General features: G+C 43.7%; 2 protein-coding genes and 1 pseudogene across 2 annotated transcripts; 1 reads left to right on the plus strand and 2 right to left on the minus strand.

Moving 5' to 3' along the window:
• Positions 1 to 940: 940 nt before the first annotated feature.
• On the minus strand, positions 941 to 24,860 carry LOC136489372 (disease resistance protein Pik-1-like; annotated as a pseudogene).
• Positions 24,861 to 37,663: 12,803 nt separating this feature from the next.
• On the minus strand, positions 37,664 to 45,735 carry LOC136487028 (disease resistance protein Pik-2-like). The gene is made up of 2 exons (XM_066484153.1): positions 44,659 to 45,735; positions 37,664 to 39,893 (listed from the first exon to the last, which is right to left on the minus strand). Exons 1-2 carry the CDS (start codon positions 45,549 to 45,551, stop codon positions 37,664 to 37,666), a joined length of 3,123 nt encoding a protein of 1,040 aa, XP_066340250.1. The 5' UTR covers positions 45,552 to 45,735.
• Positions 45,736 to 61,895: 16,160 nt separating this feature from the next.
• LOC136487027 (disease resistance protein Pik-1-like) lies at positions 61,896 to 66,062 on the plus strand. Its single transcript, XM_066484152.1, has 3 exons — positions 61,896 to 62,079; positions 62,186 to 63,159; positions 63,269 to 66,062. Exons 2-3 carry the CDS (start codon positions 62,195 to 62,197, stop codon positions 65,439 to 65,441), a joined length of 3,138 nt encoding a protein of 1,045 aa, XP_066340249.1. The 5' UTR covers positions 61,896 to 62,079; positions 62,186 to 62,194; the 3' UTR covers positions 65,442 to 66,062.
• Positions 66,063 to 72,089: the final 6,027 nt, after the last annotated feature.

Raw genomic sequence — 72,089 nt, forward strand, 5'->3', positions numbered from 1 at the left:
AGGGTTTTCACTGGAGACTTCGTTGGTGAGTGTAGAGACGGAGGAGTCGGCGCTGGTGATCACGGGCATCAAGGGAAACAGACCAGGACGGACCATCGTCCCCGCCTGCAACGACTCCTCATTTGGCTGGGACCCGGGGTCAGCATCCTGTTGCTGAGGCCTCAGCCTGACTGTACCTGTTATAGATAGTTAGAATGTCAGATTTGGCCTCTCTTTGCTAGCAGCTTATAATGCTCTAATGCAGCAAGACAACATCAACTAGTAATCTAGTATGGTACGGTAATAGTACTGGCAGAGCAGCAGAGGTTAACACATCCTTCGGTAAGTCTCGCCCAAACAGAAACTGCATACTGTGGTAGTTCAAGAAACTGACAAAATAACACCAAGTTTTGCATTATTACACAATGTCAGAGTCTTACATGTAAATCCATTTGAGACTGAATCAAGAACACACATAAACAACACTCCAGATGGCCAGTCTCATGTGGAATTGTCAACTTCCGCAGGAATTGGAAAGAGCTCCTGATTTCCAGTTTCCACACAGGCCTCATCCATGTAAGTTACTCAACATGGAAACAACAGTGCAAATGCCAGAGTACACGGATGAACCAACACAGTACATGACAGTCTTAGAAGTACGCGGCAACAACATGATCTGACATTATGACCTGAGATACAGATACACATACTGTGGTCAACAGCATTACACAGGACGCGAAGAGCAATGTACCATCTTGATCCTGTTGTGGTATGGAATGCCAGGCTGCATCACTTGTTGTCATCCTTTCCCTTTGGCAATCGAGGAGCCTCCCATAGATGAGACGGATATTCATTCCTCGTGTGGCAAAAGTATATGAATACTGTCAAGTACATGGTGGTGACTGCTGGTGCAATTTGAAGCGACAGAGTAGCGATTACCTTGTGTTTGCATCAACTTTAAGCTTCAGTAGTGATCTCACTTTGAACCGCTGCCAATGTAGTCTCCTCGTCAACTGGTTGCGCTTGAGCATCATCTCTGGCTCCAGCATCGGTGCTGCTCAGAGTAACAGTTGCAACATTTTCTATCACTTCATGGACTGCTTGAACATCATAGTCTTCTTGTATGCCGTTGATAAAGAGGTTGATCTGATTGAGGTGCTCTGCAACTGCTTCTCTCACCGCCTTCACGATCTCCTTGATCGACGTAGGGGTCTCTTACCGCCTTCACCGCTGTAACTCTTGTTCTCTCATCTCCCTTTGGCAATTGAGTTGCCTCCAGAGATGAGACGACTGATCATTCCTGGTGCAACGAGTGTATATGGAAACCCTCAGAGTGTATATGGAAACTGTCAAGAAAATGGTGTTGACCACAAGCAGAATTTCAAGCAATATAGTAGTAGTGATTACCCTGTCTTTTAGAGCTAAGCGTCACCTAATTGGATCAACTTTCAGCTTCAGTAATCTCACATTCAATTGCTGTTGTAGCCTCCTCACCAACTGCTTGAGCATCATTTTCAGCTCCAGCGTTGGTTCTGCTTGAAGTCCCAATTTTAATTTCTGTCACTTCATCATCAGCTTCTTGGACATCATCTTGTTCAATGCCATTGATGAAAAGGTCGATCGGGTTGCGATGTCTGGCAACTTGTTTGGTCACTGCGTCCACTGTCATCTTGATGCTGGGGCTGTTGATATATTGTGCGTTGTAGCACAGGGAAACCTCCGTAAGCCTGCCGAGGTTGCTGATACCAGAAGGAACACAGATCTGGCTCGCTGGAGTCGAACAGAACTTCAATTGGAGGTATGTCAGCTTCCACATAGCTCCTGTGCTGAAAGTGAGCCATGGCATTGGGCAGTAGATGGAAAATCTCTGAAGCTCACAGAATCCTTCATTTCCAATCACTATGGATTGTTCAGGGATGAAGTCGAAGCCTAGTATTAGGCACTGCAAAAAGGGCAAGTCTCCGAGTATTTTCAGATCATCCGTCGCTGTTTGCTTGTTACAGATGGTGATTTGCAGGAAAGCTAGACGCCGGAGCCTTTTGAGCCATGGTGGAACACTTGCGAATCTTCCCGCTGTCACCTTGAACTTCTCAAGCCTCCTAGGTGCACCAGACTCTTCAAGGGAGCCCAGGAACTCCATGGAGCAGCCTAGTCCACAGTGAATGGTTAGTGACTCGAGGTTTTCCCAATTTTCGATGGATGACAGTAATGCATTACAGTAGTCTCTGTCAGTGGACTGTTGAAAGGACCATGTAAATGCAAGCACCTTCAACCTTTGTAGATCACGCAGAGCCCTGATGAAGCTTGGAGGTTGTTCGGTAAAATCAACAGTAGTGGCTAGTGTTTGTAGCTTGTAGAGATGCCGCACATCGTTTGGGAGCTTTGGCAGCTGGCTTATCCATGTGCCCCTTAGGTCTAGGTGCCGCAAAAATTTTAGCTCGAACACTTGAAGCGGGAGCTTGGTTATCTGCGTGCAACTTATATCCAATGTATCCAGACTCCGTAGCTCCTTGATCTCGTTTGGGAGCTTGCTGACTCGAGTATTCCTGACGCTCAAATATGTCAAAAAGATCATTTTGCTTCTGCACACCTGCAGTAGGTCCTCATCCTTGAGATTCTCCCAGCCTTCAAGATCCAAAACTACCAAATTGACAAACTTGTCCAGAGGGATTCTGCTGACTGTACCAGACACAGATAGTGAACGAGTCTGGGACAAATCAATTGTTTCAAGCAGCAACGAGAGCTGGGGATCTGGATGGTGGAGGACTAAGCTCCGTGGCACCCTACATCTGGTTTCGTCGCCACGGCCTGTTGCTGTTGATGCTGCTGCCACCAAGTTGAGCGTGGTGGTGGTGAACACGAAACCCATCTCTGCAGATTTGGAGGCAAGGAATTGGTGCATAAAATGATTGATGACTTGCCACTGGCTCGTTTCGGCTTCATGCACATTATTGTGTTTGCAATTTGCTGCTACACAGGTCATGACACTCATATCCACTAGCTGCGAGAAGGACGTCTCTGCTTCTGATGATGAGACAAGGCCTTCACTTATCCATTTCCGGATGAGACGATCCTTTTAAAACTTGTACCCATAAGGAAACATGCTCATGTACAGTAATAGTAACCTCAACTCATTGTTAGCAAAGTCATTATTAAAAGCGGATGATAGTGACTGTTCCAACCGTTCAGGTAGCTTGGGCACTTGTCCCTCGCAATAAGTTGCAAAACTTTCATGGTCCTCGTCCTCATCGATGACTCCTTGCTGCTGCTGCTGCTGCAATTGTTCCTTGATCAGCCAGTCTGCTATAGCAGTTATGAACAACGGTATACCATCACATCTGCTCAAGATTTCATCACAAAATAGCCTCTTATTGTCTGGAAGGCAACCATCTACAGAACCAACAACTTTTGCTAGAAGCAGCTTCATCTTGTGCACAAGGCCATCATAAGAATCGGAGCAACATGCCCATGCTATACTTGTACTGCGTGTTGTAATCAATATTATTATTAGGAAATGCGCCCTTGATTTTTTCCCAGTCTGATGCTTCGCGTATACCATCGATAATGACCTGGCCGACAGCGTTTTGAGAAAGAGATTAGCAAATATAATTTTAGATTAAAGATATAATCATCATGCCATAGCTAATCAACTTGATTGTTATTGGTACCGCTTATCTCTCAAGCATTCTGAAACGAGGCGGACTAGGACCTCCATTGTCTTGGCCTGTGACGACGGGTCAGATGACAATGCTGTTGCTGTTGCTGCTGCTGGTTCTGAAACTTGCGAGAGGATATCTTGAAGAAGAAGAAGAATATATGTTTCTTTCAGTCTCCCGTGGCACTTGAGCCATAACGTTGCACTGGAAATAGTCGTAGCATCCTCCACTGGTTTCATGCATGAGTCGGTTGCGGAGCTCCATGGCAAGAGCTGTCTTGCCTATACCCACGGATCCAACGATAGACATGACTCTCAGGCTCCCCTGATGTGACTGCTGTGCGAGCCACCTGAGGATCTTCTTTGCCGGGCGATCGATTACTATAGGATGGCTTTGTTGTCCCAGGCAGTAACGGCCTTTAGTCCTGGTTACCGCGCCGGGACAACGATCCCGAGACTAAAGGTGAAACCTTCAGTCCCGGGTCATCGAGCCGGGACTAAAGATAGACCTTTAGTCCTGGTTGGTGTTACCAACCGGGACTAAAGGCCCTCCAGCCGAGTAAACGTGGCCGCACCCTTTAGTCCCCCAACCGGGACTAAAGGTTCCTTTTCTTTTTCTTTTTTTTTGTTTAATTTGTTTTCAGTTCAGTTACACATATTTGTTTAATATATAATATGTTTTTATGTACGTATTCTACGATGCTAATATAAATACACGCACGCATATAATTACATCTAATTCTCATCTCGAGCATTATTATATTCGAATAAAGTATGAAACTATATATATTATAGATATATATGTTTATATACAACACTTTCATAATCTTGTTCTCGAAAATAACGATATCAATAAACATTTAATTTACATCATTTATTCCTTAGGATCAAAGTAGAACTCGCCGTTGGGATTTAACACTTTTTCTAGAAGAAATCCTGCTATTGACTCTTGAACTGCTTTCAGATGGTCTTTTTGCATGACCATTTGTTTCAACCATTCAGTCTTGTATTTGAAATAAAAGAAAAAGTATTAATATATATATATATATATATATTCATTTAAAAATAAATAAAAAATTGATATATACGTACTCTGAGGACATCTTCAGGAGTTCTTCTTATGTGTGCAGTGATAAATTCACAAACGTAGTATCCACACAAGTTATTACCTAGTTGCTGCCGCAAACACCACTGTATGAGAAGAAGATTATTCTCATCATCTCACACGTAAATTGAAGTACGATATAGTAATTAAACACGTGGGGAAGTATATATAGTACAACTTACTGGTATTTCAACTACATTAAGTGGTGCCTTGCAATCCTTGCGATGTTGCCAAATAAACTCTTTCCAAACCCTGTGCGACCAATAATGTACGATCGTTAATAAATTATGGCAAAGTCTATTCAATAATAGTTGTGCGCGAGAGATCGAAATTACCCCTGGATAATGTCTATCATATCTTGGTATAGTGCCCGCTCTTTTCTCAATGAGTCCAAGATTACTAACCGACTTGAGTTTAACTCAATGACAATGAGTATCCAGTGAAACCTGCATTGGTTTATACACACACATACATGCATATAAGTTGTATTGATATTACATAAAATGTGTAGACTACATTATTATTAACACTTACTCAAAGTTGTACGGGAAAAGTATTGTTGTCTTGTCGTGCTGCTTCACGAAGAACCTCATGATATTCTTCTATGCTTCAGATACCCACTGCTCCTTGACAATAATATCGGTTTTGAATATGATATAAGGATCAATGAAGCCAACACTGGTGTCTTGTATTCTTTGGAGCTCTGACATCTGGAATCTGTATATAAATATAAGTTACATGTGAGGATAATTATATATACATACGCATGGAAGTGAGTTTATTAAATAAAAGTAAGAATCACTTACAAACAAAAGCAGCTAATGATTGATTTGTCCAGAGCGTCCATGTGGTATAGTTGATGCAATTCTTCGAAACTAATATGTAAGATGTCATCGCCACAGAAGTAATGATGGTCTCTAAATCTGACAAAGATCCACTCCTCACCCCTGCCACACGACTGCATGTACCACTTGTTGAGCAAGTACATTTGAGTACCTAATTCATTCAGAGCCGCAGGGTTGTACAGACTTTTGCTAAATTTATAAGTCTTCCAGGTATCAATTTCCAGGTTCTGGATTGGAGCTTTGCCCGTCAATTGATCCAAGGTTAAACCAGTTAGTTCAAAAAAAGCATTAAGGTCTTGAACCGACACTTCTCCAGAGTTGTTTGGTCGATAGACTTCTATGTTGGAACCATATTCATTAGCAACAACAAGATTTTGCATTGGTTGCTTCTGTTGTCCGAGCTGTGGGACATCCTTCCCTGATGCTCTTTTCCTTTTCTTATCTGCATCATGTGACTTCACGAGGGAGCGATCATAGTCTGATAGTGGCGGAGGCTTACGAACTTCAAACATTTTTTTCTTGTGAGCTTCGACCTTCTGCCTCAGCAGATCTCGTGGTATGTAAAAGTACGGCTTCTCCTTAAGCTTCGCTTGTCTCTGCTTTTGGATATCTATAAAAAAATCTTTTTTTTGTCTTCTTCAGCTGCTATTTGTTCATCAGTCTTTTCAGAAAGTATTTCTTGAGAAATAACTCTTTTTTTCGGGGTCTTCTTTACCGCCAGGACCTTAGACGTCTCTGTAGTGCGTTGCTGTGGAGGGGGTGGGGGCGGTGTTGGAGACTGGCGTGGAGACGATGAGGTCGGTGTTGGAGACCGGCGTGGAGGCGTTGGAGATCGTTGTGGAGGCGGTGGGGCCAGTGTAGGAGTTGGAGATCGTTGTGGAGGCGATGGGGCCGGTGTAGGAGTTGGAGATCGCTGTGGGGATGAAGTCGTCTCGCCCCCCGCGACGCTGTGATGAGATGGGGAATAAATGATTGGACTAGGCTAGGGGAAGACCCTGCTACAAAAAACAAGTTGTGAGTCAATTATTTTTGAAGCCAATATAAAATTAATGGAAAATAATATTTCATTCACTTTCATTCATACCTAGGGTGAGGTAGGGGAAGCGGTGGCGCCCCAGGAATGATGATGAAGCATTTGCGCCATTGAATAAATGTCTTCTTTGCTTCTCCTAGTGTCTTCTCCCCATCACCGCCTTCAATGTCAAGAGGAACATTGCTGTAACCTTTGAGCACTCTATCGACCGAGATGCTAGCATATCCAGGTTGAATAACTGACCCATGGATTCTTGGTGTCTTCGTTCGGTCTATTGGAGATACAACCCCGACAGCCACCATGATTGATGCATTATTACCATCTGGAATGTGCAGCTCACATGTTGTTAGAGGCTTGGTAATGTCATCAACAGGGAAGCGCAACCCAGCGTCATCTTGAATAACTGGCAGCTCCGTGGAAGCACAACTGCTTTTCATCTGACCAACGGGGCTAATGGTGACTCCCGGCGTTGATTGCGATTGCATTTGACTCATTGCTAGCTGCACTTGCCTCTTGATCTCCTCCTGCATTCTTGCCTCAAGAGATTTTTCTCGTTCACGTGATTCAAGCAATGCTTGTCGTGACTCATTAACAAATTTCTCCAATACACGGATTCGGTCTGCCTCCTCATCCTTCTTTCTCTGGTGGCTTCTGTAGGTATCCTTGTCTGCTAGGAATGCTTGTAGCCACGGAACCGCTCCATAGCCTCTTGTTTGACCACTGTGTTCGGGATTCTCTAGGGCATATGTCAATTCATCCTTCTCTCTATTGGGCTTGAAAACATCACTATCAGCTTCTTCCCTAGCACGAGCTAGTCTCTGTGTTGCTCTCTCAATTTTTTGGCCGAAAATTAGCTTGCTAGTGTCTGGGTCTAGGCTTCCCCCATGAGCGTAGAACCAATTCTTCGTGCGTTGAGGCCAGTTCTTCTCTATTGTTTCAGGTATGATTCCCTTGGCAGTAATATCTGCTTCTAGGATCTGCCACTTGGGAATAGAACTCCTATAACCACCTGATCCCATGCGATGATGGTATTGCTTCTGTCGGGCATTCTGTTGATTCCTCATCACACGTTCCTCACTCTCTTGAGATGTCTTGTATTGTACGAAGTCATCCCAATGGGACTCCAACTTGACAAACGCCTTAGCACTGAAATCCGGCGTATCATTCTTCAAGATAAACTTTTTATACAATGTCTTCTTCCAACTCTGGAACAATGTTGCCATCTTCTTCATTGTCCAATCCCTCACTAGCTCCTTCAAAGCATCATCTGCTTGTAATGTGAAATGCTGAGTGATATCTCTCCAAGCTAGGTTCTTGTCACGATCAGATACAAAACTAACATTAGGAGCGGATATCTTCTGCTTCCATTCACGAGCACTAACTGGGATCCTATCCCTTACAATGAACCCACATTGATTGACATATGTCTGAGCATGTGGTCCCAATGGTTTGCCGGTGTCGTGTCAAATTCTGATATTATGAAACGGCCCTCTAATGGCTTTTTTGGCCCTCGGACTTTCCTACTCTTGCCGATGGTTGATGTAGATCCAGAGACCGGCTACACGAGTAGAAACACAACGATTAACAACAAATATACGTACGCATGCATCTATAAGAGATGATAGATAATCGAATATACCTCGCTAGTATTTTCTTGCGCGACAATTTGTTGATCTTCAACCATCGGGATATTCAGGATATCCTCATAATCAGCAAAGTACTGACTCATGTCATCTACATCCGCATTGGTGCCGACGTTGATAATATCCGCCATTATGTCATCATTCAAGTTATCATCCGGAGCAGCCATTTGTATCTTCAAGATAACACATAGATAGAATTACTATGGCACATAACATAAGTACATGTGATAACACATATAGAATTACTAAATCTAATTAAATATAATAACACATAATATTTCATAAGGATAAACAATAATAAGGTATAAGCTTTGGAATCGAATAAAAAACACTTTCGATCCAAAAACATAGAAATAAGTACATGTATATATACACATAAAATGATACAATTTTTTTTCTCTCTCTCAACACATAGAAATAAGTGCATATGTATATATCTCTAGATATGCATGTGATAACACATAGAATGTCTCTCTAAATATAATTTTCTCTCTCTCTCAACACATGAGCTTTAGTCCCGGTTGGTGTTACCAGCCGGGACTAAAGGTATTTTTGGGCAGGCATTCCGCCCACCCTTTAGTCCCGGTTCCTGGCCTGGGCCGGGACTGAAGGCCTGGAAATTTTGGCAGCCCGCCAGAGTAATTGGAAAGGCCTGTGATTTTGATTTTGTTCTCCTTGTTTAATACTAGGTTAATCAATTAATTCTATAGCAACTTCAATACTTTGTAATATTTATTTTAAAAATACTATTGATTAACTAATTATTTATTGTAAATAGGAAAATTTTGTAACCTAAACTTTTTAATTTCTTTTATAAATATAGAATATAAATGTTACTAATACTAAGTATTTTGTTAATGCAAAAATATATTTGTAACTTAAAATTAATAAAACTAATATTATTCAATAGGAAATTTATTATCACATTATTGTAACGTCAATGTTTCAATTTTTTCTCGGTTTTTGACAAAAATGACAGGAAATTTTTGTTGAACCTATAAAAATAAAGAAAATATAGTATTTTTGTTCTACAACTTTTTCAAATAAAAAAATGGCCTATATAAGGATTGTAGATCTTGATGAGCTGAACAAACTTGGTATTCAAAACTTTTCAATTTGAGACAATCTAGGGTTCCGAAAACTAGTTTGTAGACGTCAAAATTTAAAAATCATAAATTTGAACCATCTAAACTTTCTCAAATGGAAAGTTGACCAAAACAACAATTGTATATCTTGATGAGCTGAACAAACTTGGTATTCAAAACTTTTCAATTTGAGACGATCTAGGGTTCCGAAAACTAGTTTGTAGGCATCGAAATTTAAAAATCACAAATTTGAACCGTCCAAACTATCTCAAATGGAAAGTTGACCAAAACAACAATTGTATATCTTGATGAGTTTAACAAACTTGGTATTCAAAACTTTTCAATTTGAAGTCATTTAGAGTTCATAATACTAGAGTCAAATAGTTGTTTTTTCATTTGACCAAATTTGACTTGGTCAAACTTGCTCAAATGAGATACTAAATGACCTCAGATGAAAAACCTCTGAATACCAAGTTTGATCATCTCAGCAAGATCTACAATTGTTACATAGCTCATTTTCCCATTTGAGAAAGTTTTATCAAACACTAGTCACAAATTCTTAAATCTCATATAGACTTTCTAAAACTATGTCACACACTTGTGAAATTTGAACTATATTTTGTTCAAAATTTCTCAAATGAAAAAATGGCCTATATAAGGATTGTAGATCTTGATGAGCTGAACAAACTTGGTATTCAAAACTTTTCAATTTGAGACAATCTAGGGTTCCGAAAACTAGTTTGTAGGCGTCGAAATTTAAAAATCACAAATTTGAACCATCTAAACTTTCTCAAATGGAAAGTTGACCAAAACAACAATTGTATATCGTGATGAGCTGAACAAACTTGGTATTCAAAATGTTTCAATTTGAGACAATCTAGGGTTCCGAAAACTAGTTTGTAGGCGTTGAAATTTAAAAATCACAAATTTGAACCGTCCAAACTATCTCAAATAGAAAGTTGACCAAAACAACAATTGTATATCTTGATGAGTTTAACAAACTTGGTATTCAAAACTTTTCAATTTGAAGTCATTTAGAGTTCATTATACTAGAGTCAAAGTGTTGTTTTTTCATTTGACCAAATTTGACTTGGTCAAACTTGCTCAAATGAGATACTAAATGACCTCAGATGAAAAAACTCTGAATACCAAGTTTGATCATCTTAGCAAGATCTACAAATGTTACATAGCTCATTTTCCCATTTGAGAAAGTTTTATCAAACACTAGTCACAAATTCTTGAATCTCATATAGACTTTCTAAAACTATGTCACACACTTGTGAAATTTGAACTACATTTTGTTCAAACTTTCTCAAATGAAAAAATGGCCTATATAAGGATTGTATATCTTGATGAGCTGAACAAACTTGGTATTCAAAACTTTTCAATTTGAGACAATCTAGGGTTCCGAAAACTAGTTTGTAGGCGTTAAAATTTAAAAATCACAAATTTGAACCATCTAAACTTTCTCAAATGGAAAGTTGACCAAAACAACAATTGTATATCTTAATGATCTGAACAAACTTGGTATTCAAAACTTTTCAATTTGAGACAATCTAGGGTTCCGAAAACTAGTTTGTAGGCGTCAAAATTTAAAAATCACAAATTTGAACCATCTAAACTATCTCAAATAGAAAGTTGACCAAAACAACAATTGTAGATCTTGATGAGTTTAACAAACTTGGTATTTAAAACTTTTCAATTTGAAGTCATTTAGAGTTCATAATACTATAGTCAAAGTGTTGTTTTTTCATTTGACTTGGTCAAACTTGCTCAAATGAGACACTAAATGACCTCAGATGAAAAAACTCTGAATACCAAGTTTGATCATCTCAGCAAGATCTACAATTGTTACATAGCTCATTTTCCCATTTGAGAAAGTTTTATCAAACACTAGTCACAAATTCTTGAATCTCATATAGACTTTCTAAAACTATGTCACACACTTGTGAAATTTGAAACATATATTAAACATATTACAATGTGAAGTCATAACATATTACATAATATCCGTCTCTAAAACATAATATATTAAACATGCATCGTTGTATCATGCGGGCACAATAGTGAATTTCTTCTTGACGTATGACCCTTGGTTATGATCTTATCGTAACCATGGAGTGTCTTCATTATTTAACATGATGCTTGGATCTTTCTTCACTATGAAGGGTGGAATTCGGACATTTCTTTTATAATCTTCTGACATGTCTGACTTGTCTTCAATTCCCACTATATTTATTTTCTCAGAAAGAACTATGTGGCGCTTTGGCTCATTGATCATTGAGTTGATGTCTTCGTTTTTTCCTCTCTTTGATTTTGTAGACATGTCTTTCACATAAAACACCTGACTCACATCGGCAGCAAGGACGAATGGTTCATCTTTGTACCCAATATTTTTGAGGTCCACTGTTGTCATTCCATACTCTTTGTCGACTGTTACCCCTCCTCCGGTCAGCTTCATCCATTGGCACCGGAACAAAGGGACTTTAAAATTAGGTGCGTAGTCTAGTTCCCATATCTCTTCTATGCGGCCATAATATGTTTGTATATTCCCATTTGGATCTGTGCCATCTATGCGAACACCACTATTTTGATTGGTGCTCCTTTTATCTTGGGCAACTGTGTAAAATATATTTCCATTTATCTCGTACCCTTGGTACGTGAGGATATGCCACGATGGTTACCTAGCCAACAAATACAATTGCTCATCAATATTGTCATCGCCTTGACATTCTTTTCGCAACCAACCACTGAAACTTTCCATGTGCTGATGCCTAATCCAAGCTTCAGTCTTCCTTAGAAACTTGGATCGTAAGAACTCCTTATGTATCTCGATGTACGGATGCACCAATGACGAGTTCTGAAGAACTGTGTAGTGTGCTTTATTAAAATAATCGTCTTCCATGCCAATATATGTTTTCTTCCCTAAAGTTCCTTTACCACTGAGTCTCCCCTCGTGTCGCGATTCAGGAACGCCAATCGGGGCAAGGTCAGGAATAAAGTCAACACAGAACTCAATGACCTCCTCTGTTCCATAGCCCTGGGCGATGCTTCCTTCAGGCTTAGAACAGACTTTCACATATTTCTTCAAGACTCCCATAAACCTCTCGAAGGGGAACATGTTATGTAAGAACACATGTCCAAGAATACTAATCTCCTTCACCAAATAAACTAGGAGGTGACATGATATTAAAGAAGGATGGAGGGAACATCAACTCAAAGCTGACAAGACATTGAACCACATCATTCTATAGAGTAGCTAGTTCCACTGGATTGATTGCCCTCTGAGAAATTGCATTGAGGAATGTACATAGCTTCACGGTGGCTAGACGTACATGTGGAGGTAGAATTCCTCTTAAAGCAACTGGAAGCAATTGCGTCATAAGCACATGGCAGTCGTGGGACTTTAAGTTTAGGAATTTCTTCTCTGGCACATTTATTATACCCTTTATATTGGAGGAGAATCCCGATGGGACCTTGATGCTGCTTAGACATTCGAACATGCTATCCCTCTCTTCTTTGCTAAGCGTATAGCTAGCAGGACTTAAGTAATGACGTCCATCATCTGTCTTCTCTGGATGAAGGTTGTCTCGTTCTTTCATGCCCTGCAAGTCCTGGAGTGCTTCAAGTGAATCCTTTGGCTTCCCGTACACACCCATGAATCCTAACAGGTTCACACAAAGATTCTTTGTTAGGTGCATCACGTCGATTGCGTTGCGGACCTCTAGGACTTGCCAATAGGGTAGCTCCCAAAAGATGGACTTCTTCTTCCACATGTGTGCGTGTCTATTAGCATCTTTGGGAACAGATTTGCTGCCTTGTCCCTTTCCAAATACTACTTTCACATCCTTGACCATTGCGAGTACATCTTCCCCGGTTCGGTTATGAGGCTTCTTCCGGTGGTCTGGCTTACCTTTAAAATGCTTCCCTTTCTTTCTTACTTGGTGATTCATAGGAAGGAATCGACGATGGCCAAGGTACACGACATTTCGACATCTTTTCAAATATATACTGTCAAGGTCATCAAAACAATATGTGTATGCATTATATCCTTTGTTTGTCTGACCTGAAAGATTACTTAAAGCAGGCCAATCATTGATTGTTACGAACAACATTGCTCGTAGGTCAAAGTGTTCTTGTTTGTACTCATTCCAAATACGTACACCTGGTTTGTTCCATAAAACTAGAAGTTCTTCAACTAATGGCTTCAGATAGACATCAATGTCGTTGCTAGGTTGCCTCGGACCTTGGATGAGGATCGGCATCATAATGAACTTTCGCTTCATGCATAACCATGGAGGAAGGTTGTAGATACATAGAGTAACTGACCAAGTGCTATGACTAGTGCCCTGCTCCCTAAAAGGATTCATACCATCTGTACTTAAGGCGAACCTTAAGTTTCTAGCCTCATTTGCAAACTCTGAAAATTCCCTGTCTATCGCTCTCCACTGGGACCCATCAGCTGGGTGTCTCAGCATATTGTCTACCTTACGGTCTTCTTTATGCCACCGCAACAACTTTGCATGGTCTTTATTTCTAAACAAACGTTTTAAGCGTGGTATTATAGGAGCATACCACATAAACTTGGTAGGGATTTTCTTTCTAGGACGTTGTTCACCCTCGACGTCACCAGGATCATCGCGCCTGATCTTATACCACGATGCTTTACATACCGGGCATTCATCCAAATTCTCGTATTCATTGCCATGATAGAGGATGCAGTCATTAGGACATGCATGTATCTTCTGGATTTTTAATCCCAAAGGGCAGACAACCTTTTTTGCTTCGTACGTAGTGGTGGGAAATTCATTTGGCTTCGGAAGCATCTTCTTTATGATTTAATTCTTTAGAATCTCGGTTGCATAACTCTTTTGCGGTAGAGATAGGAACACACCTAACAAAACCTTAGTTGTACATCTAGATAGTTTGTTTTAATGTATAGGTTTTGACTAGGTGAAAATTAGAGACCATAGTTTTAGAAATACATTTTAAGTTTCTTAATTCAAACCCCTCTTAGTCATCATGGTCCCTTCGGATGATAAGAATTTTGTAGTTGATTATTAATATATAAGCATTAATAATTTAATTCTAAGCATTCTAATTATTTTTAAGAAAATACATGACCACTCATAGCTACATTACAAAGGAAAATCGACTTAGTAGGTAATGGAGTGCAGACTAAAGTATGATATTGTGCTAACTAAGAATGAAATCTATTATGTTGAAACTAGATTCTTTAATAAATCAAAAGATAGGATCAATAATAAATGGTTCATCAAGCATTAGGGTTTCAACTTTTTACAAATTGCAGCAGGTAAGATCAAAACATCAAATCAAAATCTGAATTCTAAAGCCCTAACACATGGAGAGCAGCAAGAATTAACATGGCCCCAGCTAAGGTTTTAAATAAACATATATCAAACGCACACACAAAGACACGATGCAAAGAGGGAAATTATCAATGTGATAGAAAACACATAAAGTAGTATTCTCTGCACTGATAAATAAGAGACATTTTTAGGTTGTTAAGACAACAGTTATGTACTTCGGTTGTATTACTTCTATGTATTGAGTTTCGAAAATTTAAAATAATATGATTCCAACTGTCACAAAATTGGTTTCATAAAAGTTTACATCTGCTAGATTTTATAATGATTTTGTAGCAAAATATAGTAGTTAAAATTGTATTAGATAGACACTAGATAGTGTCAATGTATCCAAAACTTCACCTATTTTTAACTGGAGGGTGTAACAGATAACCAAAGTTAATAGTCTAAAAAAAATTACCAAAGTTAATCACAACCAAATAAAAAACAGAGTATCCTTATGTGGACTGCGTTATAGAAAAATAAAATAATATGTAAGAGGGAGAATGCACACAAAGGTGAGCAATTTTATTAGTTATGGGCCCCAATTTCTCCATGACTTTCTAATGCTTCTCCGTACGAGCAAATTGCAATTACTCATAGAACTCTAAAGGTGCAATTCATTCTAAGCTGGGTGAAAATTAGTCATAGAATCTATATTTATATTTATATCTTTTATAAAACTAATCCCCACTATAAGTTCTATCTTAACATGCAAATCATCCACATCATTTTTCACTAATTATCCACATCATCTCCCACTAAAGCAGTGTTTGGTTCGCACTACAGTACACAAAACGGAAATAGTATTAGTTCAAATCGAATGGCTTGTGGTAACATCTGTAGCTTTAAGTCCATTACATTTGCGTTACCAACGCTTCTACCAAGCAGCACGTAATAGTCATGTCATCCAACTAACTTCCAACCTCTTAATGCAACTAATTTTGATAAAATAGATGTAATAATATGTAGATGATTTAACTCATATATACAACAGTTTGGACCATACGGTGGCTGTCCACATGAAAGAATTTGAATTACCTACCTAAGATATTACTACAAAAGATAATAATCTAGGGTAACCCTAAATTTGCATATAAATGAGCCACTTAAATCACTATGCAAGATAACATTATTTTATATTTACATCTAAACTACCCACTTCTGCTATTATTACTCAAGTTTGCATCTAATAAATCACTCAGCTCATTCCCTTCATTATTAAAAATAAACTAAAAGATTTTTCTAAATACCAACATATTACTACAAAATATTAAATAACCATAAATATTACTGAATACTAATAGCACTATTAATTAATATATAAATTTTGGTGGTCTAGTTTTTTGATATATTTGCCGTGCTGGGGTGCTATTGCGCTCCACAGTCTTAGCTACTCGCCCGTCGATGCAGCTACTGGAGGTTCATAAGCTTTTGTGGTTGCTCCATGGAAGCAAATGGATGCAATGCTAAGCTGCTAGCTAGATTTCCTTTTCTTCTAATAATATAGTGCTTTATCTTTCTAATAATCACTAGTACAGAGACAGCCTTTATTCCCGGTGGGAAACCCCCTCTAGTCTCGGTTCCCCATCCGGGAGCAAGCATCCGGGACTAAAGGGGTCCTTTAGTCCTGGGTTAGGAACCGGGACTAAAGGGGACCTTTAGTCCTGGTGGGTAACACCAACCGGGACTAAAGGTGCCTCCTGACATGCCACGAGGTCGGCAGGTTATTTTTTTTCTTTTTTTTTCTTTTCATTTTTTGTTTTCTTTTCAAAATAGGTTTTCGAAGTCGTATTGTACGCTGCTAATAATATATTTATATGCGCGTATAGTATGTTTCGGTTCAAGCACAATGAACGTATTAAATGACACAATTCAAGCATAGAACTATATATATATATATATATATATATATATATATATATATATATATATATATATATATATATATATATATATATATATATATATATATATATATATATATGCATGCATGCATCATATATATATATTTACATGCATGCATGCATATGTGTATTTTATATTATATTATTTCATATGCATATATTACAAAAGATTGCATTACAGTTGTTGTGATATAACAAGTTTCCTCTCATCCTCTAGCTTGGCTTCCATGGCAGTGTTGGGTCGAAGTAGAACTCGCCCTTGGAATCGATGACCTGGTCATTAAAAAATCTGGCTATAGACTCTTGAATTGCTTTGATTTGGTCTTGCCGTATGATCTTTTCCTCCAGCCATCGAGCCTACAGGTTTGAATTAAAGGAAAATAAATTAATATATGTACATATATATATAAAGACATAGTAACACAATCAATAATAATAATTAAATGAATATATAGTGTATTTTTAACGTACTTTGAGTCTCTCTGTAGAAGTTTTTGGGAGACCTCCTTGATAAACTTGCAAACATAGTAACCACAGTAGTTGTTCCCCTGTTCCTGCCTCAGACACCACTTTACGAGAAAAAGATTTGTCATCCAATCTGGTGATCCGGTGAAAGCTATATGTTTAATTAATAAAGATGATGCGATTTAGGGAACTTACTTTCAAAGGGATTACATTTAGTGGCGCTTTGCATTTTCCCATGTGTTGCTTCTTAATAAAGGTTTTCCAAACACTGCCCAATAAAAAATTTGCCACGTCATCAGATATAGTTAATCATCATGTTTGTGTGTATATATAGTTGCTAGAGATACCAAAATTACCTCTGGATAATATCTATCATATCTTGGTAGTCTTGTTGTGGTTTTCTCATCGAGTCATAGATTATCAAGTGACTTTTCACCAGATTGATGTCCATCAATATCCAGTGATTGCTGCATGTGTTTATAGGATATAGCGCATAACACTCATTAATTAACTAGAATCAACATATGAGCCATTAAGAATGATCGACATTATTAACACTCACTTGAAGTTGTAGGGAAAGAGTATATCCTTCTTGTGGCGTTGGTTCACTAAGAAGTTTATGAGGTTACTCTCTGACTCAGACTTCCAATTAGGGTTTGGAGTAACTGAGTCTTTGAATACTATATGGGGATCAACAAAACCAATTTCATTGCAGCCTTCCTTTCTGCGCTCTGTCATTGTAAATCTGCATATATATAGTACTTGTTAGGATAATTTATATGCATATACACACATATAATGAGTTTAATAATAGATCGAAAGAATTATTACTTACAGGCAATAGCAGCTAATGATAACTTTGTCCAGAGAGGTCAGGTGGCATAGTTGATGAAATTATGCAAAGTCAACATACATAACATCATCGCCACGGAACCAATGTTCATCTCTAATTCTGACACCAACGCAGAAGTCTCCACCGGTAGACGCCTAAATGTACCACTTGTTTAGCAGGTACATTTGCGTCCCCAGATCACCTAAGGCTTGAGGGTTGTATAGACTCTGGCCTAGTACAAATTTTTTCTTCCAAATATCAACCTCCGCTGCACTCTCAATGTTTCCATCACCAAACATCTGGTAAAGGTCGAGACCAGTCTCTTCAATAAATTCACCAAGGTGATCCAAATCGACATCCGGAGGTATGTTTGCCTGATGCATTAATCCTAAATTCGAACTATATTCATTACTAACAACTAGCGGGGGGACTAATTGTATATCTTGATGAGTTTAACAAAATTGGTATTCAAAACTTTTCAATTTGAAGTTATTTAGAGTTCATAATACTAGAGTCAAAGTGTTGTTTTTTCATTTGACCAAATTTGACTTGGTCAAACTTGCTCAAATGAGATACTAAATGACCTCAGATGAAAAAACTCTGAATACCAAGTTTGATCATCTTAGCAAGATCTACAATTGTTACATAGCTCATTTTCCCATTTGAGAAAGTTTTATCAAACACTAGTCACAAATTCTTGAATCTCATATAGACTTTCTAAAACTATGTCACACACTTATGAAATTTGAACTACATTTTGTTCAAACTTTCTCAAATGAAAAAATGGCCTATATAAGGATTGTATATCTTGATGATCTGAACAAACTTGGTATTCAAAACTTTTCAATTTGAGACAATCTAGGGTTCCGAAAACTAGTTTGTAGGCGTTAAAATTTAAAAATCACAAATTTGAACCGTCTAAACTTTCTCAAATGGAAAGTTGACCAAAACAACAATTGTATATCTTAATGATCTGAACAAACTTGGTATTCAAAACTTTTCAATTTGACACAATCTAGGGTTCCGAAAACTAGTTTGTAGGCGTCGAAATTTAAAAATCACAAATTTGAACCATCTAAACTATCTCAAATAGAAAGTTGACCAAAACAACAATTGTAGATCTTGATGAGTTTAACAAACTTGGTATTTAAAACTTTTCAATTTGAAGTCATTTAGAGTTCATAATACTATAGTCAAAGTGTTGTTTTTTCATTTGACTTGGTCAAACTTGCTCAAATGAGACACTAAATGACCTCAGATGAAAAAACTCTGAATACCAAGTTTGATCATCTCAGCAAGATCTACAATTGTTACATAGCTCATTTTCCCATTTGAGAAAGTTTTATCAAACACTAGTCACAAATTCTTGAATCTCATATAGACTTTCTAAAACTATGTCACACACTTGTGAAATTTGAAACATATATTAAACATATTACAATGTGAAGTCATAACATATTACATAATATCCGTCTCTAAAACATAATATATTAAACATGCATCGTTGTATCATGCGAGCACAATAGTGAATTTCTTCTTGACGTATGACCCTTGGTTATGATCTTATCGTAACCATGGAGTGTCTTCATTATTTAACATGATGCTTGGATCTTTCTTCACTATGAAGGGTGGAATTCGGACATTTCTTTTATAATCTTCTGACATGTCTGACTTGTCTTCAATTCCCACTATATTTATTTTCCTAGAAAGAACTATGTGGCGCTTTGGCTCATTGATCATTGAGTTGATGTCTTCGTTTTTTCCTCTCTTTGATTTTGTAGACATGTCTTTCACATAGAACACCTGACTCACATCGGCAGCAAGGACGAATGGTTCATCTTTGTACCCAATATTTTTGAGGTCCACTGTTGTCATTCCATACTCTTTGTCGACTGTTACCCCTCCTTCGGTCAGCTTCATCCATTGGCACCGGAACAAAGGGACTTTAAAATTAGGTGCGTAGTCTAGTTCCCATATCTCTTCTATGCGGCCATAATATGTTTGTATATTCCCATTTGGATCTGTGCCATCTATGCGAACACCACTATTTTGATTGGTGCTCCTTTTATCTTGGGCAACTGTGTAAAATATATTTCCATTTATCTCGTACCCTTGGTACGAGAGGATATGCCACGATGGTTACCTAGCCAACAAATACAGTTGCTCATCAATATTGTCATCGCCTTGACATTCTTTTCGCAACCAACCACTAAAACTTTCCATGTGCTGATGCCTAATCCAAGCTTCAGTCTTCCTTAGAAACTTGGATCGTAAGAACTTCTTATGTATCTCGATGTACGGATGCACCAATGACGAGTTTTGAAGAACTGTGTAGTGTGCTTTATTGAAATAATCGTCTTCCATGCCAATATATGTTTTCTTCCCTAAAGTTCCTTTACCACTGAGTCTCCCCTCGTGTCGCGATTCAGGAACGCCAATCGGGGCAAGGTCAGGAATAAAGTCAACACAGAACTCAATGACCTCCTCTGTTCCATAGCCCTGGGCGATGCTTCCTTCAGGCTTAGAACGGACTTTCACATATTTCTTCAAGACTCCCATAAACCTCTCGAAGGGGAACATGTTATGTAAGAACACAGGTCCAAGAATACTAATCTCCTTCACCAAATGAACTAGAAGGTGTCATGATATTAAAGAAGGATGGATGGAACATCAACTCAAAGCTGACAAGACTTTGAACCACATCATTCTATAGAGTAGCTAGTTCCACTGGATTGATTGCCCTCTGAGAAATTGCATTGAGGAATGTACATAGCTTCACGGTGGCTAGACGTACATGTGGAGGTAGAATTCCTCTTAAAGCAACTGGAAGCAATTGCGTCATAAGCACATGGCAGTCGTGGGACTTTAAGTTTAGGAATTTCTTCTTTGGCACATTTATTATACCCTTTATATTGGAGGAGAATCCCGATGGGACCTTGATGCTGCTTAGACATTCGAACATGCTGTCCCTCTCTTCTTTGCTAAGCGTATAGCTAGCAGGACTTAAGTAATGACGTCCATCATCTGTCTTCTCTGGATGAAGGTTGTCTCGTTCTTTCATGCCCTACAAGTCCTGGAGTGCTTCAAGTGAATCCTTTGGCTTCCCGTACACACCCATGAATCCTAACAGGTTCACACAATGATTCTTTGTCAGGTGCATCACGTCGATTGCGTTGCGGACCTCTAGGACTTGCCAATAGGGTAGCTCCCAAAAGATGGACTTCTTCTTCCACATGTGTGCGTGTCTATTAGCATCTTTGGGAACAGATTCGCTGCCTTGTCCCTTTCCAAATACTACTTTCACATCCTTGACCATTGCGAGTACATCTTCCCCGGTTCGGTTATGAGGCTTCTTCCGGTGGTCTGGCTTACCTTTAAAATGCTTCCCTTTCTTTCTTACTTGGTGATTCATAGGAAGGAATCGACGATGGCCAAGGTACACGACATTTCGACATCTTTTCAAATATATACTGTCAAGGTCATCAAAACAATGTGTGCATGCATTATATCCTTTGTTTGTCTGACCTGAAAGATTACTTAAAGCAGGCCAATCATTGATTGTTACGAACAACATTGCTCGTAGGTCAAAGTGTTCTTGTTTGTACTCATTCCAAACACGTACACCTGGTTTGTTCCATAAAACTAGAAGTTCTTCAACTAATGGCTTCAGATAGACATCAATGTCGTTGCTAGGTTGCCTCGGACCTTGGATGAGGATCGGCACCATAATGAACTTTCGCTTCATGCATAACCATGGAGGAAGGTTGTAGATACATAGAGTAACTGACCAAGTGCTATGACTAGTGCCCTGCTCCCTAAAAGGATTCATACCATCTGTACTTAAGGCAAACCTTAAGTTTCTAGCCTCATTTGCAAACTCTAAAAATTCCCTGTCTATCGCTCTCCACTGGGACCCATCAGCTGGGTGTCTCAGCATATTGTCTACCTTACGGTCTTCTTTATGCCACCGCAACAACTTTGCATGGTCTTTATTTCTGAACAAACGTTTTAAGCGTGGTATTATAGGAGCATACCACATAACCTTGGTAGGGATTTTCTTTCTAGGACGTTGTTCACCCTCGACGTCACCAGGATCATCGCGCCTGATCTTATACCGCGATGCTTTACATACCGGGCATTCATCCAAATTCTCGTATTCATTGCCATGATAGAGGATGCAGTCATTAGGACATACATGTATCTTCTGGATTTTTAATCCCAAAGGGCAGACAACCTTTTTTGCTTCGTACGTAGTGGTGGGAAATTCATTTGGCTTCGGAAGCATCTTCTTTATGAGGTTCAATAAATTCCCAAATGCCTTGTCGGATACACCATTCTTTGCCTTCTACTGTAGCAATTCCAGTGTTGTACCCAGCTTTTTTTGTCCCTCTTCGGCCGTCGGGTATAGCAACTTCCTATGATCCTCAAGCATGCGCTCGAACTTAACTTTCTCTTTTTCACTTTCGCATTCTTGTTGTGCATCACGAATGACATCGCCAAGAGCATCACCGAGATCATATTCTGCTGCTACCTCTTCTTCATCTCCTCCTATTGTAGTATCATCAAAGGCACCATACTGAGCAATAATGTCATCAATGTCTAAATCTTCTCCTTCACCTTCTTCCATCATGACCCCGCTTTCTCCATGCTTAGTCCAACATATATAGTTTGACATGAAACCTGACTTAAGCAAATGTGAATGAAGACTCATTGAGCTTGAATATTCCTTTAAATTCTTACATAGGGCACATGGACAGCACATGAAACCATCCCGCTTATTTGCCTCGGCCACACCTAAGAAATAGTGCACGCCCTCAATAAAGTCTTGGGAGCGGCGATCGGCATTGTACATCCAGTGGCGTGACATAATATGCATTACACGACAAATTATAAAAACCTTGAACATAATTAAGTATTTTATTACACAACATAGATGACACACACACGGTTGATTAATTAACTAAGCCTGGCTACAACGTAAGCAATCCCAACTATCACTAAACAAACTAAAACTACAATGCACTTCAGTAACATAATTATTTCGTGACCGTACGCAACTAAAACAGACAAATCATTCGTCTGTTGAATATCAATAAGCTTCTCCTGCTGGCTCACTGCCTCATCATCAGCAGCCGCTACCTCAAGCGTACCTGAATTCTACACGTATGTAGCATAATCTTCCTCCCAGTACCAACCATCGCATCCATTGCCCTTCCACTGAAATTAGCCAAAAAATATTTAGTCAAAAATATTCAAGAAAAACATGTCAATTAGCCATAATAATTAAATGTGTAAGAAACTCACATCGCGATCCGGGCACTTGTAGAAAACACGACCCTTGTTGGATCCCTGTCTCTTTACTCGGTACTCCATCACAATCTTCTGCTTACACTTGCCGCAGATAATGAGAGGGAGTTCTGGCCTCAGTCGTTTCGCAACCGAACGAGAGGCCGAGGATCCGGTACCAGTTGTCATCTACTTTCTATACTTATTTTTGCAAACTAGTGTAAATTTCACATTTTCTAAAATAATATATTTAAACAAAACTAAAATTATTTATTTATCTAACTAAATCATGAAATATGTACTATGTATAATAGTAAAATACCAAACTATCAAGTGATTTTACTATTGTAAATCATCATGTGATTTTGAGCTAAAAATGACATAGAAATCATAATCAAATCCACCATATCAAGTTACTTTCTATACTTATTTTTGCAAACTATTGTAAATTTCTCATTTCTAAAGTAATATATTAAAAAAATAAAAATATTTATTTATCTAACTAAACCATGAAATGTACTACATATACTAGCAATACTAAACTATCAAGTGATTTTGATGAACTAATTTAACTTTTGTTTATCCAAACATATATGCAAATCATCATGTGATTTTGAGCTAAAAATGACATAAAATCATAATAAAGTCCAACATATAAAGTTACACATGCATCTACATCGCAAAATGAGATAAGCTACTGATAAAACATAAGAGGATTAAGTTTGTTACCTCTAAAATCGAAGAGCAACACCAATGGAGGGGGAGAGAGCAAGAAAGCAAGCTGAAGAACAGAGGTAGTGAGTTTAAATGGAATGGCTCGGGCTCGGGGAGGAAGAAATGAGCTGGCCTATAGGCCGGGATAATTAGTCCCGGTTAGGGGGCCATGCAAACCGGGACTAAAGATTAATCTTTATTCCCGGAGCATCACCCAAACCGGGACTAAAAGCTTTAGTCCCGGCTAGTATTACCAATCGGACAGGAACCTTTAGTCCCGGGGACAAAAAAAAATGCCGAGGCTAATGCTAAATTGGGACATCGTTCTAAAGTCTGTTCTCTAGTAGTGGATGCCGACAAGAGGGGGGGGCACCTGCCTTGGCCTCGGCCTCGGCCAGTTGGTGTGAGAGCCCAAGGTCGGAGCTAGTGAGAAGAAGATGCCTATACCTGGAAGCCCCCATATAGTAAAGCCATGCCGTATAAGAAGGAAGCAGATATGAGTATGACTTCCTACGGTGGAAGCACTGTGAAGCTCTTCGCAGCAGTGTGTGGCGTGAGGGACCAACTTCATCACTCACGCGGTCGACCAAACGGTAAACATCCAACCAGCCATTTCTTTGTCTCACCGTCCAAGTGCTGCGGGCTCAATGTCGCCAAGAACGCCACAACGATGCTCAGCTCCATCTCCATGAAGGCCAAGCAGCGCTGTCCAGTGTCACCAGTGACGATGCCATGAGGGCCAGCAGGCCCCAGCAGTTGAGGGCTCCTCGCACAAAGCGGCTGCAGCTTTCTTAATACCTCCTCGATCTTGGCCGCCGCAGCCTCCTCCTCCACGGTACCTTGATGCGCCGTGACATCTCTCTCCTGCTGCTGCTTCAGATCGTGAGTGGCAGGCACTATCTCTACCTCCTTGCCCTGCTCCCCCTTGGAGGTTTCAGACGCCATGCATGCACCCTGCGAGCTGAGCAATAGCAATTAAATGAATTACGTATTAATTAAGGATCCAATATCACTATTTCAGGCGGCAGAATGTCGATCAAAGGGGTTTAATATAATTAATTTCCCACTTACTTGATCCGTGATGGCCGATCGACTGACGACTCCTGTGCCTGGCCCGGCCTGCTAGTGCTATTCCGCCTTGCGTTCAGCAATACTGTAATTGATTTTGGTGTGTGTTCACGAACACAACGCGATGACATGCAGCAGAACCATATGCTACTACCTCCTATAGCTACAAGCATTGTTGCTTTGCTTCAAGAGTACGTGCTCCGTTTGATTTGGCTCCAAAACTTGCGTGCCCTTACCGGCGGATACCCTTTAATTTTTCCCAGAGTCACATGCTAAAGTGCAAACGGCGAGTAAGCAATCTGGTCAAAACTGCGTCAAAAGCAAGCAAAGAATATGCATGCCACAGTCTGGCGATGCAGCTCCTTTCTCGCCTCCCCATTCATCCACGAGGGGCTTTATTCCACAGCCATACCAAAGCACATCACCAAAGTACGTGTTGCGAGGAAATTAAGTACATCCACAACAAGCGACTTTATTCAACTGCCATGAATCATGTATGTGAAAGTACATACTTCATCAAACAGTTGCGAGGAAATTAAAGAAACATCCGCAAGCAACGGACTATTTATTCCATTCCCACATCTGCTTGCAATGCATTCTCTCTTATATGGAACTTTATCTTTGCCAACAAGCCACGCCATTCAATCTCTGTCTATTCTTTTAATATAATATTAATAATCTGTATCCGCATGTGATGTGATCCAACCTTCAGCAAATTATTGACCGTTAGTCGAGGAGGTCAGGTCATACCAAGCTATAGTTGGCCACAAAGGCCCACGACCAGTCAGCATGAGTTTTAGCGTGGCCAGGCAAGCAAGCCTAGGGTTGGGCGAAAAGCTCGCAGTTCGGTAGCTCACTCAACTCGGCTCATTAGTGGCTCGGATTGGCTCATTTATATTTTTCAACAAGCTGAGCCAATATTTTAGCTCGTGTAGTTAATGAGCTAGCTCGTGAGCCTGTTGGAGCTGGCTCGTGAGCCTAACGAGCCAAAGCTATTGGCCTTAAACTTATATTAGTTTATGTATTATATTATGTCTTACACTTTGCATTGATTGATGGTTGGACTTAGACCCTGTGAACTGGGATTATTATAACACTATCAGAATGGGACCCGACGAGGATGAGTCCCGTTCGAATTGAGATGCGTCATCAGCATTGTGATCAAGCAACCTAACGCGGAGAGCCTGGGCGCTGGCTTCTATGGGATACGATAGCCATTCTGTTATATTTTTCTTGTAACAACTAGAAAACATATCTGTAAACCGATCGCCATTTATGTAAACCTATCCCCCGGTGTATATAAGGTGGGTAGGGAGCTCCCGATTGGTACTCTCTACAATTCTCAGCAACCCTTTATAACTTGAGCATAAAAGAATAAGAGATCTAATCCAAACTGGACGTTGGAAAACATGTATCTGAACCAATATAAATTTGGGTCTCAACTGGTAGGCATGACTTGGCTTGAGCCCTTGCTCCCATCGGCCATATATACGCCCCCTAACCCACCCGGCTCCCTCACTCAGTCCCCTTCCTCTCCCCCTCCGCACCTAACCGTAGCATATATCACTTGAAAGGATCTAGATGGCTAGAGAAGGAGTGGGGCAGGGGGTTGAATAGCCTATAAAAATTCTCCTACAAATCACAACATGTACCATTGCTAGGGGCGGTTTCCATAAATGAATGGCCCCTAGAAATAGAACCTTGAAATAGAATTTCTAGGGATGGAGGTCTTTATCGAACGTCTCTATAAAAGAACCAGATTATCAGGAACGGTTGTGTTAAGAGAACCGCGTCGGAAATATATTTACAGGACGATCCTCCTAGACCGGTCCTAAGAATAACCCCCTCCAAGTACCCTTCTTCCTCCTTGCGCCTGTAGTTGGTCATGTGCGACTGTAGCTGTTCATGCCATTGTTGAGCTCACTTGGAAGCGAAAAATTGCAAAAAAAAAAAAAAAAATAGAGGCGAGATTTTGCCTTTTGAACCTTTAAAGAAGTTGGGTTTGAGAGGTGAATTTGTGCCATCCCTAAAATCTTTTCAAATTTTACCTATACATTTCTTTCACTAATTTTTGTTATGTAGATCTAGATATAGAGAGACATGATGTTTGCTATCTTTTTATTTTTGCTAGCAATTTAGATTGATTTTTTTTGTCCAACTTACTTGCCTCACGTCAACTCTAGTTAATTTGTATATTTACTTTGTCATTTTTGGTTCACAACTTTTTTTAATACCGTTTTTTAAGCTCTAGGCCTAGGCCTTTGGTCTAGAATAATATTTATACCAAAAAATTTGTCAATTCCTTCACTAGTTATATGCGAATAATATCATGATGCAAATATATCTTTTCTCTTCACCACATATGGATAGGTCATGGATGTACATGAAATGAAGACATGAAGCCTCTTACATAAAAGATGTGAATGGTTTTAATTATTGAAGCCGAAAGACATGCTTTGATTAAGTAGACAAAGGATATATATTGTCATTTTTGGTTCACACATACTATGAGAGCATGGTACGTTCTCACCATGCTCTATGCATGCCACTACATCGCCGCTGAGAATTTCATCACTATGGCTGGTTGCCACTGGCATACAATAAAATCAAATGATGAGAATTTCATCCTATAAGGTGCATCGACTCTGTGTCGTAAAGAGTGATCCTCAATAGAAAGAAACAGTAGAGAGGATGAAGCTGTCACATATCCATCCTCTGATGGCACTGTGGAGTTTTCAAACTCTTCATTCTACTCTTTCTAAGTTTCAGATATTGCAGGTGCTAGATCTTGAAAGTTGCAAGGATTTATCCTTCAAGAATCAATGTGTCAAGAAAATATGTGACATGCATCAGCTGAAGTACCTAAGCCTATGAAGGGCAGACATCGAGAAGGTCCCAAAGGAGATAGGTAGGCTGGAATACCTTCAGGTGCTTGACATGAGGGATACAAACATCTTGACGTTGCCTCCATTATTGAGAAGCTTGGCTCATCTACTTGTTGGCCGCAAGAGCAAGCGGGTTGGGTTGATATTAATTGAACGTATGACAAAGTTGACGGCTCTACAAACAATATGTGGGGTTGAAATATGTAGATGCTCTCCTAATGCATCAAGGCGCAGGGGAAAGCAGGGTTTAAGAAACTTAAAAAGAAAGTAGCATAGCACAAAAGTAGGGTTTACAAAACATAAAAAAGAGCATTACAACAATAAAGAGGCACTGGCAAAACATTTTTACACAGGTGGGCGGGGAAACTGCCTCTACCAAAACGGCATTATAAATTAGGATTTCCACAGGGGGTTGAATGCCCACCTCCTAGCACAACAAGCCTTCCGTAGAGCCGCAGAGGCCCGCTGAGCTTGTCGTTGATGCCCTCCTAGCCCGTGTGTGGAGGTCACTGCAGAGATCACCATTGGACTCTACCACACCGCGCCATAGCCACTGAGCTTGCTCCTACCTCTACCACTGATCTACATGCCACTGAGCCCACTCCTGCCTCTACCACCAGATCTGATTGCCGCTAAGTGTGCTCCTGTTGGCACCGCTAGATCTGCTTACACCAATAAATCCACTTCACCATGACAAGAATGAGGAGAGAGTGAGGAAGATGGAGATGAGAGGAAGAGAGGGAGGGGGAGATGATGTTGTACCTCATCAAACTTGCGTGCAAGGATAGTTCTTCCACCATCCACCTTGTCGTCTCCCCTACCACGTCGTTGCTTGATAGCAGTGGCTAGTGGGAGCATGTGCTGCCTTCCCTCCTTGTCGTTAGCTTGAGATCCGCTAAGGCAGCGATGTCTAGGTGCTACACTGTCATCCCCGCCTCATTGTCCCCCGCCTTGCCGCCGATAGAAGGCATTGGGAGCATGCATCATCCACCTTTCTCGATGGAGTTGGCCATCCCCGACATGAGCTCAAGATCCAGCAAGGGCTAAAGTGCCCAAGTGTGTCCAGGAGATGACATGGGAGGAGATTGAGGGATGGGGTTCACGGTGTGGGAGGCATTGGCTAGCTCACAACATGGGAAGTGGGAGACACTACTACAGAATAGCACTTCACTGCCGGAATTAGGAGAACCGGCAGTGTTGACCCTTCATTGCCATTTCTTGGCTCTAAAAACCAGAAATTGATTTGGGATGTGACCAAACCGGCAGTGATGACAACTATCACTGTCGGTTTGTGTCTCTAACCGGCAATGGCTTGACGACCACATATCACTACCGGTTCAAGCCAAGAGCCGACAGTTATTGGGCTCTATCACTGTCGGTTCTAGCTAAAAACCGACGGTGATAAGCCTACAGCACAAAAGGCTGCTGTCATCCTCTCCTTCCTCCTCTCTTCCATCCCAAGAACAGAGACACGCGTTTGGGCCCTTTCCTCCATTGTTGCGGCTGCTCTTCACCATGAAGCTAGCGCTTGGATTTTGAAGAATTGCTTGATCTTTTTGCTTTAAGGTTAGTAACAAACATCCACTTCTTTGATTTTGTTGCTTAATTAGCTTTGTTTTGATGGTTACATTGCTTGATTCTCATTCTAGTTCTTTCTCCATTCTAGAGAGCACTTTTTCAATTGGACATTTGTGCAAGGCTCAAATTGTGGTGAATCCATCATCCAAAAGGTTGGTGTCTATGAACACATTTAAATTCCTAGCTAATTATTCCATGGTGGTCAAGATCATCATTGTTAGTATGTGATGCTATAACTAGTTCTTAGAAGTAGAGTAGATTCTTTTACAATTTGTTGAGAAAATTAATCTATGTGTCACATAACAACGCATCATGTCTCCAATTTTAGACTTTTCTTTTAAAATTAGTGTCTCCATTTTTATGTAGCATGGAGTAGAATAATTGTTCTTCATTATTGTGCAATAATTTTTTTATGGGGCTATGCTTTTCAATTTATATGGGCATTGTTTGGAGCTACATTGTTGTTCATGATCATGTCTCCAATTTTAGTCTTTTTTAAAATAAGTGTCTCTATTTTTATGTGGCATGGAGTAGAATAGTTGTTCTTTATTATTATGCAAAAATTGTTTTTTACTATGATTTTCAATTTACAGGGCCGAGGCTACCAATTTCAATTTTCCAATAATTAGTGTACAATAATGTTTTTTAAAAATGGTACTTTCGAGGTACAATTGTTGTTTACGAAGCTCGATTTCTTATTAATCCTTTGTAATTACTGTCTCAATATTTTTTTGTGCAGAGATGGATCGAGAGTGGATGCATTTGTCCCGAACGGACAAGCGATACATGCATGGCATCAGGCAGTTTATCACCGATGCCAAAGCCCATGCTGGGAATGGGAACCCTGTCTTCTGTCCATGCAAAGATTGCAAGAATCAAAGGAACTTTCGTTAAATTGAGTCTATACGATCACACTTGATTACCAGGGGTTCATGCCAAACTATACGATATGGACTATGCATGGCGAGGTTGGTGTGAATGTTCCTCAGGAAAACGATGATGATGTGGACATGCCTGACGTAGCCATCCACGATGCTGACGAGGAACCCGGTGTCAACACGGAACCTATGGCCACAATTAATAATGTGTTTAGGAACACGCTAGTTGACGACACCGAGAATAACGATGGCATTTCTCAGCTGCTACGTAATGTAGAGACTGGATGTCTTAGTGAAAGACAGCTAAGAAAGCTAGAGAAAATGAGACAAGATGGCAAAACACCATTGTATAAGAATTGTTCAATGAGCAAACTGAAAGCCGACATCATGCTGTTAGAGTTCAAATCGACAAACGGATTGAGCGATAAAGGCTTCGATCAGTTGTTAGGTATAATAAGGAAAATGCTCCCAGAAAAAAACGAGTTGCCAAAAAAGACATACTTGGCCAAGCAAATGATCTGCCCCATCGGCCTCGAGGTTGAAAAAATCCACGCTATTCCAATGATTGCATATTGTACTGTAGAGTAAAATATAAAGACTTGGACAAGTGTCCCAAGTGTTAAGCTCCACGGTATAAGGAAGGGCCGTCAGATGAGGGTACCAAGACTAGAGGAGGTCCCGTAAAGGTCATTTGGTATTTCCCTATAGCTCTCCGGGTGCATAGGTTGTTTGCATGTGCAAAGTCAGCCAAGTTGTTCCGCTGGCATGGCGAAGAGCGTAAGAAAGATACAATGATGAGGCACCCCGCCGAAGGGCATGACTGGAGGACTATCAATACTATGTTCTATAAGGACATCGGTGGAGAGGTAAGGCACCTTTGGTTTGCTTTGAGCACAGATGGGATGAATCCTTTCGACCAGGTTAGAAGCAATCACAACACCTGGCCAGTGACGCTCTGTGTGGGGCCTTAATTTGGATATACATGCTTGCCAAAAAAAGTTTAAGCCATTTCGACATAGGCGGAGTATACATGTTTCACAGAGGTACATGAGCCCTTTCATTGAACCATGACTATACACATAGGTTATCAAGATTTCTGTGGTTCATATGCATTCCGGTGTCGTACTGGTCTCAAACTTTTTTTTAGGCTTGCACATGTCACGGGAGAAGGAAACACCAAGTTTGGGATTTTCTGAAAATGGTTTGCTACTTTATGATGTTTAATTGAATTTCCACGCGACATCACCGATTAATTATAGGTTGAACGGAGTCTACCCACGAAAAGATCTAGAATGGTGCCAAACTTTTACATAGACTCTCATGTGCCCTAGGGATAAGAATTTTGTGGAGGTTGATGAAAAAATCTATTGGGTCGAAGATGAAATTCACCCTCTTTTGTCACATTCAGCACACAGAAAAATATAATAAATAAAAAAACTGATTAGAAAAACCTAAGATACTATGTGGGGTCTTAATTTGGGTGTAGATGCTTGCCAAAAAATTTTGAAGCCATTTCGACATAGGAATACACATGCTTCTATTTATTCAGTATATAAAAGGAATATATATATATATATATATATATATATATATATATATATATATATATATATATATATATATATATATATATATATAAACATCACTGTCGGTTTTAAAAAACCGGCAGTGATGGGAAGAAACCGACAGTGATGTTGGTTATCACTGTCGGTTCGTTTTGAAAACTGGCAGTGATTTATAAAAATTTTAAAAAAATTGTGCCAGCCCTCAGGTTCGAGCTCGGGTCTCGGGGACCAGAGTTCTGAGTCTTAACTGCTGCGCTAGTATAGGAGGTGTGTCAAGGCTAATTTTATTTTTTCTTTTTGACCTTTTAGAGCGCTTAATAATTTATAAAATTAAACCAAAAAATTGAATTTCCGCCTGGAACTCAAACACGGGTCTCGGGGGCTATATTGTGCGATCTTAACCGTTGAGCCAGTCGAAGGATTTCGAAAGAAAGAGAAAAGATATGCTACTTAACCCGTAACCACTGCACCCCCATCACTATCGGGTCCAGGCATGGCCCGGCAGTGATGTTGCCTCATCACTGTCGGTTTAGACCTTGCAACCGGCAGTGATGAATCATTGGGATAAAAGCAAGGCGTGGGGTGAAATTTTCCAAAGTCATTTCAACCCCGCGCCAACCCCTCCCCCGCGCCGACGTCCACCGCCCCCAGCGCCGCCGTTCCGAGCCTCGCGCTCCTCTTCTTCGACGCCGACGCCCGTGCATCCCCTCAATGCATTCCCGTTAGTCCCATGCCAGCACCCGCGATGCCATCCACCGCCCCACGCCGGAGCACCGTGCCGTCCGTGCCCTCATTCCTTATCCATGACGTCGGCCGTGCCCCTCCTCCTCCACGCCTGCACTCCCACCGTCGAGGCCTTCAGGAGCGCGCGGACAGCTACTTCCCCACCCCCCACGGTGAGTGCGTGGCTCATTGCCCACTATGTGTTTGATGAAATGCCCCACGGTGAGTGTGTGGCGGCGGCCAGGATTTGGTAGGTCCTCTCCTGCATTGACTCGTGATTCGTGTGACATTTGGCGTGTTGGGGCCAATGGGACTTTAGGGGTGGGCATTGGGAGGTTTTCAAGGCAAAATGATAGTATCATGGTTTACTAGTGTGCAACTGAGCATGTCAGTGTGATCTGTTTATCTGTACCGCTGACCTCAGTGTACATCGTCCTAATTTTGGCAATGTCACTCTCATTGCTGTTTTTTGTTAGCTCTGTCATTAAGCTTGACCACCAATTGTCCTCTAATGATGAGGACGACTGCGAGTCTTCGCCCACCCGCGATGATCACTCACCATCTCCCAACAGAGATCACTCCCCTCCTCATCCCTTGCCATCACCCCTGAGAAGACAGAGGTCACCTTCTATTCCTCCTCATCCGACTCCATCTTCATCAGCCCCAAGAAAAGAGAAGACTCCTCCTCCTCCTCCTCCTACGTCTTCATCAGCCTCGAGAAAATATAATTCTCGTCGTCATCATCCTCCTCCTCCACCTTAGCCTAAAACAGGATTAAAGGCATCCTCATAGTCACAGAAAAGGTCCTTTGATTCGGTCACTAATGCTCCCAAAGTGGACCAACAAAAAAAAACAAAAGGTCATTCAGTGGCAGCGTTACAAACTTGATGAAAGAAAAATTTACATCACACATCTTGAAGGAAGATTGTGTTAGTTTCTTCAATCTCTGTGCCTCACTACCTCAGTGTTTGTTTAAGTCCGAATTCGAAAGGCAAACAAAGAATAAGTACGCTACAATAAGAGACGAAGAAATACACAATGAAGATTTAAGGAAGATACAGAAGTACGTCGAAGACAACCCCGAATTAACCATGAAAGAGGCCAGGAACATCTATTATGATGTACAAGGGACGGGAACACCGGCAATGAAGTATGAAAGGGGCAATCTTTTGTTTCCCGATGACGAATATAAAAATTTGACAACATATATGCACCATTTGCATGAATATTACATGGCTCAAGCAATAAAGACGGAGGACTTTGGTTTTGAGGTTATTATCCGTTCGCCACATGTTTTTCATTATCCTGAAGAAGAGAAGTTCAATGTTGAGTGTGAGTGCTTGTTCCAGCTATACCAGAAATGCTCTCTCGATTCACAAATGTTGACGCTGTGGACTATGTAAGTACCTACACGCATGATATTATAATTAACTACTCTCGAGACACAAATTGTTAACTTTTGAGCACTTCCCATAATTTTATGTAGGTGTATAGCAAATTTTTTCATACTAAAAAGTAAATGGGATAACATAGGCTTCTTGGACCCCGAGCGAGTCAATGAGAAGACATGTTTAGGCCTCCATGGATGTGACGTGGAAGACCTGAAAGAGAGATTGATTACTGTTTTCGATGAATTCAAGACAAAGAACAAAACCCACATACTTCTAGCCTACATCTGCGAGTATGTGTTCTCAGTTTTTAATTTTATGCTTCTTTTTTCGTTAAGATTATTCAATAATTAGGGTTCTGTGACTGTAGCAAACATTTCGTCTTCATTTGTGTCAATCTTGCTAAAAATCTGATCGAGCTGTGGGACTCGAAGAAAAAACCATTTCATCATCTGGATGCACTGGTGGCAGTACTGAATTAGTAAGCCGTCCTAATAACATATTATTTTCTAATCACACATACCACTTTCTAATGTTTCTCCTTATAATGTTGCACAGTGTTTGAAGAAGACATATCGGTGGGACGCAGGTCCCATTCAAGGTTGTCGAAATGGAGGGAAAGTACCTAAAACAGTCGGCGGGAAACAATGAATGCGGGTTTTATGTAATGTGGGTAATGCTTCGCTACATCGGCGGGAAATCGGAAAAAGCCGATAAGTTAGGGTGTATAATCCCCATTTCTTTTATATTTGTTAATAATTCAACAAAATGAGTTACTAATTCCACTTTAGATATCATCTTTTTTGAACGACAGCGCAAGAAATATAACCATGAAAGGCTGTTAGACATGGAGATCGTCGCACTGCAATTAGAGCAGGCAAAATTCATCTTAGCCGAGGTATTGAAAAAAGATGGAGTATTTTCCATTGCACAATCTGTAAAGTTCAAGGACCAGTATGGCCCAGAGCGGCTCGCTAGATTATTGTAAGAAGTCCGAGAAGCATGCTTCATCTTATCGAATAATTTCTTTTTTATTTTGAGGGATTGAGATCTTGATAAGAACATTTAAACTGTAACATTTGTAATGTTTAATATTGATGGACCTATCGTCTACATAGCGTATATAAAGCGAAACCCGATTCCACAAAAAAATATAAATTAAAATAAATTATAAAACAATAAAATACGAACGGGCCATCACTGCCGGTTAGCAACAAATCGGCAGTGATGGCCAAGATGGCACTGTCGGCTTGAGCCACAAACCAGCAGCGTTGGCTTAGACATCACTACCGGGTCTTGTCCCAAACTGGCAGTGTTGGTTACGACAACACTGCCGGCTAAAGACACAAACCGACAGTGATGTTCGAGGTTACACTACCGGGTGGTCTCATGAACCGGTAGTGTTGGCGGAACTGAACTCTGCCGGTTGTGTAAAGAACCGGCAGTGAAGTTGAAGAACACTGTCGGTTTGTAGGAACCGACAGTGATAGCTAACCCTCGTCACTGCCGGTATGGTTGTGCCGGTTCAAAATCCGACAGTGATGGGGTGTTTTGAACTGGCAGTATTGTCCTGGTCTGGGATAGTGAGATAGAGGGTGAGGCAAGGAGACGAGTCAGCCGGTAGCGGGACGAGATGGGCGGGATGTATGGTGTCGGGTTGGCCTCAATTAACAGGAATGGGCTAACATGCCTGCTCTTAAAATGGCTCATATTTTTAGAGACAGACATGTTTAGTGGCCCGTCTCTGTTAATATATTTGAAGAGACGATACTTTTATGTGTGCCCCCATAAATAGGACGTCTGACTCTGAAAATCGTTGTGCATTTTTGGAGATATGGACATTTTGTGTCCGCCTCTATAAATCAAAAGGGTTGTCTCCTAAAATTACTTTTTAAGTAGTGGAGGCAGGATTAGAAAATCAAAGGGCATACAGGAAGTCAATCGACACTTGCCAGCACTGTACTCTAAGTATCAGAAGTCGGCCTGTAAGTGTAGTCGTGCTTATAAAACTAGTAAAAATCACCAATAGTTGAGTAACTTACGAACTTTACAACATTACTCCTTTTATGAACAAGAAGTGCATATTTCTTGTATTGAAACAAGGGAATAAACACTACGGGAATTAGGAGATTTGCCGAGTGCCCCTGGCACTCAGCAAAGCCTAAAAAACACTCGGCAAAGGGTTTGCCAAGTGTTGACACTCGGCAAACGACACTCGGTGAAATTTAGTCGGCAAACAGACTTTGCCGAGTGTTTTTTGTTGGACACTCGGCAAAGACTTCGCCGAGTGTCCAAAATACACTCGGCAAATATTTTTTTTCGAAAAAAAGCCACCACAAAAAAAAAAGCCACAAAAAAAAACCAGCCGGATCTGGCGGCCACGAGCCACCACCACCACGCCACCGCCGCCCACCACCACCACGCCACCACCCGCCATGCCGGGGAAGAGAGGGAGAGGAGGGCGCGGCCGCCGGATCCAGGGAAGAGAGGGAGAGGAGGGGGCGGCCGTGCCAGATCTGCCACCGGGGAAGAGAGAGGAGGGAGAGGAGGGGGAGGGGCACCGGCGGTGGGAAGAGAGGGAGAGGAGGGGGCGGCCGCGCCGGATCCGCCGCCGGGGAAGAGAGGGGAGGGAGAGGAGGGGGAGGGGCGCCGGCGGTGGGAAGAGAGGGAGAGGAGGGGGCGGCCGCGCCGGGGCCGGATCTGGCCTCCCCGTGCGCCACCGTCGCCGGATCCGCCCGCGCCGGGGCCAGATCTGGTGGAGGCGGTGGAGGAGGGAGGGAGGTGCGCCGGCGAGGGAGGAGGGGAGGGCAGGCCGCGCCGGCGCCGGAGAGGGAGGAGGGGAGGGCGGACCCACGCTGGGGCCGAGAGGGAGGAGGGGGCCGCGCGAGGGAGGTGCGCGGGGAGGGGCCGAGAAGGGGAGGGGGCGTGCGGACGGCGCGGGGAGAAGGAGAGGCTGCGACGCTGGGGTTAAAAAAGGATTTTTTTCATTTGCCGAGTGTCCCAGATCTGGGCACTTGGCAAAGATTTTTTTTTCATTTTTTTTCTTCTCTATCTTTCTCAGAAAAAAAATATTTTTTTACTTTGCCGAGTGTCCTAGATGTGGGCACTCGACAAAGATTTTTTTTCATTTTTTTCTTCTCTTTCTTTTCCAGAAAAAAATATTTTTTTACTTTGCTGAGTGTCCTAGATCTGGACACTCGGTAAAGATTTTTTTTTCATTTTTTTTCTTCTCTTCCTTTCCCAGAAAAATAATTTTTCCTTTGCCGAGTGTAAAAAAAAACACTCGGCAAACCCCATCTTTGCCGAGTGTTTTTTTTTGACACTCGGCAAACCATCTCTTTACCGAGTGTTTTTATGGCAGCACTCAACAAAGAACTTGTTTGCCGAGTGCCCGATGAAAAACACTTGGCAAACACAAAAACACTCGGCAAATTTAACGTTTCCAGTAGTGAAACTAAGTAGAGCACTTACACGACCACACATGCATGCCAGGGAATGATAAAGAATGAACAAGTTACAATGAAAACATCATATTGCATATTTAAGGAAATAACAACACGGACATAGGAGGACGATTAACTTGTGGATATGCACCAAAGTAGACTGTATATATCTAAGCAAATCGTGACGTGCTAACTTGACTCCGAAATGTGTCTCTTTCTCTTATAGCTCCTTGTACTCGTCAATGACCACGCTGGGATGCTTTGGATGCTTGCTTGCCAATGTCTTGATTTGAGAAACCTTCACCTTGGCAACTTCTGGCGCCTGACTGCTGACTGTTAGGAGCACCTGTCGGAGACTCACAAGGTTTTCCATGCCGTACATGGCTTCCGCCATTATAAACTTCAGCTCAAGACTCTCTAGCTTTGGCATTGCTCCTTCCAGAAAGCTCAGAGGCGGCAGCACTGGTGTCACGAAGCGCAGCAGCTTAAGATTTTCAAATCCTCCTGCTAGCACAAAGATTTCTCCTCCGGACTCCACTGCATTCTGACGCATAATCTGGAGAGCACTTGTTTTCTTCTTTGTAGAGTTCAGGGTAAAAATGAGAGAGAACAGCTCAGGCAGCTCACTGAGAACCAGCAAGGCACTTGCCGTGAGTGAAGTTATGGACAGCGTTAGCTTCTCAAGGTTGTGCAGACGGCCGATCCAGCCAGGAAGTTGGGACAACTTGCCAGAGAGCCCAAGGCTGTGCAGGTGCTCCGGAGGGGCATGTGAAGCATTGAGCGAGCTGTCGAGGAAGCCCGTGAAATCATCGTCAATAGCCAGAAACTTGAGGGAGCAGCTGCTAAGGTGCTCAATGGCTGACAAAAGTAGAATGTTATCCTCGTCAGTGAAGGCACGAAGTTTGTAAACAGTGAGCTTCTTCAGGTTCGTGAGGTTCTCCAAGGCACGCAATCCCTTGGCCAAGCCTGTACTAGCAGCCTTGCATCTGAAACTTTTCTTGCCTTGCCAGTGGCTACAATAACCATCTGCATGCTTGGTGCTGACACTCATAGTCGGTGCCTCCAGTTTTTCTTCTTCCCCATTAGTAGATCCTCTCCTGGCAGCATTAGGAGAGCTTCCACAGATTTCAACCCCAGATAGTGTCTGTAGAGCCATCATCTTAGTGATCTCTTCAGTTAATGTTAACCCAACCCGCTTGCTCTTGCTGCCAGCAAGTAGATGTGTCATATTTTGTAGCTTCCCAACTGATGGAGGCAACTGCAAGATATTTGTATCCCTTATGTCAAGTACCTGAAGATATTCCAGACTACCTATCTCCTTTGGGATCTTGTTGATGTCTGTCCTTCGCAGGCTTAGGTACTTCAGCTGATGCATATCACATATTTTCTCAAGCTGATTCGTCGAGGATAAATCCTTGCAACTTTCAAGATCCAGCACCTGCAATATCTGAAACTTGGACAGAGTTGAATGAAGAGTTCTAAAACTCCCCACTGCTGTCAGAGATCGGACATGAGATAGCTTCATCCTCTCCACTGTTTCTTTCTCTTGCCGATCACTCTTTTGGACAGACAGTCGACGCACCTTATACGATGGAAAGGGTGTATGCCAGTGGCCACCAACCACGGTGATGAAATTCTCATCACTTGACTTGACCACCATATACTCAAGAACCATATCATGAACTTGGCAGCTCTTCACCTTGCCATTATTGCTGCTGTTGACCGCTCGGATTAGGTTCCTGCTGATGAGTTCATTAAAGCAGTCCTCAGCAACTTCCTCAGCTGTCTTCCCATGCTTTTCAGCGATGAAGCCTTCAGCAATCCACCTTCTGATTAGACTTTTTCTACTGATCAAACAACCCTTGGGAAACATGCTTAGGTACAATAGGCAAGTCTTAAGGTCAGCAGGCAATTGGTTATAGCAGTGGTTCACTATGTGTGTCACTCCTTCTGTGGAGAGATTTTTTTCCAAGTCTTCGCCTAAATCCTTTCCCACTTGTTCCAGAATTTTCTCCAACCGTTTATTCATATCATCGCCCACTTGGGCCTTATGCTTCTCCAACTCTTCACCTGCATCCTTGTCCACGTGAGCCAAATTGTGGTCTTCTATTCGGATGGTGTCTAACCCTGACCTCAATTTACTAGCCACGAGCCCAGTTACTAAAATTATGGCCAAAGGCAAACCTCCACATTTCTTCAGAAGAGCTCTTGCATCTTCAGTGGGAACTTCAGGAGCACTCGAGATGATCTGACGGAACAGTTTGTAGGAGTTTTCGTCACTAAGAGACTTGAGCTCATACACAAGGCCTTTTTGACGGCGGCACGCTTCAGCTACAGATTTGAACCTAGTTGTCACCACTATGCTGTTGCCCTTCTTGCTTTTTGGTAAAGTATCCCTAATGCTTTCCCATGCTGATATGGACCATATGTCATCTACCAATATATGATACCTGTTACAAGCATTATGTAGAAGTCAATTAGTATTCCAAGTGATTAATATGGCATAAGTATACTTTACAAAATATGCTTATCTAGAACAAAGTAATAAGTACTCTGAAAGATTAACAAGCTTAGTTCACTATTACACAAACAGTTTTTAGCAACTTGTCTATTTTTAGGTAGAGGCGGCTCTATCATAATCTGCCTCTAAAACTGGTTTCTGAGTGACCCATCTCTAAAAATTGATTTTTTTTAAGCTGCCTCTAGAAATACCCTATGTTTTTAGAGGTGGCTGGCAAACCAAACTGTGTCTAATAATGTTATTTTTAGAGGCGGTTTGGCTTGTCAACAACCTCTAGAAATAGATGTATTCCTAGAGACGGTTAGAAATTGATTTTTAGAGGCAGTTTGACAATTTGGCCCGCCTCTACAAATAGGTCTAGCTGAATAAACTTATAACGTTTTCAAATCAAATTGGATGAAGACAAATTTTATATCAAAATTAAGTATCAACCAGATCTACAACTTTGTAGTTGACAACTTTTCCGTCTAACATCTAAGGCCTAAAAATTATGTTTAAGTTTTCATAATTTGGAATTCAACATTTTAAGAAAAATTCAAATGACCCTGGATAGAGAAACTATCTAAACCAAAATTGCAGTATTCTAATTACAGAGCTGTAACATTATAGTTGACTACTTTTTCATTTAAATTCATTTAGTGCTCGGAAATAACATTGGGTATTGAAATGGATGTTTAAACTGGTATATATGACTTGTTACATAATTGGAGATCATCATAAGGTGTGCAAGAAAAGGAAAAATCGTACAAATTATCACTATATAACATCCAATCATCCATTTTGTAGTCACAATCATTATTGACATAATAGCAATAGGATCTTATTGAATATTAAATGAAAACGAGATCAAATATACATGAATTATGTGTGCCAGCACTATGTAGACCATGCATTAGGCAAGCTGGGAGTTATAAGAATATTGATTTCCATGAGTTAGCCACCATATAAAGTAGTTCCCTTAATGGATCACATAACAATGACACAAATGACCCATGCTAAATAATATTAATACTCCATGATGTAAGGAAAATGGACCCTTTGGGCCATTAAGTTTGATTTTGGTGTTTGATAAGTAACATGACCATTTGGACTAACAATGTTTGTTAGTATACAAGGTATAATTCAAATGGATGCAAGGTGGACTTAGACTTCGACAAAGTGCTGATCCGGATGACCAACACCTCAAACAAGACATTAGAAGACTTGTTGAAGACCTACAAGACATACTAAAAGTCCAAGATACAAGATGGAATCAAGCTGGATGCATAGACACGAAGAAACGGAGTCCAGTGGTCTTGTGTGACACCAAGCAGGGCACCGGATAAAGCAGCGTCAGAGGCTGTCTGCACGTGGTCTTGAAGACCCACCGGATTAGTTCGGTGGCTGTGGCTATAGGAGCACCAAATCAAGCTCAAGCACTGTTCCATACTAGGGTTTGGCACCGATTTAATCCGGTGAGTGTTGAATGTGAAGCACCAGATGAAACCGGTGATCACCAGTATTCCAGAGAGGAAAATAGGGCACCGATTGATATGGTGATGGACCCCATACTATACGCCAGTCATGTGCCCAATAGTCAGCAACGGCTAGTTTCTAGACACGCACCGGATTAGTCTAGTGGTAGCACCAAAGGAATTCAGTGACTACGTATATGCAGCAAGCTGCTGCCCTGCTCCAATGGCTAGTTTCTTTAGGGGCCTATTTGTACCCCCATGTACGGCCCTTTGGAGTGCGCTAAAGATATTGGAGTGTTGAACACTCTCGCAAGTGCTCTAGCCACCACACGTGCTTAATAGAAGATTAATGATTAGTATGGGTGCTTTGAGAAGTGCTTACGCTAGTTAGACACCACATCAGCGTTGGTTCTAGGTTTGGGTCTAATATTTAATGAGGTTTGCATACCTCTTGCTCACTCGATGCTTGCATGCACCATTATTTTACTCAAAGGGGCTTGTAGTCTTGCGATACCACACCTACCATGTTTGTGTTGTGGCCGCCACCATGTACCGAAGGAAATGAGGCCTACGGTTTGTTGGCCAGAAGCTCAATTGTGAGAACGGCGGGGAGTAGTCCAGGAGAGGCCATCTCGAAGACCACTTGAGCGTGGGGAAGGCTCGGGGGCCATCCACGAAGTTGCCCGACCTAGAGCTTAGCCCTTGCGAGGGCTTTCTTGCAAGGGGCTCTAACAATGACTAGGAGAAAGCAAGAAGCTTCTCGATACCTCGGTAAAAATATTAGAGTCAATGACGGGAGTTGGTATCTCCACCACTCTTTAGCCTCTGCATTTATATTATGTACTTAGGTTGTGTGCTTTGTATTCCTAGCTTAGTTTGATAGGCTAGTGATAGGATTAGAATCTCGATTGCATAACTCTTTTGCGGTAGATATAGGAACACACCTAGCAAAATCTTAGTTGCACATCTAGATAGTTTGTTTTAATGCATAGGTTTTGACTAGGTGAAAATTAGAGGCCATAGTTTTAGAAATACATTTTAAGTTTCTTAATTCAAACCCCTTCTTAGTCGTCATGGCCCCTTCGGATGATAAGAATTTTGTAGTTGATTATTAACATATAAGCATTAATAATTTAATTCTAAGCATTCTAATTATTTTTAAGAAAATACATGACCACTCATAGCTACATTACAAAGGAAAATCGACTTAGTAGGTAATGGAGTGCAGACTAAAGTATGATATTGTGCTAACTAAGAATGAAACCTATTATGTTGAAACTAGATTCTTTAATAAATCAAAAGATAGGATCAATAATAAATGTTTCATCAAGCATTAGGGTTTCAACTTTTTACAAATTGCAGCAGGTAAGATCAAAACATCAAATCAAAATCTGAATTCTAAAGCCCTAACACATGGAGAGCAGCAAGAATTAACATGTCCCCAGCTAAGGTTTTAAATAAACATATATCAAACACACACACAAAGACACGATGCAAAGAGGGAAATTATCAATGTGATAGAAAACACATAAAGTAGTATTCCATGTACTGATAAATAAGAGACATTTTTAGGTCATATTACTTCTATGTATTGAGTTTCGAAATTTTAAAATAATATGATTCCAACTGTCACAAAATTGGTTTCATAAAAGTTTACATCTGCTAGATTTTATAATGATTTTGTAGCAAAATATAGTAGTTAAAATTGTATTAGATAGACACTAGATAGTGTCAATGTATCCAAAACTTCACCTATTTTTAACTGGAGGGTGTAACAGCTAACCAAAGTTAATAGTCTAAAAAAAGCTTACCAAAGTTAATCACAACCAAATAAAAAACAGAGTATCCTTATGTGGACTGCGTTATAGAAAAATAAAATAATATGTAAGAGGGAGAAAATTAGTGCGAGCAAATTGCAATTACTCATAGAACTCTAAAAGTGCAATTCATTCTAAGCTGGGTGAAAATTAGTCATAGAATCTATATTTATATTTATATCTTTTATAAAACTAATCCCCACTATAAGTTCTATCTTAACATGCAAATCATCCACATCATCTCCCACTAAAGCAGTGTTTGGTTTGCACTACAGTACACACAAAATGGAAATAATATTAGTTCAATCGAATGGCTTGCAGTAACATCTGTAGCTTTAAGTCCATTACATTTGCTACCAATGCTTCTATCAAGCAGCACGTAATAGTCATGTCATCTAACTAACTTCCAACCTCCTAATGCAACTAATTTTGATAAAATAGATGTAATAATATGTAGATGATTTATCTCATATATAGAACAGTTTGGACCATACGGCGGCTGTCCACATGAAAGAATTTAAATTACCTACCTAAGATATTACTACAAAAGATAATAATCTAGGGTAACCCTAAATTTGCATATAAATGAGCCACTTAAATCACTATGCAAGATAACATTATTTTATATTTACATCTAAACTACCCGCTTCTGCTATTATAACTCAAGTTTGCATCTAATAAATCACTCAGCTCATTCCCTTCATTATTAAAAATAAACTAAAAGATTCTTCTAAATACCAACATATTACTACAAAATATTGAATAAACATAAATATTACTGAATACTAATAGCACTATTAATTAATATATAAATTTTGGTGGTCTAGTTTTTTTATATATTTGCCATGCTGGGGTGCTATTGCGCTTCACAATTTCTTTTCAAAAAATATATAAAGTTTAATTTAACTAAGTAAATATGCAAGCTGTGTGCCACCATGTAGACGAACTATACATATATGTATGAGCAAAGTATATATTTTTTGATTTACGAAATTCAACATCTAGACCACCAAAACAATTGTATGGCATTCTAGCTAGAAACTAAAAGCACATTCTAGGATGTTGAATCCATTTTTAAATAAAATACAAAGGAGACTTTTAAGTAAATGGTATGATAAAGAATAGATGTTTCACTTGAAATATAGATAGATAAATTGTAGTGTCTAACAAATCAGAATGTAAAAGCTAAAATATAAGTTGACGACGTTATGACACAAGAGCTACAACAAGAAGTTGATATAACTTCGGCTAAGGTTAGCATCTAACCACATATAAAAAATACACAGATGTGCGATCCAAAGGGATTAAAACTATAATATGGATAAAAATATTTGGTAAATCTACCACAAATATATATAAAGATCTTAAAAAATAAAATACCAATATAGGTATTATGTTTGGAAAAAGAAAAATGAGAGAGCACCTCTTCTCTTTTAGCTGTTCGGCGAGGAGGTTTTTGAGCTCTTCTTCTTTCAATTCCTCAATCCCGTTGATGTCATTCTTGGAAGCCCCATCCTGCTGGTCATGAAATTGTTTGATAAGGCTTCTGAGAACAGTCGGGAGATGGAACTTCTGTGACGCCAAAACCAATGCTCTGCAATCAAACTCGTCTCCAAAGGTGCGGTACAAGGCCATGGCAAGAGTAGTCTTGCCAAGGCCACCAAACCCAACAACGGCAAGGAACCTTGGTTCTTTGAGTTCATCCTTGGCGTCCTGATTCGGATTGGTGCTCTGCTGGTTTGCCTCCATAAACCATTCTTTGAGTTCATCCTTGGCGTCCTCGATGCCCACAGGATCCACGGTGCCGATGAGCCCAGGAGGAGGTGCTGGGCGGTCAACTGGGGCATCTGTAGCTCCGTCTGAGCCGCTGTCCACCAGTCTTGCTGGATTCTCCACGCCGTACCTGGTGCGCCGCTCGCTGACGTGCTGCGCCCGGGCCTTGAGGTTGCCGATCTCGATGGCGATGCAGTGGCGCGCGTACAGCGTGGTGAGCAGGTACCACGTCTGCTTGATGGAGGCCAGTCTGCCGCTCCCGCGGGGCTCGCGGCCCAGGCGGTGGCGCACCTTGTCCACGCAGTCCTCGATGTCGTAGGCCACCTCCCGGACCTGCTTCATCCAGTCCAGCCGCTGCTCATCATGCTTGGCCTCCTGTTTAAGCCTGTTGAGGAAGGCCTGCATGCTGGCCAGCTCGTCGTTGATGTACTGGATGTCGTCGCTGACGCCTCCGATCAGGGTGTACTCCTGGGCTAGGAGGCTCCCAAGTTTGCTGACGAGGGATTTCACGGCGTCGTTGGAAGCGCCGACGACGAGATCCATGGCCGGCCTCGCTCTTAACTACTCGGTACTCGCCCGTCGATGCAGCTACTGGAGGTTCATAAGCTTTTGTGGTTGCTCCATGGAAGCAAATGGATGCAATGCTAAGCTGCTAGCTTGATTTCGTTTTCTTCTAATAATATAGTGCTTTATCTTTCTGATAATCGTATGCTAGAAGCTTTGGAGTTTGGACACACAAATATAAATATTCATTAGAAGAGGATGGCCTGGCTTTGCGTGAAACAGGAGGGTACTCATGTGAGTAAAGTACCCAGAGAATCTATGGAGGATTGGAGTTGAGGTACACGAATGGAATTTGATGAAGATGGCGTGCCGTGCGGCATGGGTAACGAATCAACGGGGTGGAGAACGTTCCAGGCTACCAGATGCGCCACTGGATTTCGATAATCCATAGTCTAAATGGATTCTGCTTTGAATACATTTTGATCAGGTTTGTTTGGATTGGATATCCCTGTATATTAAAATTAGGGTTTTTTTATCCTACCATTACAATTCTTGAACTTTGGAGATCTGCCATTACAATTCACCAATTCTGAAACTTGCCATTATAATTCTTCTTCTACCTGGTCCTTGCTATTTTCCACGTTTTCCGAATGCCTAGGCCCACTGTCAGACCGTATACGTATACGCATCTTCCAAACACCCCTGCTTCTTAATTATCTCGCTCCGCTCGCTAACATGTGGGCTACACATGTCAGCTTCTCCTTCAACCTCCAGAATACACTGGCTTTTACCCCCCGAGGTCCTATCCGGCTCTCTCTCTCTCTCACTTCAACGCAGGAGTAGAGGAGGTGGATTCTGGCCGGCGGTGGTGCTCACCGGCGTGGGCGCGGGCGAGGAGCGCGGGAGCAACGGCAGGACCGGACACACTACTGGGTGGCCACAGCCCGGCTCGTAGAGGCCCCAGCCGAGCAGGCCAAGGCAGCCAGCGGCGGGTGCAGACGCGACACGGTGCTCGCGGTGCTCCGGCGGTGGGCAAGATGGCCAAGGGCGCGCTGGTGGAGGAAGCAAATGGGGAAGGTCGTGGCGGGGTCCGTTCGTCCATAGGAGGCCGCGGCATGACAGCAGCACAAGGGATGGAGGGAAACATGACGGATGTGGTGGTGGTGGGTGCAGCGGCGAACAACGGTGACGAGCTCGGATTTGAGCTCGCGGCTATGGTGCCCGCGCGCGGCAGCGGCACGGGGCTCCACTTGAGAGCGCGAGGGTGGGTGTAACGATCCTCGATTTTCATGAAGGGAAATCCACATATACGAATTATAATGTGATAGTCCTAGGAGATGACGCCATGACATTATCAGATAACAGCTAATATCACAATTCATACATCAAATACCTATCTTAGAAGTACATTAGAAAGGTTTAATTATTTATTATTACATCGCCACTTGGTGGAATCATCAGTGTCACAGCATCCAAAACAACATCGGAGTAGGCGGCACATGTAGCGGGCGAAAGCGTCTTCTCCATCGGCAAACTCGAGCAAAGAACGAACACCTCTAATCCTCTCATTTATCGACTTGGTCATCGTACTCAACACCTGCCAAATAACTTTCAGTAGGATTTGTACTGGCCACTAGCTCCCACCCTATGCTTTGCATTGCTTTGTGATAAGTGGAATGCAAGGGTAGAGCAAAATAACCTATTTTGTGGCTGTAGTCCTCCTATACGTAGTTCATCAATATTTCATAATTAATTATTTCACAAGTTTTAACCCATCTCATCCACAGATCCATCCAATCCACACATCTCACCACACTCGCTCTCTAGGCGACAAGGATGACTCTCTCGTACCTTGCCTCATCGGCCAACACCGAAATCCAATCCAAACCCAAGGGGAAAGAAGGACTCCTCTCTCTAGTCAAGTGAAGCACTAACATAGGAAAGATTCATAGCCCTAAAAGAATGACTATGTATCAATCGATCAACCAGAAACTCTGCAGAGGTTTACACTATCCACAAGATCACCATCATCGGCAGTGCCCCGCCTAGGCCGGTTCCGGACTGCTTTTTAAACTAGAACGATACCACCCTGCAACTCAGCCCTGAGGCACCCCGGAGTCCACCGGCACACTGATACTATGAAACGCAATGCCAGGCCGCCAAGGTCACTACGCATCTGAGGAGGATCAGATCCAAATGGTCTCACCTCCATAAACTATCAACTACAACCTAGCAGTAGTGGCATCGCCCAGGTTAGTCCACATCCGTCTCCCACCCATTCAAAGCGAGTTGTGTGTAATGGTTCCTATGAACCGGTGCCCAGAACATATAAGTCCTTAGGATAACCAAACAAGACATCTTCTCACAGGCTATTAACGCCTCGTGCTTCAATACCACCTCTATTCTTGGGATTCACCCCACGAAGACACTCCTCTCTAGAATCTATACCACTAACCAGTACCCTTGAGGACTCAAACCCACGTGGTTTTGGGGACCCTGCATCCAAAGGGGCCCTAATTGATTTTGGTGTGTGTTCACGAACACAACGCGATGACATGCAGCAGAACCATATGCTACTACCTCCTAGCTACAAGCATTGTTGCTTTGCTTCAAGAGTACGCGCTCCGTTTGATTTGGTTCCAAAACTTGCGTGCCCTTACCGGCGGATACCCTTTAATTTTTCCCAGAGTCACATGCTAAAGCGCAAACGGCGAGTAAGCAATCTGGTCAAAACTGCGTCAAAAAGCAAGCAAAGAATATGCATGCCACAGTCTGGCGATGCAGCTCCTTTCTCGCCTCCCCATTCATCCACGAGGGGGCTTTATTCCACAGCCATACCAAAGCACATCACCAAAGTACGTGTTGCGAGGAAATTAAGTATATCCACAACAAGCGACTTTTTATTCCACTGCCATGAATCATGTATGTGAAAGTACGTACTTCATCAAACAGTTGCGAGGAAATTAAAGAAACATCCGCCAGCAACGGACTATTTATTCCATTCCCACATCTGCTTGCAATGCATTCTCTCTTATATGGAACTTTATCTTTGCCAACAAGCCACGCCATTCAATCTCTCTCTATTCTTTTAATATAATATTAATAATCTGTATCCGCATGTGATGTGATCCAACCTTCAGCAAATTATTGACCGTTAGTCGAGGAGGTCAGGTCATACCTAGCTATAGTTGGCCACAAAGGCCCACGACCAGTCAGCATGGAGTTTTAGCGTGGCCAGGCACGGCTCGGTCTGGTGGCCCTCAAGCCTAGGGTTGGGGGAAAAGCTCACAGTTCGGTAGCTCGCTCAACACGGCTCATTAGTGGCTCGGCTTGGCTCATTTATATTTTTCAACGAGCTGAGCCAATATTTTAGCTCGTGTAGTTAATGAGCTAGCTCGTGAGCCTGCTGGAGCTGGCTCGTGAGCCTAACGAGCCAAAGCTATTGGTCTTAAACTTATATTAGTTATGTATTATATTATGTCTTACACTTTGCCTTGATTGATGGTTGGACCTAGACCCTATGAACTGGGATTATTATGACACTATCAGAATGGGACCCGACGAGGATGAGTCCTGTTCGAATTGAGATGCGTCATCAGCATTGTGATCAAGCAACCTAATGCGGAGAGCCTGGGCGCTGGCTTCTATGGGATACGATAGCCATTCTATTATATTTTTCTTGTAACAACTAGGAAACATATCTGTAAACCGATCGCCATTTATGTAAACCTATCCCCCCGTTGTATATAAGGTGGGTAGGGAGCATCCGATTGGTACCCTCTACAATTCTCAGCAACCCTTTTATAACTTGAGCATAAAAGAATAAGAGATCTAATCCAAACTGGACTTTGGAAAACACATATCTGAACCAGTATAAATTTGGGTCTCAACTGGTAGGCATAACTTGGCTTGAGCCCTTGCTCCCATCGGCCATATATACGCCCCCTAACCCACCCGGCTCCCTCACTCAGTCCCCTTCCTCTCCCCCTCCGCACCTAACTGCAACATATATCACTTGAAAGGATCTAGATGGCTAGAGAAGGGGTGGGGCAGGGGGTTGAATAGCCTATAAAAATTCTCCTACAAATCACAACATGTACCATTGCTAGGGGCAGTTTCCATAAATGAATGGCCCCTAGAAATAGAATTTCTAGGGATGGAGGTCTTTATCGAACGTCTCTATAGAAGAACCAGATTATCAGGAACGGTTGTGTTAAGAGAACCGCGTCTAAAATATATTTATAGGACAATCCTCCTAGACCGGTCCTAAGAATAACCCCCTCCAAGTACCCTTCTTCCTCCTTGCACCTGTAGTTGGTCATGTGCGACTGTAGCTGTTCATGCCATTGTTGAGCTCACTTGGAAGCGAAAAATTGCAAAAAAAACAGAGGGGAGATTTTGCCCTTCGAACCTTTAAAGAAGTTGGGTTTGAGAGGTGAATTTGTGCCATCCCTAAAATCTTTTCAAATTTTACCTATACATTTCTTTCACTAATTTTTGTTATGTAGATCTAGATCTTGAGAGACATGATGTTTGCTATCTTTTTATTTTTGCTAGCAATTTAGAGTGATTTTTTTGTCCAACTTACTTGGCTCACGTCAACTCTAGTTAATTTGTATATTTACTTTGTCATTTTTGGTTCACAACTTTTTCAAGACCATTTTTTAAGCTCTAGGTCTAGGCCTTTGGTCTAGAATAATATTTATACCAAAAAATTTGTCAATTCCTTCAATAGTTATATGTGAATAATATCTTGATGCAAATATACCTTTTCTCTTCACCACATATGGATAGGTCATGGATGTACATGAAATGAAGACATGAAGCCTCTTACATAAAAGATGTGAATGGTTCTAATGAAGCCGAAAGACATGCTTTGATTAAGTAGACAAAGGATATACATTGTCATTTTTGGTTCGCACATACTATGAGAGCATGGTACGTTCTCACCTTGCTCTATGCATGCCCCTACATCGCCACTGAGAATTTCATCACTATGGTTGGTTGCCACTGGCATACAATAAAATCAAATGATGAGAATTTCATCCTATAAGGTGCATCGACTCTGTGTCGTAAAGAGTGATCCTCAATAGAAAGAAACAGTAGAGAACGAACACCTCTAATCCTCTCATTTATCGGCTTGGTCGTCGTACTCAACACCTGCCAAATAACTTTCAGTAGGATTTGTACTGGCCACTGGCTCCCACCCTATGCTTTGCATTGCTTTGTGGTAAGTGGAATGCAAGGGTAGAGCAAAAGAACCTATTTTGTGGATGTAGTCCTCCTATACGTAGTTCATCAATATTTCATAATTAATTATTTCACAAGTTTTAACCCATCTCATCCACACATCCATCCATCCATCCCATCCACACATCTCACCACACTTTTGCTCTCTAGGCGACAAGGATGACTCTCTCGTACCTTGCCTCATCGGCCCACGCCGAAATCCAATCCAAACCCAAGGGGGAAGAAGAAGGACTCCTCTCTCTAGTCAAGTGAAGCAGTAACATAGGAAAGGTCCATAGCCCTAAAAGAATGACTATGTATCAATCGATCAACCAAAAACTCTGCAAAGCTTTACACTATCCACAAGATCACCATCATTGGCAGTGCCCTGCCTAGGCCGGTTCCGGACTGCTTTTTAAACTAGAACGATACCACCCTGCAACTCAGCCTTAAGGCACCCCGGAGTCCACCAGCACATTGATACTATGAAACGCAATGCCAGGCCACCAAGGTCACTATGCATCTGAGGAGGATCGGGTCCAAATGGCCTCACCTCCGTAAACTATCAACTACAACCTAGCAGTAGTGGCATCGCCCAGGTTAGTCCACATCCGTCTCCCACCCATTCAAAGCGAGTGGTGTGTAATGGTTCCTATGAACCGGTGCCCAGAACATATAAGTCCTTAGGATGACCAAACAAGACATCTTCTCACAGGCTATTAACGCCTCGTGCTTCAATAGCACCTCTATTCTTGGGATTCACCCCACGAAGACACTCCTCTCTAGAGTCTATACCACTAACTAGTACCCACCATGGGTACGACTCTCATGGGGCGCTTAGGTCGCACCTGTTTGGCAAGACTTGCCCGAAAGGCTCATCATAGAATCATGTTCGGTCGATGCGACCCTCACCACACACACTCAAGACACACGCCAAGATCTCACCATGTTATTATCACATTATTGCCACTCACAAACAATCCTTCACCATGGATCACATCACAGATATAATGCATAGTAGAAGCAAGTCGCAAGTATATATATAAGCGAGCATCTATCCCTAACAGCAGGTGTGCAGGGGTAAAGGTTGCGTCAAGGTAATGGCTTCAAGCAATTCTACCATGCAACCTATCACAGATCATTGCATAAAAGTAAAGCACTAGCAGCTATATAATTGCATGTCTAATAGGATTCTATGAGGTTGGGTGGGACATGGCACCTGCTGGCTGGTCATCTCCGAGCTCCTCCATGTGCTCGCAGTCGTCCTCCTCAAAGTCTTGCTCCTCTAGGGCTGTTAAACGAGACATATAGTCGCGATAAGCGACTCCTATAGATGTTCACAAAGAAGCAACAGAAAACCAAAAGATCCAAATGCACTCAAACATAGGCCTATGACGTAGAGCTCATTTTTAGGAAAATTTAGGATTTGGTTTCATATTTTTCTGGGGTTGGATGGATTTAATATGATTTTTCTAAGGTTTATTCAATTTCTAAAAAAACAAAAAGAGGCAATAGCTCACAGGGTGACACATGGCAGCTTCCTATTGGTCGGTGTGCACGCGATCACTGACAGGTGGGGCCAGGTCAATGGTCAACGTTGACTAGGCCAGTCTGGGTCGGGCCAGCCCAAACACGTGTCAGGCGCTCAAGGTGTCCACGTGGCGGTGTGGGCTTCTACTATGCTGGGTCCATGCAGGCTGGCCCCTGGAGGACCAAGTCCACCAAGGTGCAGGTGCGTGCGATGCATGGTGCACTAGGTGCACGCATGAAGGAGCAAGGGAGCGGCGCTCGGCTACTCCTCCGCCATGCTCTCGTTGGTGGCGAGCTCGCGCGTTTGGGCGTTGTGGTGGCTCGGTGGGGTAGCTACGGCCTCTTAGGGCATCATGGGACTCTGATGGACACAACAAGGGGCCAAAGGAGGCTCCTTTAGGCTCAGCATGGCCAGCCATGGCGACGAGGCAGCATGACGGCGATGGTGGTGCACGGCTAAGTGCCAATCATGGCTCAAGATGGTTCCTATAGCTTCCTAGGGCTTCGGCAGACATGGTAGGGCCAAAAGGGTAGGGTTTTAGGGTTTAGGCAAGGCCGGCCACGGCCTTAACAATGATGGTAGGTCACGGCGGAGTGGCTACGCTCACGACTAGAGCCCAAGGCAGTTCCTTTCACTCGATTGAGGTCACAAGCGAGCAAAATGACTCACCGCCGATGACCAAAAGGAATGGCAGAGTCCACACCATGGCCATGTGCACGACAGAGCTCCGGCGAGCGTCCGACAATGATGAAAGGGGTCAAGGCAGGGCTTTTCGCTCAACTAGCTATGGTACAGGGTGCACGGGGTCACGACGAAGCTCGACGGCTCCTCCTCGATGCGTGAGGCGACCAAAACAGCTCCAGCACGGCGGTGGCAGAGTGTATGACCACGCTGGCATGGCTAGGTTATGCATGTCTCGTGCTGAGGCAAAGCTCACCATGGTGGTAGTTCTATGTCTAATAGGATTCTATGAGGTTGGGTGGGACATGGCACCTGCTGGCTGGTCATCTTTGAGCTCCTCCTTGTGCTCGCAGTCGTCCTCCTCAAAGTCCTGCTCCTCTAGGGCTGTTAAACGAGACATATAGTCGCGATAAGCGACTCCTATAGATGTTCACAAAGAAGCAACAGAAAACCAAAAGATCCAAATGCACTCAAACATAGGCCTATGACGTAGAGCTCATTTTTAGGAAAATTTAGGATTTGGTTTCATATTTTTCTGGGGTCGGATGGATTTAATATGATTTTTCTAAGGTTTATTCAATTTCTAAAAAAACAAAAAGAGGCAAAAGCTCACAGGGTGACACATGGCAGCTTCCTATTGGTCGGTGTGCACGCGGTCACTGACAGGTGGGGCCAGGTCAATGGTCAATGTTGACTGGGCCAGTCTGGGTCGGGCCGGCCCAGACACATGTCAGGCGCTCAAGGTGTCCACGTGGCCGTGTGGGCTTCTACTATGCTGGGTCCATGTAGGCTGGCTCCTGGAGGACCAAGTCCACCAAGGTGCAGGTGCATGCGATGCATGGTGCACCAGGTGCACGCATGAAGGAGCAAGGGAGCGGCCCTCGGCTACTCCTCTGCCACGTTCTCGTCGGTGGCGAGCTCACGCGTTTGGGCGCTGTGGTGGCTCGACGGGGTAGCTGCGACCTCTTAGGGCATCATGGGACTCTGATGAACACAGCAAGGGGCCAAAGGAGGCTCCTTTAGGATCAGCATGGCCAGCCATGGCGACGAGGCGGCACGACGGCGATGGTGGTGCACGGCTAAGTGCCAATCATGGCTCTAGTGGGTTCCTATAGCTTCCTAGGGCTTCGGCGGACATGGCAAGGCCAAAAGGGTAGGGTTTTAGGGTTTAGGCAAGGCCGTCCATGGCCTTAGCAACGATGGTAGGTCATGGCGGAGTGGCTACGCTCACGACTAGAGCCCAAGGCAGTTCCTTTCACTCGATTGAGGTCACAAGCGAGCAAAATGACTCACCGCCGATGACCAAAAGGAATGGCAGAGTCCGCACCATGGCCATGTGCACGGCAGAGCTCCGACGAGCGTCCAGCAATGATGAAAGGGGTCAAGGCAGGGCTTTTCGCTCAACTAGCTATGGTACAGGGTGCACGGGGTCACGATGAAGCTCGATGGCTCCTCCTCGATGCGTGAGGCGACCAAAATAGCTCCGGCACGGCGGTGGCAGAGTGTATGACCACGCTGGCATGGCTAGGCTATGCATGTCTTGTGGTGAGGCGAAGCTCACCATGGTCGCAGTTCTACCTCTACCGTCCTGGATCCACCAGAACCTGGCTCCTCCGTGGTGGGGTCTGGCCGCGGTGAGCGCAGCGCGTGCTATGTGTAGGTGCAGGCGTTCCCAAACCCAGGAGGCTTGGCTTCATTGTGCTATGACCGTTAGGCATGTGTGTGTATGTGCGGTGCTTGGTGACGGCCAAAGGCTCCACCTTTGAGCCTCCTAGGTGGGGAGAACACGACGGTGGCCATAGCGTACACGTCGGTTAAACAGAGCAGGCGGGCAGGGGCTCACTGTGGGGCTCGTAGGGGCAAGGATAGCGGTGCAGTGATGAGGCGGTGTCGTGCTGTGCCGAGCAGCTACGCCGGCGTGGATGGTCGAGGCATCGTCTTCGGCTCCAGCAGCAGCTCCATGGTGGCGATCGGCTCTGAGTCAGTAGTGCCTCCTTCCTTTTCTCCTTGGTTCTCCTCTATGGCTGGACGCAGTGCGAGTGTGCCCACCGAGTGGCGGCGGGGTGGATGGGATAGGCTAGGGCATCGGGTTGAGGACTCTTATAGCTAGTATGAGCTTGGCCATGGTGAGCGGCGGACAGCGGGGATGGGCTAGGGGACACATGTAGGGCAATCAAAGCCCTTAGGGCTAGGGTTTAGGGCTTGGCGGGAGTGTTGGGGTGCCTTGGTGCTCCCGTTTTTGGGTGGTAGCCGGTCAAGGGTGTGATACGGTGGTGGCAGAGGCACGGGGCTGGGTGCACAATGTTAGTGGCCAGGCTATGCATGCTGGGATAGGTCATGGTGGCACGGATCATCGACGTGGCGGCCATCCACAGTGCGTCCAAGGCGGTGGGGCATAGGAACGGCCGGGATGGCTTTTGCTATTCTCGGCTTCACACTGGAGGAGGACGCGACAAAAAGTAGAGAGGGGAGAAAGGGGAAGGGGATGACAGGTGAGGTCGACGGGGCCTGCCTATCAACGGCGTGGAGAGAGGGAAATGGGTGCGGGCGCAGGCGCTTTTGGTGTGGGATGGCGCCTTCTCCGGTTTACGCCAACACGGGCACGGGCACGGGCTGAGGTTACGGGTGCGCTAGTTGGGCCCGGTGGCTATTGGGCCATTGGGCGCAGGCATGGGTGCGGGCGCGGCTTGGCTGGGTAGGCTGCTTGGGCCGGCTAGGGCTGGTTGCTTTCTCTCATTTCTTCTTTATTTCTTTTCCCTTTTCTATTTCTATTTCTATTTTTCCATTTCTATTTCTATTTCTATTCCATGCATGTATACAACCCAAATGGGTTCCAACTAGGTCAACTTTAGGGGTTTTTGGTCTACCCAGGGCTTGGGCCCACACACAACAAGCAATTTATTTAATATTAATTTGTTGTCAATACATATAATCCAATAAGAAGCAACTCAGGGTTTAGATTAATGCAATGCTCAAGCATCTATGGTTAGGTTCTACTTGTGCAACTAGGGTGGCTTCCTAGCATGATCACTCACAAGCAAGGGCTTTTAAGAAAAGTTTTTGAAAGTTGTGATTTTTGGGTTTGGGATTTTCAGGGATGTTACGGCGGGCAAGGCGTGACAGCATGGCGGCATGGGTGCCTGGCATAGCGCGAGGCCGACGCTAGGGGAGTGCGCGTCGGCGGCCGTGGTGGCACCCGTCTCAGGCCATGCGTTGGTTGGAGATTGAAGGAGAAGGTGGTCAGCGATGGAGGGAGAGAGAAGCAGTAGGGGTGTTTTGGTCCATACGGAAGATGCGTAAACGTATTCTGACAGTGGGCCCAGAAAAAATGGCAAGGATCAGGTAGAAGAAGAGTTATACTAACAAGTCTTCTCCAATAAATTTTAGTCAATTTTTCTAAAATTTTAAGGTGTGAACGTGATGTTTTTAGTTCTAGGGTCCAGATTTTGATGTGGGGTGGACACACTTGTAAGGAAAATGACACCTTGCATGGTCCATGAAGTGATTTTGGTGTTTGAGTCACAACATGACCATTTGGACTAACAATGTTTGATAGGATATACAAGGAATAGTTCATTTGGATGCAAGGTTGGCTTGGACTTGGGCAACGTGGAGATCAAAGTGATCAACGCCTCAAGCAAGACATTAGAAGCTTTCTTGATGACATAGAAATTATGTCAGGACACCAAGTGGGTGAAGCCCAGATGCAAAAACATGAAGAAATGAAGCAAAACAAGGGCTCACTACAGCACCATAATTGTCCAGTCTACATCAGCTAAGTGCCACCGGAGAAAAGGGTGCCAGACATTAGTTCTACATAGAAGCAACCATCGGAAATCTTTGATGATCAAAGATGCAGACACCAAAGAATAGGGTGCTAGATAGAGGTTGTACAGAGAGGATTAGAGAGGGCACCAGAATTTCATGGTACAGAGCACCGAAGAGAAGGAGCACCGGTGGTTTCCAGAGAAGAAACCGAGAGCACAAGGATGTCACCGGAATTATCCAGTGAGTGCTAGAGAAGGCATAACGGAGAAAAGGGTGCAATGGCAGGATGATCCATCGGCTAGTCTACGTTGAAGGCACCGGATTTATTTGGTGATACCACTGGACCTTAATTTCCACTGTATGCAGAATGTATTGCTTGCTTCCAACAGCTAGTTTCTCACTTGCGGCTATAAATACCCACTTGGCCAGCCATTTAGAGGGGGTCGGAGCACAAGGAAGTTGTAGAAGGGCCAAGGCACATTTAATTGATCTAGCCACCAAAGTGCTTAAAGAAAACATATGTGATTAGTGTAGGTGCCTTGCGAAGTGCTCAGGCTAGTTAGACCGTCACTTTAGCGCTTACTCTAGGTTTAGGCTTAGTATTTAGTGAGATTTTTTGATCTCTAACTACTTAGTGCTTGCACACACCATTACTTGTACAATAGGGGCTGTAATCTTGCGAAATCACACCAACCGCGTTTGCGCTATGCCCACCGAGCGTGTACGAAAGGGAACGTTTGACCCGCGGTGTTTAGGCGAAGAACAAGATAGTAAAGATGGTGGGGAGCAGTTCGAGAAAAGGCCTAGCTGAGACCCATTTGCATGTGGGGAAGGCCCATAGGCTCCACGTAGTTACCTGACCAAGAGCTTGGATCTTACGATGGGCTCCAAAAGGACTAGTGTGAAGTGTGAGCTTCTCGATACCTCTGAAAAAAATCAGGAGTCATCAATAGGAGTTTGCATTCTCTACCACTTAAGCTTCCGTATTTACATTGCTACCTTGGTCATGTGCTTTACATTCTTAGTTTAGCTTGCTAGGCTGTTAATAGGATTGGAACCTAAGATGCATAACTCTTTGCGGTAGTGATAGAAACACTTAGCAAAACCTAGATGCACATAGATTTATTGCATAGATTTTGATAAGTAGGAACTAGAGGCTAAGTTAAGTTTAAGTTGCAAAATTCACCCATTCCCCCGCTTAAGCATAATGGCCCGTTCAATTGGTACCAGAGCTAGTTGGCTCAATTTGTACCATTGGCTTAACCTCCATTGAGCTAGATGCTATTTAAAGTGGGAAGAATGGATACCCTTAGGCCTCCGCACTTTGACGACACTAATTTCCCCTACTGAAATGCTAGAATGGCTTGTTACCTTGAAGCAGTAGACTTAGGTGTTTGGAGAGTCACTAGCAAAGAGATGAAACCCCTAAAGAATCCCAAAAAACCCACTACTTGAGATGAAAAAGAAATTCATCTAAATGCTCAAGCTAAAAATTGCTTGTTTGAATCAATTAGCATAGGCATCTCTGCTCATGTGTTCAAAATATTGTCTAACTAAACAAACCTATGATTCTTTCACTATGAAATCAAATGAGCTTGTAAAGGACATGTATTCTCGATTGAATCTAATTGTCAATCAGCACATGCTATAGGTTTGACAAAGTTAGACAATGTGGATGTGGTGAGGAAGATCATTGACAATTAGATTAATTGAAACTAAACAGACCTTTCTGCTACAGAGCACAGGAGAAAGCAGCCCAAAAGGAAGACATGTGGTTGTGTTCTATGCAGCACCTGAAATTTCAAAAAGGGGCCAGAGCATTCTCCTATGGGGGCCACTGAACTTTTTCAATGACCCCTTGGAGCTCTTGTTGTTGGAACAGAAAGATCTTTCCATCAATGGAATACTCTAGTACGGTGTGGGCACCAGAGAGGCACCAAAGTAAAGAGTTTTTGACCATTGGCTTCCAACGATCATCTACATGTGGGGCTTGCCTCGGGGAGGCCACTGAAAATCTCTGGTGGTTACTCCACCAAAGGCATCGGGGAAACAAGTGAGTAATGGCTAGATTTAGATTACAATCTAACCGTAGGATCTTCATGATCCTTTCTCCGGTGGGGGTGTTCCAATGGTCACAGGAGTTTTTGGTGACCCTGAAAACAACCCACGAACACTGTCAACGGCTAGTTTTTTGGGATCTTATAAATAGTGTTGTGCTAGGTCATTTGGATTCTCTTGATCATTGTAATCGATACACATGCCCTAGAGGAGCTCAAGAACAGTTCCCACTCACTTCCTTGCTTGAGGAATGATCTAGAGTAAGATTGTGAGAGACCTAGAGAGTTTGCATCTAGTGGCACTAGTTCATCGTTGGAGCTGCGGGATTCTTGTTACTCTTAATGGTTTCCGCCACCTAGATGGCTTGGAGTAGCGAGGCACCATCGAGCACTGCATGGAGATTGTGTTGGGGCTCCAATGGATTTGATTGTGAGGGGTTTTGTGCTCACTTCGTAGGAGATCATGAAGGGCAACACTAGTGGAATGCTCAAGGCTAGTTGGAGTGCTATTGATTGATTGGCTTCTTTTGGCACCCACATTGAGGGTCAAGCATAAGAGGCTTGCTTAGCATGCGAAGGAATCATCAAGAGACTCGCCTCAACGAGGACATAGGTTGCTGGCAAGCAACTGAACCTTGAGGATAAATCTTTGTCTCTCTCTTGCCTTGTTGGTTTGCAATCCTACACTTGTGCCTTACATGTTGTTTGCTTGTGTAGCTCTAGTAGTAGTAGTAGCTCTAGTTGAGTAGAGTAGCTAGTTTAGTTGCTTTACTTGTTTAGCATAACTAGGACTAGTTGATAACCTCCTGCTTGTTTGAGTGCTCTTGTAGTAGTGTTAAGAGGCTTGCTTTGTTGTGAGATAGGCTAGGCAAAGTAGTTGCTCCTAGGGTCACCTTTTATTCTAATCACTTTGCCTAAGTGTTGTGGTTAGTAGGAGAAATTTTTATAGCCTATTCACCCCACTCTAGCCATCTAGATCATTTCACGCATGGCCTCCTTGATGGGTTCCATAGTGAGGCAATTTTTAGAGATGGGTTTCACATGTCCCAACTACAAAAATTGTGTCCTAATTAAGCCCACTTACACGGAACATAGACACTCCTCTCCCTCTCTCACACCCTTACCTAATTTGCACCACCGAACCTCTCCCACCTCCCCTCTATTAGCCTCTTTCTCTCTCCGCAATCCTTCTTGTCTCCCAAAACCTAGCAGTTCTTCATGACAACTTGGCTATTGCTAGGGCTACATGACAATGAAGATGGTTGGGACTTGGGGCACACAACTAGAATATAGGGTAGGCTATCGGGTCTAGGGTGGGCGGACTCCAGGAAAGCACATACGACTTCCACCAAACCAATGGCACCGAGTGTTGTCCAAATGGGCACATTTGTAGGAAAGTAAATGAGAGAGAGGACATGTGAACCTACACAGGAGGGACTGGAGAAAAAGATAAGAGAGGGATGACATGTAGGCCACATGCCAAGTGCACAGTCAACATCCACACGGGTGGTTTATCGCAAACAATAGTAATTTTAATATTGTGTTGCCCGAATAGCAAGTTTGGAGACCTAAATATACAGTTCTGGATGTTAATGTCCTAGATGGCATTGTCATGCAAGTTCACATAACTCGTGTGGCCCATTTAGCAAGTGCGAGGACCAAGATATGCAATTTTGGAAGTTTGGGATCTACGTGGTTGTTGGAGGAAACACCCTTTGCATGAGGGCCCTTCGCTAACTTGGCTAACCAAGGCTCCCGAATGTGTTGAAGCAATCTATTTTGTAGGGAAAGCATAGCTCTCATGCTCTGAAGACACTGAGGAAGCCCTCTTCGCTCAGAACAAGGAAGGCAAGGAGAATCATGGAGGTCTCGTGCGAAACTATGACATCGCGAAGGTCGCAAGCAGAATTCACGGGTGTAGGAACTCGGGTGAAGCATCAAAGGATCCATCAGGTGAAGGCGGGTGAGAGAGAGAGGGAGAGAGACCACTCCCCGGCGGTCAAACCTGACTTTGACTCGGTTGTGGAGAAATGGACTGTGATACACCTGCTAGTATAGGAATATGCTTGGTAGCTAGGGTCAGTACGGGGGCACTACGGTCTGTCAGTTATAAAAGAACGGCTCTATAAATAGTGCCCCCGATGAATAAAGCGGCTGAGGAGGACTGATTTTTTTTCACCTAGTTTCTGCTCGCGTTTGCTCCTTCCTCCGCTATTGATAGATCGGCTTACCACTGTCCAAGACTGGTCAAGGATAACAGTGGTACCACCGTGCAAGTTTGGGTACTAGACCCAACATGTTAGATCAAAGCACTCATGTTGGCGTATGGAACGAGCTGAAACTCATTTGGACTAATGCTAGAGCTTGGGAAAATAGAAGTTTGAGACCTAAATGACACCGCCTTACAAGTTTATGGACCACTAGTGTATTTTACTCCCTAAAGTGCCTACTTATAAAAGAGAATGAATCAGAGAGTGAGCCAGTTTTTGGACGTGTTATATCCATTACCTTGTGATACCTCCCATTGTGCAAGGAGGATGGCGGAGTCTGTGGCAAAGAAAAAGGAGGGTAAAATGCACCGTTGGTCCACGAACATAATATAGGTCCCCGAACATCCATAATACATATTCAGATCTCTAAATTTATTAATTATATATGTCATGCGAGGTATGAACCACCATAATGAGTTGATCCACCTGCTTGATATGCTAATTGTGCAATGAAATGTCACCGACATCTGGGACCAACATGCTGGCAGAGGAGATAGAGATGTGACCGGCATATGGGGCCTTGTTGGCCATTTCATTGTGCAATCAGCGTGCCAAGCAGACAGATTGATTATTCAAATTATGGTGATTTGAACCTCAATGTAATTAGTAAGTTTTGGAAGCTTCAAGTTTAAGAGATAACGTCGGGAGCCAAGTTAGGAAGATTTCAGTACTCGAAAAAGGAGTGCATGTGTGTGGTCCCTGCTGCATGGACAGACGTAGGAAAGGAACTGGATTGGTGGGGGCCGTGTGGCGTGCGCGTAGGTTTTGGAACCGAATCAAACGGAGCAACGGTCTTCACGGCTCTTTGCTTGCTCCATACATGCGGCTTTCTAGCATCTTCGCTTCTACACTACTCTTGCGTTGCATGTAGGTGTAGGTAGGAGCGAGAGCATGCAGTTTCGCTGCTGTCGATCATCGACGTGTTCTTCATCACCACTTAAATTAAAGGATTACTGAACGCAAGGTGGAATATAATAGCAGGCCGGAGCCTGCAAGCCAAAATCGTCCGTCAATCGGCCATCACGGATCAAGTAAGTGGGAAATTATAAGTACATATTGAAACCCTTGATCGACATTCATTCTGCCGCCTGATATTGGATCGATCCTTAATAGTTCATTTAACTGCTCAACTCGCAGGGTGCATGCATGGCGCCTAAGGCCTCCGAGGGGGAGGAGGGCAAGGAGGTCGAGATGGTGCCTGCCGCTCCCGATCCGGAGCAGCAGCTGGAGAGAGATATCACGGCACATCAAGATTCCGAGGAGGAGAAGGAGACGGCGGCCGAGATCAAGGAGTTATTAAGCCAGCTGAAGCCGCTTCGTGCCAGGATCTCTCAGCTGCTGGGGCCTGCTGGCCCTCATCGCATCGTCACTGGTGACCGTGGACGGCGCTGCTTGGTATTGATGGAGACGGAGCTGAGCATCATTGCGGCGCTCTTGACGACATTGAGTCCGCAGCACTTTGACGATGCCGAGACGAAGAAATGGCTGGGTGAATATTTGCTCACTGTTCCCCGTTTTGCCGACCGCGTCCTCGGTGATGTTGATCCCTCTCGCCACACGCTGCTGCGAAGAGCTTCACAGTGCTTCCATCGTAGGAAGTCATTCTCATATTGGCATCCTATCTTTACTGTACGGCTTTACTATATCATCGAACATCCCTCCAGCCCCAGGTATAGGCATCTTCTCCTCCCTAGCTCTGACCTTGGGCTTATTACACCCCAATTGGCCGAGGCGGATGCCCTCCTCCCTCTTGTCGGCATTGATCGCCCGGCAAAGAAGATTTTGGGGTGGATCGCACACCAGGGGAAGATGGACATGAACCTTAGAGTCATGTGTATCGTTGGACCTGTGGGGATAGGCAAGACAACTCTTGCCGTGGAGCTCCGCAACCGACTCAGGCAGCAGCATGAAACTAGTGGAGGGCGCTACAATTTCCAATGCAACGTTATGGCACAAGTGCCACGGGGAACTGATAGAAACATTCGTCTTGTTCAAGATATCCTCTCCCAAGTCTCAGAACCAGCAGCAACAGCATTGTCATCTGACCCGTCACAAGCCAAGACAATGGAGGTCCTAGTCCGCCTCATTTCAGAATGCTTGCGAGATAAAAGGTACCGATAACAACCAACTTAATTACTAGCTTTGGCATGATTATCTTTAATCTGAAAATATACATATTTGCTAATCTCTTTCTCACAATGCTCCCGGCTGGCTGGCCAGGTACTTCGTCATTATCGATGATATATGGGAAGCATCAGACTGGCACAAAATCAAGGGCGCATTTCCTAATAATAATCATGGTAGCCGAATATTGATTACAACACGCAGTACAAGTACAGCATGGGCATGTTGCTATGATTCTTATGATGGCCTTGTGCATGAGATGAAACCTCTAAGTGAAGTGGATTCAGAAAGTCTGCTTCTAGCAAAAGTCATTGGTTCAGTGGATGGTTGCCTGCCAAATAATATGAAGCTACATTGTGATGAAATATTGAGGAGATGTGAAGGTATACCGTTGTTTATAATTGGTATGGCAGACTGGCTGAAGGACCAACGACTGCAGCAGCTGCACCAACGAGAGGATGAGGACGAGGAGCATCAAAGATTTGCAATTTATTGCAAGGAACGAGTCCCCCGGCTGACAGAACAAGCACTATCCTCCGCTTTTAATGACTTCCCTAATGATTACTTGAGGTTACTATTAATTTACATGAGCATGTTTCCTTATGGGTACAAGTTTGAAAAGGATCGTCTCATCTTGAAATGCATATATGAAGGCTTCTTTAACCTTACTGATAATGTTGGTTACTCAGAAGCAGAGAGGTTGTTCTCCGAGCTAGTGGATAGTAATGTCATCACCTGTGTAGCATCAAACTGCAAACACAAGCAAGATGAAGCCGAGGCCTGCCAGTGGCAAATCATTCATTTTATGCATCAATTCCTGGCCTCCAAATCTGCAGAGATGGGTTTCGTTTTCACCACCACTACGCTCAACTTACTGGCAGAATCAGCAGCAGCAACAACAACAGAGTGTGGCAACCAAACTAGCAGCAGGATGCCACGGAGGTTAGCCCTGCACCATCCAGATCCCCTGCTCCCGTCGATGCTTGAAACCATGGATTTGTCCCAGACTCGTTCGCTATCTGTGTCTGGGACAGTCTGCAGAATCCCTCTGGACAAGTTTATCTATTTGGTGGTTCTGGATCTAGAAGGCTGGGAGAATCTCGAGGATGAGGACCTAGTGCAGGTATGCAGAAGCAAAATGATCTTTTTGAGATATCTAAGCGTCAGGAATACTCGAGTCAGCAAGCTCCCACACGAGATTAAGGAGCTGCAGATTCTGGGGACATTGGACGTAAGTTACACGCAGATAACAGAGCTCCCGCTTGAAGTGTTCGAGCTATTTTTTTTGTGGCACCTAGACCTAAGGGGCACACGGATAAGCCAGCTGCCAAAGCAAATTAAGGGCCTACGACATGGATTGAAGTATCTTCTCGTCGAAACAGCCGCAAGGGTGCCGAACGATGTACTACGGCATCTCTACGGGCTACAGACACTAGTCACTGTTGATTTGACCAAACAACCTGCAAGCTTTGTCAGGGCTCTCGGTGATCTACACTTGCGCGTGCTCGCAGTTACATGGTCCTTTCACCAGTCCACTGACAGAGACTACTGTGAAGCATTACTGTCATCTATCGGCAGGTGCAACTACTACCTCAAGTCCCTGACCATTCAATGTGGACTCGGCTGCTCCATGGAGTTCCTGGGCTCCCTTGAAGAGTCTGGTGCGCCTTGGAGGCTTGAGAAGTTCAAGGTGACAGCAGGAAGATTCGCAAGTGTTCCACCATGGATCGATGGACTCGAGCATCTAGCTTTCGTGCAAATCACCGTCTGTAACAAGCAAACAGCGACGGATGATCTGAAGATACTTGGAGGCTTGCCCAAATTGCAGTGCCTAATACTAGGCTTGGACTTCATCCCTGAACAACCCATAGTGATTGGAAATGAAGGATTCTGTGAGCTTCAGAGATTTTCCATCTACTGCCCAATGCCATGGCTCACTTTCAGCACAGGAGCTATGTGGAAGCTGACATACCTCCAATTGAAGTTCTGTTCGACTCCAGCGAGCCAGATCTGTGTTCCTTCAGGTATCAGCAACCTCGGTAGGCTTACGGAGGTTTCCCTGTGCTACAACGCACAATACATCAACAGCCCCAGCATCAAGAAGACAGTGGACGCAGTGACCAAACAAGTTGCCAGACATCGCAACCCGATCGACCTTTTCATCAATGGCATTGAACAAGATGATGTCCAAGAAGCTGATGATGAAGTGACAGAAATTAAAATTGGGACTTCAAACAGAACCAACGCTGGAGCTGAAAATGATGCTTAAGCAGTTGGTGAGGAGGCTACAACAGCAATTGAATGTGAGATTACTGAAGCTGAAAGTTGATCCAATTAGGCGACGCTTAGCTCTAAAAGACAGGATAATCACTACTACTATGTTGCTTGAAATTCTGCTTGTGGTCAACACCATTTTCTTGACAGTTTCCATATACACTCTGAGGGTTTCCATATACACTCGTTGCACCAGGAATGGTCAGTCGTCTCATCTCTGGAGGCAACTCAATTGCCCAAGGGAGATGAGAGAACAAGAGTTACAGCTTGGCAGTCCATACCACAGGATGGTACATCACTCCTCGCGCCCCCATGTAACGCTGTTGACCAGAGCTTGTATGTGTGTATCTCAGGTCAGAATGTCTGATGAATGTGCTCCCCCTTGTCATTGCCACATCACTTCTAAGACTGTCATGTACTAGCGTATTGGTTCCTCCGTGTGTACTCTGGCATTTTCGCTGTTGTTTGTAACTTTATTTACCGTGAGTGAGGCCTGTGTGGAAATCAGTTTCTTCCAATTCGTACGGAAGTCGAACTATTCCACGCGGACCTCTGATGGAGTGTTGTCTATATGTGTTGTTGCTTCAATGTCTCGAATGGATTTGCATGTAAGACTTTGCAACTATTATGTAAGAGGGTTATTTCATCAGTCTCCTGAACTATTATGTAAGAGGGTTATTATGTAATGGCATTTCATTTTCTGTATTCGTCAATAATTTAATTCAATTCAAAACCCATATAAGTTTAAACATTTTTTATGTGCTTGTAATATCTAAAAACTGATGCTTCTTCCTTGCTGAAGTATATATGAAGCTGTACTTTTCTACTACCTTTGAAATCATTTCTCAAATCAGTGGCGGAGCCTGGAATTTTTTAGAGCCTGGGCGTGACAATACGCCGAGCTAACAATGACAAACAATGCACATGAATATATTATATAACATACATATAAACTTAGGAAACCATGATAGATTCAAATGAAAATATTAAAATGATTTTTCAGTACACAAGTTCACGACTTAGATAATGAAACACAAAAGATAAACCTAAATGCTAATTGGTAACTACGGATGCCCACGGCCACGAGCATGGTTACGAGACAGCTGCATCTTGCGACTCAATATAGCAGATCATCAAGTTGTTGAACCAATCATCAGCAGTCCTATTGCGGGATTTAGACTTGATAGTCTTCATACATGAGAAAGCCCTTTCAACAGTTGTTGTTGACACCGGCACCAACAAGGCCAATTCAATGAGCTTGTAGACCAATGGAAAAAGCAAATGTTTTTTAGTTTCAACCAATTTCTGGGATAAACTTTCAATATCTTTGCAATTAGCAAAGGCAGCATGCCTCCTTACATGAAGAATATGTCTCCAATTGTCCCCTTATGACTCCACGATCATGATTTGAGAAATCCTTAGCATAAATTTCAGCAAGCCAAGAAAGACTGTTGACATAAAAAACTAGAGAAAGAGTTCTTTGGATCAAGACAAGAAAAGCACATCAATAGCTCCGTCGTCGCTTCAGTGAACCGATGTCGACAGAATATTGTCGGCAGTCCTCCGAGGGGTATCCCACGAAGCTAGATTGATGGGCAAAGAAGCGTGAGATCAAAAACAAGAAGGCAACAGATACACACGAGTTAGACAGGTTCAGGCCATCAGTATGACGTAATACCCTACTCCTGTGGTCTGTTGGTTTGTATTAGCTATCGTATGATATTGCGTGAGTTTGGAGGGGGTCCCTGCCTGCCTTATATAGTCCGGGGAGCAGGGTTACAAGTCGGTTCAATCTGAGAGATAACCGGAAAGTAATAACTGATTACAGGAAACTTGGGATCATACATATCCTAACAGATCTCGTAGTATCTTCCAGATGTCTTGCGGGAGACACCGAGCAGAGCCGTGCCCTGCAAGGCTTCGTCTTGTGGGCTGGGCCGCCCTGAGGGCGTAGCCCATGTGGTCTGCCGTGGGTATCCGGGGTCGAACCCCCCCACAGCTAGTCCCTGAGAACCTTGTACCCGTTGTGCAACGCCGTCTTGAGCTTGTCCGAGCAGGTGCGAACACAGCCGAGCAGTCAAACTCATGGTCCGACCACCGTGATGAGTTGCAGAGTAGTTGCGAGCAGTCGTCGAGCAGCGTGAACCGTCGCCGAGCAATGTGAACCAAATACGGCTTGCCATAAGGGTGTAAGGAGCTCAAGTTCAGAATCAAAAATTTCTTCGCAGTGGACCAAGTGTGCCCACTTAGAGTCCGACCACGAGAAAAAAGATAACCTTCTTCAGCTTCAAGAGGCGCGAAGGCTTCCAGAATAAAACAAGTACATTCACCGCTAGGTGAAGTGTGCCCACTTAGTCCCCGAGCCTGACAGTAGATGACGTAGTCAAGTGGTGCCAGGGTCAGAAACAGAAGAAAAATAAAAGACCAGCCGAGCAGGCAGCCAGTCCCCGGGCGTAGCCCCGAAAAGCACGCTCATCGCAAGGTGAAGTGTGCCTACTTAGTCCCCGAGCCTGACAGTAGATGACGTAGTCATGTGGTGCCAGGGTCAGAAACAGAAGTTAACTTAGAGAAAACAGAATCGCGGAGAAAACAACGGAGTAATGGCTGTACAGTAGTAATTACTGAGCCATAACGATTGGCGAAGATGTCGGTGAGCATTCGGCGAGCCGTAACAAATTGCAGAGATAAATCAGCAATACGGGCTGGGGCTGCGCGAAGGCCCAGGTAACGGCCCACCTTGCTGTTACGGAAAATTCGGGGTGGCATAAATCGCGGGAACAGGGCCCCGAAAACCCTCGAATGCGAAAGGGTGGGGAAAGTGCTTTTTAATAGCGCCGCCGCATCCCGTGTTCCCACCTTTGCCACTTTGCCATCTCATCTTCCTCCTGAGCCCCCACATTTCCAGATTCGTATCCACACTTGCTTCCGCCGCCAAACCCTAATCAGATCTGAGAGATGGCGTCGAAGAAGGGAGCTGCCAAATCGAAGAAGACGAGCCCCAAGAAGGCGAGTGCCGAAGCCCGGCGTTATGAAGAATGGGTGCCGTCACGAACGGGAGAAGCAGAGCTCAACAGACTGGTTGAGGCTGGCGTTCTTCCTGACCGCGCTACCGCCGGATGGCGGCCGGCCCTCGGTGAGCCCTTCCCAACACCTCACACCGATGAAGTGGTGGTATTCGAGGATTATTTCTAGCGTGGGTTGGGATTTCCTGTTCATCCATTCCTGAGGGATTTGCTAGAACTTTGGGTTGTTAGTTTGTGCAATCTCCACCCAAATACCATTTTACACATCTCTATCTTCATCCATTTCTGTGAGGCATATCTCCGTTACCTGTTCTGGCTGAAGAAGAGAGGCGGCGGTGGTTCCAAGGTGGTCGACGGAGTATACCTTCAGCTATGTGATGGAATGGCGGGGGAGTACCTTACTGTGCTGCTGAACACATCACTGAAGAACTGGAACGCCAGATGGTTCTACATGAGGCAGAGCCACCCGGCCATCCGCTGCGACACCGACCACATCCCAGAGAGCCAGAGGAGCTGGTCGGAGATGTCAAGCAGCGCTGATATGGAGCAAGTGAGGGAGCTCCTTAGCTTAATATAGGGTGTGAAGACCAACTGCGGATTGGTTGCGGCGAGCTTTATAGTGCGCCGCGTTCAGCCATGCAAGGAGAGAGCCCACCCTGCCTTTGAATTCAAGGGGGAAACCAACTGTACCTGGAAGAGGCCGGAGATGCTGCCGATGGACGTTGTGGAAGAGCAGGCTACAGAGCTATTCGCTTCGTTTGCCTCATTCAACATGTCAGGGTATATGAAGCCATTTAACTGCAAGAATCTGCCTCCCCAGGTAATTATTTCAGTTGTATGTTCCTGATGCTTTTGTACCTTTTGTCATTTCTAAGCATTGGACTGATTCATTTATGCAAACATCCACTCGCAGGATAGGACGGTGTACTTCTCGGGCGTGCCGAGGCACGAATGGCTGAAAGGAGTAGATTCCCGGCCACCACCGCGGCCAGAGGAGGACACTGTCAGCATCTCGTCGGAGAGTCCATCCCCGGTGTTGGAGAAAATCTAGGGGAAAAGGGCAGTGGCAGACGTGCCAGCCCAGAAGAAGAGAAACATGGTGACCGCCGCTCCTCTCAAGCCAGGCGCCATCTCGCTTGGCGATGACCAGACCACTTGAACGTGAAGGACCGCGGTGTTCGAGTGGTAGGACGATGACGAAAATCCGGTGCCTACTCCACCGAGCACTGAAGCCCCTCCACGCAACAGGCGCACAGAAGAATAATCGAAGGGAGGCGAAGAAGTCCCCGAGCAGCGGGCGAGGAGAGTCCCTATGCAGCAGGCGACGGAGGCCTCCGCAAAGCAGGCAACGGAGGTCCCCGAGCAGCATGCGGAGAAAGTCCTAGAGCGACGGGCAGAACAAAGGCCGACGGTGGAGGAAACTGCACCTCCACCCGAAATCACCGGAGTCGACTCCACGGCCGTGCCTGGGGGCTCAAGTGGGCAGCGCCGGTTCAAAAAATTGTACCGGCAGACCAAACCGTAAGTTTATTTGCCTTGGAGTTTCTTTGCTGTCGTTTCTTAGCTTTTTTGGCGACTGACGAGATGATCTGATGTAGTGCAAAGCATGCGGAGGATCTGGCCATGCCCGTCTAGACTGCCGAGCAATCGAAGGTAGGTCCCAGAGTAGAAAAGGTGCCGGTAGGCCCCATGCCGGAGTCCCCAGTTGTTCGGCGGCCTGCAGAGGAATCAACCGTAGCTACTGGCGGACTTGGCAGCGGCGAGAAGTTGGCTGACGGATCAGCGACGGTGCCCGAAGCAACGACGGAAACCACCGGATCGTCAGGAGCAGAGGCTGGAGCCGCCGATGCCGCGCCGGTGTTCGGAACGGAGGGGCCTTCAGTGCCAGAGGAGCAGGCGGCCCTGCTTGAGGCATCGGAAGGTGTGGTCGAACACGCTATCTGGCGACCAAACCCCCAGGTGGTGCGTCTAGCTGCGGCGGAGGAGGACGAGGTGGAAGAGATCGAGTGTGCTGAACCTCGACCCCAATCTGTCTGAATCCTCCGCAAGCGCGGCGATGTGGTGGTGGTTGTCGAGGAGGAGGACACCACCAGGGAGATGAGGAGATTGAAGTCTGTGGTTGCTGGCGTGATGAAACAAATTGAGGTCAGTACTACATCTGGAGAGCTTGTCTTCGACGTTGGAGAGCGGAGTTCGTCATTATCGTTGTGCATTTGCAGGGGATAACCCAGTCTGTCGAGCAGCGGCACCAGCTGATAAAGAGGGTGGAGCCCCTCGCCGAGGAGAACGAAAAACTTAAAGCGGTGATGAACCTCACAGAGAAAAAACATCCAGAGGGCCCAGCGCGAGCGAGACCTTGTATAGTCCAACGCGCGGGACCTAGAATACCAAAAGGGGGTCCTGTCCGAGCAGCTGGTGGCTACGACCGAGCAGGTGTGGCGCAAGTCCAAGCAGCTGGCCACTATCTTCGAGCAACTGACAGGTGCTTCCGAGCAGTTGGAGCAGCTGCGGAAAGTCTCCGAGTAGAAGAAGGGTATGTCGTATCGGCGAATGTGCTTTGGATTATTGAATAACCTTATCGTTGGTGATGAATGTTGTCATTGTAGAGCAGGACACGGAGCTCGGCCAGCTGCACCAGGCCCTCGAACAACTCCGAGAGGAGAAGGCGAAGGAGTCGAAGCGAGCAGACAAATTGGCCGAGGAGCTGAAAGGTGAATACCTCCTGGTCGGAGTTACTGTTGAAGTAGTTTCCTTGTATGATGGAACATTGTAATGCTTGCAAGCTACCATCATAAAGCCAAGGCACAGTTTGATGTGCTGGTGCAGGAGGCCAAGACCCAAAAGGATAACTTTGACGCTGTAGTCACCGCAGTTTAACCGGTGCTCGACTGCATCGACCTAGAACCGGCTCCTCGGCCCGACAGTAGGCGACAATGTTCGGACACCATCATCTAGAGGTGGAAGGCAGCATGGGAGAACTTCAAGAGCTTCAACCGCGATGCCATTGCAACCGCCGCTTCTCACGCCCTGGCGGTGGTTTGGTCCCACTACCCAGCCATTGACCTTCAGGCGATAGGGGGCGGGTTCACCGAAGGGCTGAGCGAGGCGGAGACCCAGCAACCGAAGGATGAGGTGGAGGACGGAGCAAAGAAGCTGGCCAGCAATATAGACCTGTTCGGCGAGACGGGTGGTGATGGTGGAGCATAGTGATATGCTCGGAGGGTATTGTCTGTAACATCTTTAGAGGGTAGTTAGAACGCGCGAGAGCGTACAAAACATTTATATATTTGTATAAATATTATAAAGTGCATGTGTATGCAGTTTGCTGACATTTCGGTGAAAAAATCTTCATGGTTTTAACCATAACGCAATTATACGTAGTATAAGTAGCGTCCGAGCAGTTAGCTCGCTACTGAGCCCTATGGCCTCGGCTAGCCCACATTCCATAACGTCGAGCGCGGAGCCCGTGCACGTGTAGGAGTTGCAGGAGTGACCAAGGAACCACAGTCGACCACCCATAACGCAGAGCGCAGAGCCCGTAGCACGTGTAGGGAGAGATTGGAGACTGGGTCTTCTCCATAGAGCGCATAGCGGAACGTCTGCTGCTCGGCGGTTGGCAA

This window comes from Miscanthus floridulus, chromosome 10 (assembly GCF_019320115.1).
Source record: "Miscanthus floridulus cultivar M001 chromosome 10, ASM1932011v1, whole genome shotgun sequence".
NCBI lineage: Eukaryota > Viridiplantae > Streptophyta > Magnoliopsida > Poales > Poaceae > Miscanthus > Miscanthus floridulus.

Excerpts from the sequence above, each read along its gene's own strand:
- LOC136487028 (XM_066484153.1), bottom strand. The coding sequence starts at position 45,551 with ATGGATCTCGTCGTCGGCGCTTCCAACGACGCCGTGAAATCCCTCGTC. Across the intron at positions 39,894-44,658 it reads GAACAGCTAAAAGAGAAGAG|GTATCATATATTGGTAGATG; the intron begins GTGCTCTCTCAT and ends TGCTTGTAACAG.
- LOC136487027 (XM_066484152.1), top strand. The coding sequence starts at position 62,195 with ATGGCGCCTAAGGCCTCCGAGGGGGAGGAGGGCAAGGAGGTCGAGATG. Across the intron at positions 63,160-63,268 it reads GAATGCTTGCGAGATAAAAG|GTACTTCGTCATTATCGATG; the intron begins GTACCGATAACA and ends CTGGCTGGCCAG.